Here is a 69,109-nt window from a genome sequence, read left to right as displayed (position 1 = left end):
TCTGACTTTTAAGTTTGTATTTTATACACTCTTTTAGATGTAAGTCTCATCCCAAGAAATCCATGTTCTAACAGAACTATTTTACATAGTAGTCAAAATAAAGCAGTCTATATTTCTGTTCTGCTCTGTTAATTTCCTCTGACAGTGTTTCCAATAAATGTGCTGAGGATTGCATTTAGAGCTGCCCACCAAAGTTATAAGCCTTAAAAGTGCTTAATTGTGGCTAAATCAAGCCTGCCTAGAGTGTTTATATGATCTCTCCTTGAAATGGAAAATTTGACTATTAATTTCTCCTTTCCAGAGATTATACACACATCTACATCTTGAGTTAAAAGTTAGCTCTGAAACAAAAAGGCTAGGTGCTCAGCCATACATAGCTGGCTCAGTCTGGGAAGCAAAGTGTTGCTTTGCAGAAAAAAGAGATTTAGCAAAAGCAGATGATGTAAGGGAATCCTGCACATTATAAAGTAACCATCCGGTCTATAGGCTTCTGCCCCAGTGGAAACTGCTGCACAGCCTTTGATGAAGTGACATTCCCTCGCAACCCAGTTCTGCTTCAGATAATGTTTCAAATAGGCCGATGAAGATCTTTTTGCCTCTTTTAAGATAAATAAGACAATGCTGAAAAAAAGTGTCTTTCCTCATTTCTTTCCTGTGCTCTATGAAAGCCAGGACGGGTGAAGGGGAGGAGGGCAAGGCCAGAGAGGGATGTGGAGTCAAATAATGCAGGATTAAACAGAATCCAGCTTTAAGTTAGCCTCTGCAGTAAAGGCAAGTTAAATTAACTGCAGCAAAGTATGTGCTGGAGAAAACCTTTGCAGAGAACCTGGTTCCCAAGGCCCCGATGGAATGAGAAGAGCCCCTGTGCCAGCAAGCCTCCCAATGAAACTTTGGCATTGCTTTGCTTAGTACAGCCTTGCTAAGATTGCCACAAATCAGTACATGACATGGCATAGTTCCAGATTTTTGAGTGAGTCATTCATGTAGGCAGGGAAAGGGCACTGCTTTATCAACACCCTCAGCTCTGGCACTTCTCGACTATAGCTGCACGACAAAGAAAAATCCTTTCTAATAAACAGTAAGGTCTCCACATAGTAAATGTTAATTGTAGCACAAATAGGAGGTCCGGTACAATATATGGCTTAGTACACTTAAAAACATTATCCTTTTCAGAGAAAGCCAAGGCTTGAGCAAGAAAAATAATTACTTTATGGATAAAAAGCTGGAAGGTTGTAAAGACTATATTTAGAGGAAGCTGCCCTCCCTGCCTTCCACCAATTTTCCCACAGCAACAAATGCAGAAATTTACTGTGGGCAATGAGAAATAAATCTCTTGTTTGAAGCAGATTCCAGCTGTGTTGGCGAGGTACAGTGTAAAAGGGACATTTTCACCTTCCAGGCAGAAAAAAAATCCATGCCAACATTTAAAGTCAAAATATGCGTGACCCATGACTAATTAATTTCTTCCTGAACTGTGTTTGTTTACAGTTTTTACTATGGAAGCAATATATCTACACTGATTTGGTATATACGTCCTCCTCCTATCCTCCAGGAAAAAATAGTTTTATTGGATGACTGCCCTACAGTCTTAGAGAAGCTATTTCTTCTATAGACCTTGTATCAGTTAAAAGAGTTGATGATGGAATAGGGATGGTAGGTTAGCATATTCTGTGGCAACAGGTAAGAAGAAAGAACCATGTGCTGCCACCACATGGCTGTTTTGGGAAATTATACATTATGCTAATGGGCCAGTTAATCCCTCCCTCTTTGTGATGTATTTCCCCTCTTTCTGAGCTAACTTCCTGCTTCTTATTGGCTCTGTGCCTGATATCCTCCATAACCGGCAGACATGTGATAACAGCAGACATGTGCTCCAGATTCATGTGCAGACGCTGGGAGTTATTACCATCTTCTGACCTTGGAAATACTGTTCAAACATCATCTTAACGCATCCCACCTGTTGTATTCTACTCTACATGAAATAAAGGTATTTTTAGATGATAAAGGGTGTTTCCATGAGTTCAGCTATCTGGAAAAGGGCTGTTAACAGTGATAACAAGGGATTAATCACAATACAGCAGTCTTGATTCAGAATAGTCAGAAGATGTAATTTGAATTCCTTCAGTCTGCAATCTAAAGTATGCATGTTTTCTGCAAGCAAGCTTAGTCAAAAAACGTAATTTGAATTCCTTAAGTCTGCAATTCATATATCTGCATGTTATCAGCAAGCAAGCAGTCAAAGGCGTTTCAAAATAGTGCATGCCTGCAATAAACAGGAGATGATTAATTCACCATTCTCCAGCTGATTCTGCAAGAGGCAGAGCTGTGCCTTTGGGATTGTGTCTCTGTGAATTGTTCTCTCTTCCTATCTTCCTGAGGAGAACAGCCAAAAAGGCTTGTTAAAATTTTACTGTCTCCTTGCCAGTGAATCACTAGCCAGCGTTTTAAGTAATTGGAGAGGCCTTGAAATGCAAATGAACTCTGCTAAGATGTACTTTGAATGCTACAAATGTTCCTAATTGCAAGAGAGACTGTGTTAATAAGCTTGATGCAGGATCGAAACTTCCTGTCTGTCTTTTCCAAAACTGCCTTTCCCCAAATTTGGCTGGAAAGATCACAGAGATCTTGTGTTGAAAACCAATTTGTGTTCAGAGCTGAATTTTACTAAAAAAAAAAAGGGTTTGCCAGTTTGCTAAAATCCTTTGTTCAAAAGACTGCTGAGGGAAGCCATAAAAAGGGGTCCGACATGGAGTACAAACACCCCACTGGGAGAGGCGCATCAGGGACTAAATCAATGGGGCAGTCATAGGGCCTGTGCGGGGGTAATTGATCCGCCTCTGTCTCGCTGAACACATCAGCAAAGTCGGACAGTTCGGGAGGCAAGGAAACCCCTGGGGAACCCTCCACCTGGCCGGCACAGATATGGCGGGTGTGGTCCACGCACTGCAAGCTTGGGAAGGTGACCAGGTTCTGTGACCAATAGATCTGTGGATCATGCGCCCGGAGCCACGCCAGTCCCAAGACCATGGGGAAATGCAGATCTGAGGTGATATAGAACTGGATGGCCTCCACATGGGAACTGATGGCCATACATAATGGTTGTGTGGCGGCCGTAATTGGCCCAGACAGGAGCACTTGACCATCGATAGTCTCCACTAACATGGGTGGATCCACCGGGCACTGGGGAACAGCCCATTTGGCCACAAATGCTGAGTCCATAAAATTTGTGGTGGCCCCAGAGTCAATTAAGGCATGGACTGGAATCCCCTCTGGCTTGCCAGGAAGGATCAGACATGCCTCCAATATCAGATGCCATGGAGGTCCACAGGCAGCATCGGAAAGACGTCGCTCAGTGTTGTTGTGGGACGCCCGATCTATCAAACCGTCTAGATCGGGCTCGGGGCATTTCCCGACAGAAAAGTAGGGGACTTTCTCAGGGCAGACTCGGTCACTGATGCCCGCTGTCGCTTCTTTGGGCAAAAAGCAGCCAAATGCCCAGGGTCCCCGCAGTAAAAACACAGCCCCCCCAATTGTCGTCTGTTCATTTCAGTCACCGATAGATGAGACCTGGCAGGACCCAGCTCCATTGGCTCCTCCCTTTGAACTGGGGTCTCACGCACAACAGGGGCTGCAGGGGTCTGTGGGGTGGCACGGCGACTCCTTCGCTGCTGCAACCGAGCATCGATCCGCAGGCAGAGATGGATCAGCCCATTCAGGTCTGAGGGAATATCCACATGGGCCAGCTCATCCAACATCTCCGACAATCCATCCTGGAAGGCATCCACAAGCGCAGCCTCATTAAAGGTGGAATCCTGGCTAAGCAGCCGAAAATCGCTGATATAGCCCTGTAGGGGGCGTTGACCCTGCCTCAGAGCTTTCAGGCGTCGAGTAGCAGTCTGAGTCTTTATAGGGTCCTCATACATCAGACGCATATGATCACAAAACCCCACAAAGTTGTCCAACAATGGACTAGGTTGAGCCAGCAGAGGCGTGCCCCAACGAGCTGCATCACCTGAAAGAAGGCTTAACACAAACCCCACCTTATCCTGGTCAGTGGGGAAATCAGCTGCTCTCACGCTGATAAAGAGCTGGCATTGTCCCAGGAAAGCAGGAAACAGTTCTGGATTGCCAGTAAATTTATCCGGCATTGCAACTTGGCATTTTCTCCTGGGTGGGGGTGATGGTGGGGGTGCAGCATGGACCTGAGCTTGCAATTGAGCCACTTGAGCTGCCAACAAAGTGAGTTGCTGGGCGAGCTGGGCATTCTCAGCACGTAGCTACTCCATAATAATAGTAAGGGTGGGAGGCTGAAGGCAAACTGTTCTGTACCAGCCTACTACCGGCCTTGCAGATAAGGCAGGGACAACCCCTTTTACAAGAAGGCAAGAGGCTGGAACTAAGCCTGCCAAATTTATGAACACAAAAGCAAATAGAGCAAAACAAGACACGAACCATGAAACAGGAACTATTCAAATGGTTGCCTTCAGCAAACCAGCCCTCCCACGCATTCCCCTTTTAAACAGTTCAGGGCATGGCTTCTCTCTGCCTCCTTCCGAGGTGCCCCATTGCCTTCCTCTGTTTACTCCTGATTGACTGCCTCCTGCCTCGGGCGTCCTTGAACAGGGCCAGCTGTGGGTCATCTTCATCCACGCTGTCAGGCTCACACAGCTGGGTCTGCGTCATAACCAGGTGGGAGGGGCCTGGCTGAGGGCTCTCAGCAGCAAGCTCTCCAACCCCCTCAGCAACCTCTCCAACACCCCCCTCCTCCTCCTCTGAATCATCCGACCCAAATGCCGAACCCACAGGCTGACCCTCAATCACAACAGCCAGCAATGGCAAAACCGTCCCGATATGTTGCGCAACGTCACATGACGGCGCGAGTTTGACATGTTTGAACTAAAGTTTACTATCAAGGAAAGCTAATTTCTGTGTCTTGATTAATTTAGGTGAATCTGGCTTTATGTGTTTTTGTTTTTTACATAATGTTTTTATTCTTGTAAACTTAAACTCATGAGGATAGGCAAGGCATTTTGGCAAACTCAATTAAGTACATCTGTCCATTGATTCAACTTTACTTTCCACCGTATTTGTCCCCATCTGTAGAGGCATCTGCTTGTGTAATGGTTGACTGGGGTTTTCTTTCTTATCAGATCTTAGATGGGTTTCTTATATATACAGGCTTAACATTTTTGGAACCAAACAGGTTAAGTGCTATTTGGAGTGCTAAAGCTATATATCTTTTTTTTTAAAAAAAAAAGTTGTACTCCCTTAAGAGCACTAGTCGTGCTGCACAAAAGGTTGATTTAAAATAAACCATGAAAGATTCTGCCAGCTAGTTGTATATTGCTGATTCCGACTTTAAGATGTGTGGACAGTGGTTAAGGTGTTATCTAGTGAAATCCAGCTTTAAGTCTGTCTTTACCTGTCCAAACTTAACTGAATAATTTGGAGATGGTCACAGGCTTTGGGGCATATAAGGAGCTGAAAACCTCATTCTTGCCTTGACTTTCTGGAGAAAAGGCAAGATTGATGGTGATGATGATACAACATGCTGCCTGTAGGCAATTTTGTTTATTCAGTCATTTATTTGTTTGTTTATTACAAACAGTCTTTGGCTTATGACCAGCAAATTTCAGTTGCTAAGCAAGACAGTTGTTAAGTGAGTTTTGACCCATTTTACAACCTTTCTTGCTGCAGTTGTTAAGTGAATCACTGCAGCCATTAAGTTAGTAACACGGTTGTTAAGTAAATCTGGCTTCCCCATTGACTTTGTCTGTCAGAAGTTTGCAAAAGGTGTCCACATGATCCTGGGACACTGCAACCATCATAAATATGAGTCAGTTGCCAAGCATCTGAATTTGAATGATGTGAGCATGGGGATGCTGCTATGGTCGTAATGTGAAAAACGGTCATAAATCACTTTTCCCAGTGTCATTATAACTTTGAACGGTCACTAAACAAACTGTTGTAAATTCAGGACTACCTGTATATAGAGTTATATGGCCACCCAATCAACCTGTACAATCAATTTGTAACTTTGGGTAGTTAATCAACAACCTTTATCTATATCAGGGGTGTCAAACTCAATTTCATTGAGGGCCGCATCAGCATTGTGGTTGCCCTCGGGGCCGGGTGGGTGTGGCCAGGGTGGGCGTGGCCTACTGGGTGGGCATGGCTAGAGTGCGTATGGCCTGCTGGGTGGGCGTGGCCAGCTCTACATCGTTCGCATCAAGGGTGCCTATGGGGGCCTGGGCAGGAGTGGGGCAGATCTGAGGGTCTCTGGCAGGAGGAGGGTCTCTGGGCCAGGGCCAAGGCAGTGGGGGCCATTCCCTCACTGTTTCCAAGATGGCTTCGCGGGCCACATGAAACCACTTCGCGGGCCAGATCCGGCCCCCGGGCCTTGTGTTTGACATGTCTGATCTATATAAATTGACTTGTTGTGGCCATTATAGATATGTGTACTTTGTTCAAAAGCCTGCTGTACTTTTTTTTAAATTTTTCGTTTTCTGGCTTTTATTACTGTCCTTTAACTGTTTAACTTTTATGTTTTTGCAATTTTATTTTTTTCCCGCTGTTAGTGATGAAAACTTGAACACAATAATTGGCTACAAATTTAATGAAAAAAGAAATGTATTCTAGTAAACCTGCTTAAAAATAAAAGAAGGTTTTCTGATTGCTGTTATTTTAAAGCAATAGTTTTAAGCTGGGATTCCAGAACAGAATACATCTGCTCAGAAAGATTAGGGATAACCCTACTCTCATCTGGATTGGGGATGGGGAAGGAGGTCAAAAGACGAATATCTTTTGGCACACAGATATAGGGCAAATAAAATAAACATTTAGGAAAGGCCCAGACCTAACCAAAAACTTCACTGTTTGCACCAGTTGAGGATCTGGCACCCAGTTGGTGTGAATGGGTTGTTTCTTTCAGATATTATCATAATTACTTCTGAAAGCCGGGTTCCTTTTAAACTCTCCCTGTAAACATTTAGTCCACAATTTTGTTAGGCTTGTAAATAAGCCCCCACACTCCTCCTTCCTCTTCTAAGCTTGCTGTTTTTAATCATAAAAGGAACCTTTGAGAAAAGGGGAATATGAGAATGAGATGTGGGGGGTTGTGTGCAATGGAACTTTGTCCGGGGCAGAAGCTGCTTTGGTCCTCCGCAAATTTATGAAGGAGCAAAACTAATCAGTTTTTTGGTGTTTGACAAGGTTTGTATTAGCATTCACTCACTTGGGGCTTGTGTAGCCAGGACTCTATACAAAAAGTTCCCAACACTGAAAGTGGCATTTCCCAAGATGTCCTTTACTTAGTAGGAGGCAACCAAGGAATGTATTCCCCCCCCCACCCCCGAGGTTCCATTGAGTATTTTGGGTTTGGTAAAGTGTGGATGTAGAATCACACTGTACGCTGCAACCTTTCAGTTGTAGCAATGATTCAAAAGCTTCCTCTCTCATCACGGGCATCTTTCATGGTTCTTAGCAACTACCTTCCACAGGTAACCCTTGATTTACAACCACAACTGAGACCAGAATTTCCATTATTAAGCCAGGTAAAGGTAAAGGTAAAGGTTCCCCCGCACATGCGTGCTAGTCGTTTCCAACTCTAGGGGCCGGTGCTCATCTCCGTTTCATAGCCGAAGAGCCAGCGCTTGTCCGAGGACGTCTCCGTGGTCATGTGGCCGGCATGACTAGACGCCAAAGGCGCACGGAACGCTGTTACCTTCCCACCGTAGTGGTCCCTATTTTTCTACTTGCATTTTTACGTGCTTTCGAACTGCTAGGTGGGCAGAAGCTGGGACGAGTAACAGGCGCTCACTCTGCTATGCGGCACTCGGGATTCGACCCGCCAAACTGCCGACCTTCCGATCGACAAGCTCAGCGTCCTAACCCACTGAGCCACCGCGTCCCTATTATTAAGCCAAGGGAATGTTAAATGAATCACAGCCAATTTTACGACCTTTTTTGTAACAGTTCTTAAGTGAGTCACTGCAGTTGTTAAATAAATCGTGTAGTCTTTAAGCTTTCCCTATTGAATTGGCTTGCCAGAATCCAGCTGGGAAGGTCATAAATGGGGATCTCACGATGCTGCAAACATTGTAAATATATACCAGATGCCAAACAACCAAACTTTGATCACATGACTGTGGGGATGGTGTGTCAGTTTTAAGTGCAATGACTGGTTGTAAGTTACATTGTTCAGTGCTGTGGTAAATTTGAACAATCACTACATGAATGACTGTAAGTTGAGGACTACCTGTATATGCATTTTTGGAAGAAAATAATATTTAATGCACAGAATACTCTAGGGTAAAGTGTGCTCACCTAACTCACAGCCTTTATTTCAACATACTGAGTTCTTGATATCTTTGGCAAGCCTGCAGCATAAATCTATTCATGTTTACTCAGATTTAGGGTGTTTTCTTCAGAGTAAGTCCGTACATAATTTTGTGCAACTTAATATTGGTGAATCTTTGGGTAAGTTCAGAGAAACAGATGACCCATTTACCTCTAAAGATAAACATGCATTTATTAATGCTAATAATGTTTTTTTAATAAACAAGTTGGAAAGGATACAGTACATGATACAGTTGAAATATTACTTCATTAAATAACTCTCTAGGAGAATTTTTAATAAGCGGGGTATTACAAATATTCAGAGACAGATGAAAAAAATTAAAACTCTGAGACCTTTTCTTAGAATTTATTTAATACGTCTATTAGAAAAACTCTGAAAATGGCCCCCTTCCAAAGTGAAGCAGGCTGCCAACCAGCTGAAAAGAAAGGTTGTAAGTGTCTTGCCTGTGTTTTAGCTAAGTTTGGAATGCAGAAATCAGCACCAAAAGCTTTGAGTGGAGATAAGCATTATCACCTGCTACGGTCTATGCATCAATCTGCTGCAGAGTGAAATGGCCAATACAGACTAGCAATCCTTCACTGAGATACAATACTTTATTTCAGCTTTCTCTCCAACCAGTGCCCTCCAGGTGGACTGGATTGCACCTTCCTTTTTTTTTTCTTAGGTAATGGCTTTTTCCCCACTTACAGAGGAAATAATGCCCACACCATCTCTAATGTCCCTGGTATGTTGCCTTCATTTTATTCCCAGTTTAGTGTTCAAAAAGACTAATGTATGCGTTGGGTGCAATATTAGATCCAAGCAGCAGGAAATCTTAATCCGTGGTTGTCTTTTCACAGCTTCAAGGTGTTGAAAGAGAAGTCTTCATCGTAGTTCAGTCCAAGCTGGGAATAAACATGGCGACTGCTTTAGAAAGAAGGTTGCAGTTTATTGAATAGGAGAGCCAGACAGAAAGATGGCTCTAGCAGAAAAGAGGAAAAAGGGGCTGAGCACATGTAGGGGGTAGGTTTTTATACCGTCTGGAGCCTATTGTTTGGAGTTGTTTCCTGTTCCTGTTTTGAGGCTTTGTATTTCCTGTGTCATGTATTTTGACCTGTGTCCCTTTGGCATCTGTGAGTTAATCCTATTATGTTCTGTCTTAGACTTTGGGTGGGGTATGTAGATTTTAGATGTCTTTGTCTTCTTAATCTTCTAGCTTCAACTTTCCTGTATTTCTACAGAGCTGGTTTCTGCTTGGGGAAGGGAGACCTGGGGCTATCAAGAAAAACTGGGCATGCCTTTCTGCCTCTTTAAGACCCTTTGAGGAAATATATTTTTCTGCCCTTTTAATATTTCCTTCTCTGCGGGGCTGACTTCGGACAAAAGTATGTAAACTGTAAATGACTTACTACCCATTATCAAATTATGGGTGTGACCAGATATGTTTTGGGAGATCCTGGCACACCATATTTTTTTGGCCTTTCCCAAAACTTTGCCACCGTCATTTCCTAAGTGCCTTTCATACCATTACATACTCCCATACTTCCTAATTTTGAAATTAAAACTCTTAAAGAGTTTCCAACCAGGCAAAATGGAAAAGAGCCGAGTGCTACCATATTATATCCAGGGAAGAAGTGGGGTCATAGTTATGCAACTGCATATTTACACACGTCAGGCCATTTTCCTCATTGCAGCAATATGAATACAGAACTGTAAATCAAACTAGACTTTTACTGATTATTTCCCAGCTCGCATATTCTTGGCAATTCCAGTTAGTCCCATCCTCCAACCTATGGCTGCTCAGTAGTTAGTCAGTTTCAGTTATCTGCTCCTTTACAGCAGGCTGCATAGTGGTGACAACTTCTGTCTCCCTCCTCTCCTGATTTTTGAACTCATGTGTCTCCCTGCATGCACAGTTTTTAACTATAACTCTTTGTCCTGGAACTTATTTTCCAGTTAATTTTCCTGTAAATATACGTACGTGACCAAAACCATCTTCTCCTAGCTCATGAAAGGCCCAAATGGGACATGAGAGGAAGGCAGACACTTATGGAGTGGCACAATGACATCTGACCCATCTGTCTCTGCTTCAGTGTCCGGATTAGTGGATGTTTCCCAGCTGGTTGGTAAGAAGCTGAACAGGAGGATGGCAAAGGCAAATGAGAAAGTCAATCTGTGTCCCTGCACTGACTGGCATATGTACAGATCTGGACAAAACTGATTTGGCAAGGAGTTGAAATAGGAACAACAGAGGCAGAATAGGGACCAGGTGATGCAGTAGCCAATTTTATGATGGCAACGTGATGCTCCAACCCAAGGAACGGTGAACAGTGTCTCTCTGCCTGCCAATGTTTAGGAATGATTGTTTCTCCCCTCAATCTGCTAACCTGAGAAAGTTGCCAGTGGCTGAACAGACAGAGAAAGAAGTGATGTCCTTTGTGTATTTTTTGTGCCCAGGTTGAATGAAAGGATGGGTGACAAATAAGCAAGAGCAATTGTGTCCCCCATCCCAAGTAAACAGAATTGGTACTTGGGCAATGGCATCCACTTGCTTTTTCCTCCAGGCTGCCCTGCCCTGCCCTGCCCTGCCCTGCCTTTCCTTTCTTTCCTTTCCTTTCCTTTCCTTTCCTTTCCTTTCCTTTCCTTTCCTTTCCTTTCCTTTCCTTTCCTTTCCTTTCCTTTCCTTTCCTTTCCTTTCCTTTCCTTTCCTTTCCTTTCCTTTCCTTCTTTCCTTTCCTTTCCTCTCCTTTCCCTTCCTTTCCTTTCCCTTCCCTTCCCTTCTCCCTGTCCCCTCTTGTCCCTGTCCCTCCCTCCCTCTCTCTTCTTCTCCCTCTCCCTCTCTTTCTTCTTCTCTCTCCTAGTCTCACTCACAGACATTCAGAAAGAGGAAGTCTGTGAGCCAAGTGCATTTGTGAGAGCAAGTGAGCATATTGCAACCCCCTCCTTCCATCTCATCTGCCCAGAGGAGTATCCAGATGTTCTCTCCCCTAAACCTCTCTGCTGCTAATGCTTTACTGACTGCAATCATACATGCATTTAAAACTGAGATCAATGCACACTGCTGAGGCTTGAGCTCCTTTGGGGCATTAATCAGTGTCACACACAGGCTGGGAATTCAGCTTTACCTGGTGCCGTGGCACTCACCCCAAAGTCAGCTTGTGGAGGGCTGTATTTGAATTGGGCATAAGTCCAATTGGACACAGCTGTATTTGCTTCCCAGCTGAAATGCACAGCTGTGTGAGTGTTATTTTTGCCAGTGCACATTCCATAAGTGCACTAGAGCTGTATTATAGTTTTCATTTGTGGACTGATGTTTGGTTTAATTTGAGGATGTTAACATTCTTCAAAGCTTCTTCATGGGGTGTTGCTATCTCACTTTGCCCACCACTTGAAAAGCCAAACAAGTCAGAAATCCAGGTATTATTACCTAAGCATTGGCATGATCTTACATGAAACATCTTGTATTGCAATATTAAAAACAGAACTAGATCAGTCCAATAAAATCTGCAGAATTTTTTGCTGAGCAGGAAGCTGGATTTTGGCCCAAACCAACCATGCTGTCAGTGCACGGATATCACTTCTCTTGGCAGCCCAGGCTGGTGATGTTTCCAGTAAAAAGAATTAGGCGGAAAGCAAAATGCCCTCGCCGTCTTGACTACTTCAGAGACTGGAACACTGAAGTTATCTAAACTATTTCTACAGCCCGATAGCTGTATTAGCCAGGTGCTGAAATCACTGCTGTAATCACATCCAGATGGCCTTTGCTACAGAGGGAGTGTAAGCATTTTTTTTTTACCAAATCTGTGCCTGTAATTTCTTTGTTAAGAAAAACATATTCAGTACAGATCATTTAGGAGATGCCTGGCAAGCAAGGTCACAGTTACCATACCTTCTTTCTCTGAAAGAAAGTATGTTTTAAAGGAAGGGGAATTCAGAGGAAAGAGCCATTGCTTTGACAAGTAACATTACTAAATGACTATGGAGATTCTCAGTCATCCAGGTCATGTTTGTCCCAAAGGTGCTTTTTCAGGAGGCAAGTGGCCTTTCTTGTTTTTCTTTGAATACATTTTGCTCCTCATCCAAGAGGCTTCCTCAGTTCGGACTGGATGGTGGGGAATGGAAGGCTTTATATTCCTTACAGGCAGCTGGTCATTTGCATTCTTGGCTGCAGGATGTTTTCTGCCCTGTTTTCTTCCCTTCACTGTTTGAAGACAGGTGCAGGCTGTTGGGGATGAGTCTGTGTTGTCTGCATCTCAAACTGAATTGCAAATGGTTCCTGTAGTCTGCTGTGTTTTCTGGAAATCTGTTCATACCCCCCGCACCATTTGAAAAGATATTCACTTTGGGATGAGCACCCTTAGAATGGTGCAAGAGTATCAGTGGATTTCCAGAAAACACGGCAGACTACATGAACCATTTGCACTTCAGTTTGAGATGCAGACAACACAGACTCATCCCCAATAACCTGCACCTGTCTTCAATAGTGAAGGGACACAGGGCAGAAAACATCCTGCAGCCAAGAAGGCTCCACGCCCATTTGCACTACTCAGGTGACCCTGAAGACACAAGTAAACCTCCAAATGGCCTCAACGATTCTCTAAAAGAATGTAAAATGACCAGCTGTCTGCAATATAAATCCTTCCGTTCCCCATCATCCAGTCCATGCTGAAGAAGCTTCTTGGGTGAGAAGCGAAACAACTTCAAAGAAAAGCAAGAAAGTCCAGTTGCCTCCTGAAAAATCACCTTTGGGACATTACTAAATGACCTGAAAAAATGCATCTCGACTGCCTGTTTGCAGAAGACAGAATGATTTTTTCCCTACCTTGTTTTTCATAGCATTACCAGTGGTTATCCAGGCACAAATAGGCAATAGTTATCACAACGTTCATTTCTCCTCATTTCTGTATAACAATATTCAGCTTGACTGCATGGATTCATTCTGAGGCTAAATAGTTTGGGGCACAACTATGACACAATAGTTGTTAATTTCTGTAAGAGGGTGCTATTATTCTCACTTTCAGAGTTGTGAGAATGTGAGCAGTTATGTATGCACCACCTCGATATCGCTACTGTGTGAGCTGTTCAAAGTGCTAGTTGTGACCTATAAAGCATCTGTCTGTCTAAGGGGCCATTTTTCTTCCATTGTTTCTGTAACCTAATAAGAACTAATGGAGTGAGCATACTTCAGATTCCTTCTTTTAAACAGTGTCATCTTGTGGGCAATATACCTTCACTATCAGGGTGACTGCCCCTGAAATACTATTCTGGAGTTTTTGAATTGTCCTGACAATTAGAACTGTCCTTTTAAAAAACTGCCAGTCGTGCAATTGCAGCAAGAACAAGATCAGTCTATCTACAGGACTTATAAAATATGTCTAGGAACTTTGCTCCTTTTCCTAGACCTCGTTCTACGAAAATAGACTGCCATAAGACATTCTAAGAAGTTGAATAAAGCAAAATAGTAGTAATCACAAATAGAGTTAAATTACTGCCTATGCCCATCTCTCCTTTCTTTTAATTTTCTATCTAGTCACCACTTGCTGACCCACAGATTCATCTGTGTCTTATTCTGAGGCAAATAGGTGAGATGGAGTTGGATTTACCTTGTGTTTCTGTTATACTGTTTCACTATTATCTTTTTTTCAGGCTGAAGCAATATTATATATCAAGCAAATTTTGCACCACTGTGTCCAGTCGAGTTCTTTAAGGAGTGAATGGCAGGCTAGGTTGGCTGTACTGTGTTTCCCCGAAAATAAGACCTATTCCAAAAATAACCTAATATAAGCCCTACCCCCAAAATAAGCCCTAGTTTTGAGGCGAGGCGCATGCGTAAAAATCAAGCTAGGGTGAGGGTGGAGAGTGGAGCTTAGGACTGCTGCAGCCAGACTTCCCACGCCCCGACACCTGTTGCGCCACTTCCTGAGTATTCCTGCCATGAGCGGCGATGCTGGCGCAAAATGCGTATGGCCGCAAGTGGTCGCAAAAAAACACAGGCAGTGGCACGACAGGTGTCGGGGCATGGAAGGCCAGGCTGCGGTGGTCCCAAGGTAAATGGGTAAGACATCCCCTGAAAATAAGACCTGGTGCCTCTTTTGGAGGCAAAAATATAAGACTGGGTCTTATTTTCAGGGAAACATGGTAGTAGATGTTGACCAAAATTCAGAGAGGAGAAGAGGAGTTTGCATCAGCTTGAAATATCCTTGAGATAACTCTGATTTGCATCTCATGTCAGAGGTAATGAAGAGTAAAGTTATGAGGCTACTATATGATTATTAATATCATTAATAAAAACTGAAATAAAGGAATTTGAGGACAACAATTTAGATAAAGATAAAGAAAAGAAAGATTGCACTCCATAAATCTTACACGTTACATAATATACAGCTTTGTTCAGCAAAACACATAATGAAGTTTACACTTCTTCACCTATCTTTGCTGCACATGTTGAAGAGCATTGTGTATGGCAGAATGTTCTGTTATATATAATCTTTTTGATCAATAATGCCCCATTTTGGGGGGCAAAGTATGAATGTGGGTACGTATGTGTGTGTGTGTGCACGCACACATACATACATACATATATACTAATTGATTTAGGATATTCCTGATAAAACAAAAAGTCTTTTTAGTTGAAAAAAAATAAAGAACATCAATTGTGAAAATTAAACAGTCCTTTTTTCTTGGGCCAGCAAATACCATACTGGAATGAAATTTGCTGATGCCTATCATGCTCCTATTGTCTCAATTCTGACTCACTAACATAACAAACAAAGCAACAATTTATTCTTGGCTTTTGCTGTCTTCCCTTTCTTTATATCATTTGCCAATAGGAAAAATGCCAAAAGTGGCACTGAGGGGGTCTAGCTTTAAAGTTTTGTACATCATCTTTAGAATTCTCCTTGTCTCTCTTCTCCTAGACCTCTTTCTAGCATAACACAAATTGAATTGAATTTCACCTGCAAGTCAATGGTTCAATAAGGTAAAGGTAAAGGTTCTCCCGCACATGCATGCTAGTCGTTTCCAACTCTAGGGGCCGGTGCTCATCTCCGTTTCAAAGCCGAAGAGCCAGCGCTTGTCCGAGGATGTCTCCATGGTCATGTGGCCGGCATGACTAGACGCCAAAGGTGCACGGAACGCTGTTACCTTCCCACCGTAGTGGTCCCTATTTTTCTACTTGCATTTTTACGTGCTTTCGAACTGCTAGATTGGCAGAAGCTGGGACGAGTAACAGGCGCTCATTCTGTTATGCGGCACTCGGGATTCGACCCGCCAAACTGCCGACCTTCTGATCGACAAGCTCAGCATCCTAACCCACTGAGCCACTGCATCCCTTCAATGGTACAATAGTTTCCTCCTATTTGTGTTTTACACCAGCATTCGCAGAATGTTGCCTTTGCTTACTTATGGCAAGAAAATTAAAGTCACTCTTTGTTTAAAGTACTCATTCATTTTTTTCAGCTTAATTCTACTAATGCACAAGGTTTCTGAAGCAAGAGATGGCAAGAACAGCAATTGCTATTTACATGGAAGATAGATACAGATAGTCCTCAACTTATGACTGCTCACTTAGCTACCATTTGAAGTTACTACAGTCTCCCCAAAGATACTTACAATCCAATTCTGAAGTTACAATGACCACACACACACACACTGAAGTTACATGACTGCATTTTGGGCACTTGGCAATCACATTTATTGCCATTTGCATTGTTCTACAGTTATGTGACCACAATTTTCAATGATTTTGCCAGTTTCTGGCTTTTACTTCAAGTTTCCAGCAAAAAAATGATGCCCACTGGGTATAATGAATTTGCTTAACAACCACCACAAAGAAAAAATCTCATAAAGTCAGCTCCTGTTAAGGGCTGACCTGCTTAATAGCACAACATTTTACAATTGTAATTCCAGGCTCCATTAGGGTTGTAAATCAAGGGTCATCTGTGCATATGGAAGACTCACTATTGGATTTTGTTCTGGAGAGATGGATTTCCCCAGGATGCCACAACAAATATCATAAAATCATGAACTCTCAGCATAACATAAGCTGAAGTGTATGCTTCATTGCCAATGGGCTTTTCCTCATAGCCAAATCTCTGTTCCAGTGTTCCTCAATCTGACAGCCTATTAAGTTGAAGTCCACACATCCTAAAATCGTCAAAGTTGAGAAATCCGGCTCCAAGATTGGTACCATAGTAAGTGGCTGTGTAGCAGCACCTAGAAGTAGCCCATCAGTGAATAAAATGGTATACATCGATGTTTTTCAAACCTGGCAACTTTAAGATGTATAGGTTTCAATTCCCAGAATTCAGCAGCAGCCTAAAGTAGTCAATAGGAATTGGACAGATCCCCATCCTTTACCATATCATCAAGCCCACTGGCAATGAGGTGTGCTAGATCATACCAATGGTAAAAAAAGGGGTTCAATAAAAAGAGAGTATGCTACTTTAAAACTAGAACAGCTAAAGATGACTATGGAATAAGAAGGAGACGAAGGCTGGAGCTGAGCTGAGCTAAGGGCAATGTCATACAGACAAACCATGTAAAAATGGTGAGTGCAGCATATTCATTTTAAGATTAGAAGGATGTGTGGATGAGTCCTTTTTTCTGCATCTCTCCTCTGGAGATGGATGTTTTACAGTCACAGTTCCTCCCGGCACAAAAAAATGCAGATGTAAATATAATGAGTTATACATGATGTTCTCTAGATGATCTTCCTTAGCTGTTGATTTTGTGCGACAAGAACAACCTGCTTGGAAAGATTTATATTCTATGCTTTAAGCAGAGAGAAAAAGTGATCTGATTTGTTGTTTAGCTTTTGTCCTTTCTGGAATGCGCAAAATGTTAAATTATACCATAGCTCTCTGCAGTTTGTATTACCATCTGTCACTGATTACATATTTATATGTAGCACTAGATCAGTGTAGGCAAAGTATTCTGATCTGAGGGCTGTGTTCCTTCAACTAGTTTGTTAGGTCCTTGTGAGAAGGGAAGACTGCCCTTGGCTGTTGTCCCAGATTTGCCCAACTACTACAAACACTGCCTAAAGGCCTTCCAGAGAAAATGTATTGCAATCCTTACATTCCCCCCCCCCAAAAAAAAAGGCATTTGGAATGCAGACAGACCAAGCAGCTTTTCCTGAGAAACTCTTGTTTTGTTCAGTTTGCAAATAACTACCCTAGCAGGGCAGGCAAACCATAGAGCAAAATCTATTGATAAATTTCTGGGGTCATTTGCAGTTCAGGTATTACTAATTCCAAATTTATTCTCTCTTTAGTGTGTGTGTGTGTGTGTGTGTGTGTGTGTCTGTTTGTGTGTCCATACATTAGTGTGGGTCTCAAATAAGCCTGAGAATTTTTAAAAATCGGGAAGAAGAAAAACATGAATGTATTTTGTAACAAATGCAAAGGCTTGCACATTCAACTGTGGTAGTGGAAATAAATTTCACAGTTTAGTTAGTACTCAGGGAGAACTTGCTGCTTAATTTGAAGCTTCCTCTAAACCAGTTTCCAATAGTGTTTTATTTTATTTATTTATTTATTTTAATTCCATTTATATCCCGCCCTTCTCCGAAGACTCAGGGCGGCTTACAAGCTTAGCAGTTTTGAGTCTGCCTTGGAACTTGTGCAGGGAAAAGTTGATTCATCCAGTGACTTTCAACTACTGCAGACATGTCAAACACAAGGCCCGGGGGCCGGATCAGGCCCGCAGAGTGGTTTCATGTGGCCCGCGAAGCCTTCCTGGAAACAGTGAGGGAACGGCCCCCACTGCCTTGGCCCTGGCCCAGAGACCCTCCTTCTGCCAGAGACCCTCAGATCTGTCCCACTCCAGCCCAGGCCCCCATAGGCACCCTTGATGCGAACGATGTAGAGCTGGCCACGCCCACCCAGTAGGCCATACACACTTTAGCCACACCCACCCAGTAGGCCACGCCCACCCTGGCCACACCCACCCGGCCCCTTGAGGGCAACCGCAATGCTGATGTGGCCCTCAATGAAATTGAGTTTGACACCCCTGAACTACTGTATCTCACGCTGGTCTGTGGGTATTTCAGATATACGGTATATATAGGTTGCTTACAGATTTGTTTTCTAAAAAGAGTACATAACCTAGAAAGGGGGATATTTTTGTACCTTTCAGAAGAGAAGTCTAATCTAATTTTCTTCCAAAGGACCCAAACACCAACTCTATTACAATTTATAAGGCAAGTTTCCTACACTACAATACAGCAAGAAGGAATGTTTATTATATGGCCTCTTCAGCAAAGAAAATAAAAGGAACAGATAACATAATGCTTTGGCTCAGCAGAAGATATTTCACATGTGACTTGTCAAAACCAGAAGGCCATTTTCCTAGGACTTAAACAAGGCATGGGGAACTCAGAAGTTTCTTATTTCCTATCAGGAGCACTGCTTTTGCTGCTGGTGTTGCAAATCTGTCCTGTTGTTTGTGCCTGAAGGAGAGTCTCCATGATGCCTGGGCATTCTATCTATGAAAAAGGCTTAGAGTTTGGTTCCTGGGCTGTATTCCCAGAACTGGGCAAATTTTACAGATATTTTTCCTATGTCCACCAAAACAGTGTTAAAATAATAAAGCAGATTAAAATAAAGTAGTTATGTTTAGTAGGTTTACAATTTAGCCATTCTAGAAAACAGAATGAACAGAATACAGATGTGCAAAGTAAGAATAAAATGGGGGGGGAAAGAAATTGTTTTCTGGAAAAGTTACAAAGTTACAAAAGTTACATTCAACCATCAATTAAACCCGAGCTTGTTCCAGAAGTCTTGCATTTGATATGTATACTGTTATATCTTCAAGGTATATGCATATGTACTTATATATCCACAGGGCAGGAGAATATAGAACTTTAGCCAGGTAATAGACATTTTGGGGCAATATTGGCAAGTATATTTTTCTCTCTCTTCTTTCAGTGTCATTATACTGACAAACTTAAGTAAGCAGTTGGCAGTTGAGGATATGCCATCTTCTAATTTGCAGTAACCAAGAAGATTGTATAATTGTATAATTATTTAATTGTAACAAGTAAAGGATGTCTTCACCAACATCTAAGCATTTTCCCACAAGTACAGGGTCTGTTTTTTGGATCAATGAATGCCATTTCTGGAGCTGAGCTGAATATGGACCACCGAGATCAGTTTTGGGCAACAAGCAAGTCAGTAAATTTTTGTCACAACTAATGGATCAACAAGTAAGAAGCTTAATATTCACACACCCTTTACAAAAAAAAAAGCGTTTAGGAAAACCTAGATGGACTGAAGGGTTAATTTAGGATTAAAAATAAGTTCCTGATAGGTATGTGCTATGGGGTAATTTTTCCTTATTTCCAAGACTGTAAACTAAAATATGTTTAAACATTTAGCAAAAACAGCCATGGGGCTGTGCTTAAAAAGTACTTGGGCTCTGATAGACAGAACATGAAGGTCTAAAAAAGGAGAAGAAAAGGTTTTATAAATACAAATTTCATCTGCTTGCCCCCCGCATGGAATCTTTTAGATGCTAGCAATATTTCCTATCTCGAGATCTTATTGTAAGTATTGTAATTATGTGAACAAACACTGTAACAGCGCCCATGCAGCTTCAATGTCTAATAAAGATCAACACTGAAATCAAGAGAAGTGCTATATGGTTTGTTTATTCCATTTCCATGATAAACAATTTTTCCACTTCTACACTGTAATTATTTTCAGATTATCACGATAGAAGATCAGACAAAGGATTAATCGCAACTTTGGGTGTTCTGAAGCCTTTCATTTTCATACATACTACTTTAAAAATTTCAGATCAACCAATGGAAAATTATTCCCTTCAACATGCAAGCATCGTAACAGCTGTGAGTCAAGCAAGCTCTCTAAAGAGTTTCACAGTCCATCCTACACGCTTTGAATATTACCAGGCCTGCAGCGTTTCTGTTTTCAGAAAGATGGAGAAAGGGAGCCACCGTATGGCTCTTAAAGTTATTTTCAACTATAGTGAGTGCAAAGGAAAGGGTTAGGGAAAGCCCAAGGAAGGAACTCTGCCTCAACCAAATCTTTTTCTTCTAAATAGAATGTTGTGTTAAGATGTTGCAGCAGGTACCTTTAAATGCTGCTTCGGCAATAAGCAAAGGCAAGCCCTGTGTCATTCACTTCTAAACAAAAAGCAGACTACAATCTTTTGATTTGTTCTTTCAAGTATCTTTTAATCCTATTTTGGATGTTGAATGGGATGAGATGAGATGAGCGTACTGAGTAGGGAATTCTGGGAGATGAAGTCCACATATTTTAAAGTCACTGAGGCTGAGAGTGTACTGGGGATGCAAATTTCTTTCATTAGTTTTACTTCTTAGAGATGTCGTGATAGGATACAGTGCAAGTAGACTGAACAGACTACAATAATAATAATAATAATAATAATAATAATAATAATAATAATAATAATAATAATAATAATAATAAAAAATACAGAGCCTTGGTGGAGCAGTGGGCTAATGCCTCCTTAAGTAAAACCAGCTGCCTGCAATTAGTGCAGGTTCGCATCCCACCAGGCTCAAGGTTGACTCAGCCTTCCATCTTCCCGAGGTAGGTAAAATGAGGACCCAGATTGTTGGGGGCAATTAAGCTGACTTTGTAATAATGCCGCTTGGGGTGTGTGTGAAAGCCCTAATAAGCAGGCATATACATAGAATGAAGGCTACTGCTAAGCTTGTAAGCCGCCCTGAGTCTTCGGAGAAGGGCGGGATATAAATGGAATTAAAATAAAAAATAAATAATAATAATAATAATAATAATAATAATAATAATAATAATAATAATAATAATAAAAGTTGGAAGGGACCTTGGAGGTCATCTAGTCCAACCCCCTGCTCAGGCAGGAAACCTTATACCATTTCAGACAAATGGCTGTCCAGTCTCTTCTTAAAAACTTCCAGTGTTGGAGCATTCACCGCTTCTGGAGGCAGGTTGTTCCACTGGTTAATTGTTCTAACTGTCAGGAAGTTTCTCCTTAGTTCTAGGTTGCTTCTCTCCTTGATTAGTTTCCATCCGTTGCTTCATGTCCTGCTTTCAGGTGCTTTGGAGAATAGCTTGACTCCCTCTTCTTTGTGGTAACCCCTGAGATATTGGAACACTGCTATCATGTCACCCCTAGTCCTTCTCTTCATTAAACTACCCATACCCAATTCCAGCAACCGTTCCCTATATGTTTTAGCCTCCAGCCCCCTAATCATCTTTGTTGCTCTTCTCTGTACCCTTTCTAGAGTCTCGACATCTTTTTTACATCGTGGTGACCAAAACTGGATGCAGTATTCCAGGTGTGGCCTTACCAAAGCATTGTAAAGTGGTATTAGTACTTCACTTGATCTTGATTCTATCTATTGTAATATACTTTCCTTTAACACATTGTAGTTCACGGTATTTCAGGGTATGTCTTCTATGAGCTGTCATTTATTTTGCATTTTAAAAAAACATGCTAATTCTGAAATGGACATCACTGTAAAGTTCTCTAGCTTCAACAAGTAACTTATCCATGTCACGTAACCTCCTTTGTCATGTCTCAAATATATCTGTCTGTCCAAGAGAGCAAGAAAAGTAATCTTTCCTCAAAGATTTATACTTCCTGAAATGATTTTTAACCATTTGTAACAATGTACTAAGTGTTGGGATGGATCTGGAGTAAAATATTCTGATGGGTCTCTCAAGGAACATCTAAAAAGTGATTCTGGCTTTGGCTTGGTCCAGTGCTGTTGGACTAATTTGTCTTTCAAAGAACAAGGTAGAGGAAGTTTGCAGAGCATGGGTTCTGGATTTTTTTCACCCATTAATAGTTTCCCTCTAGATTATGTTACCAGAAGGAAGGAGATGGAAGGGCGTAAAATGGAGCAGTTGTCAACATCTGACAAAAAGCTCAAGAACCTTTCTCTGTTCAGTTTTCAGAAAGATATAGGACTGATAATTAAAAGAGTTCTGACCCTCTTTTATATAATTTCTATTGGGGGTTTTTTGGAAATAATAAGGGAATGCATAGAGAGTATTGCTTCTGGATATTTTTCCAACTTCTTAATAATACTTCCTCTTTGGCTCATGTGAACAGGAGAAACAGGGGCTTAAGGCCAGGCCAGGCAACTGCATTCTAAGTCATTGGCCATCTGTTGCTCCCATAAGGACACATTAGGCACATTTTTCAGGATTATTTTTTTTCTGTACCACCTAGCCAGACCTGGCCTTTTTTCAGACTCATTTTTTTTATTTTATGGGCCTCTTCCACCATACTGCATATGATCCTGTTGGGTTCAGTTTTCAGAGAGTTATTTTGTGATGGATAAACAGACAGACTTCCCAGTCCATTCACCAATTTCTATCCAACATTCCATTTAGTTGGCAGGAATAAAAGAGTTCAAATAGAAGTTGTTATACTTACAAAATTGCTCCTGATTAATTCCACTCTCTTATTCGTCTTAGAAAAATATTTTCCTTATGAATAGAATTGTAGTGTTAATGTGGAATTTCATTTAAACTAGAAATTGATCCATGCCAGACACTTTCACATACTATGTAGTGTTTGTCTGCACTTGAATCAAGTTCAACTCCTGATAGTTTCATAGATAGGCTTAGTTGTTAAGATTTACTGTATATCCTACCTTTCCTTCAGGAGCTCAATATGGTGTTCCAATTCTTCCCCACAGCAACTATTCTCTGAAGTAATTTGAACTGAAAATGATTGTCTCAAAGTCAGTCCATACGCTTCTATGGCTCAGGGTTCATCCAGCACCTTGGCAGTAACTTATCAACATACACTTGGCAGCAATGTGGAAATAGTATACTTTCTATTTTCTTCTTAAAATACTAGTCTGGTTCACGGTCCTAGGATTTCCTAGGGCCTCCTGTCAATAGTACTAATCATGTCTAAGCTTAAATAGCTTTTTTAGATCAACCAAAATTGACTTGATGCTGCTACATACTAGACACTTAGAAGCAGAGTTATAGATTGGATAGAAAGGAACATGTAAGTACTTTTTCTCTTTTTCAAATTATTAAAACTAGGTGTTGAGCTTTTTCCCCCTGTGGGATCCAGACTTAGGGTTAATCATAAAACAGCTCCAAACTGGTTCTATATTACAGGACAAGTAGACTAGCTTTGCAGCAGGATTACTGGTTTGAAATCATAGAATTACTGAATGGTGGAGTGTGTACTTTATCCTCCTACCAGTCTAGGAACCCGTATTAAAATATCTTCAATATAACATCTCCCAGCTTCTATTGAAAAAAATTAATTTGTTCATTCTTGAACAGTCTTTATTGTTCTTCCAACTGTCCAATTGAAATCAACTTCCTTGAAATTTAAATCCACGGTTTCTTGTGTTACTTTTTGGAATCACAATGAAAAAGTCTGCCCCATCTTCTACATGAAATATCTTCTGATACTTAAAGACAATTCTCTTTGTACTCTTTTCTTATCAAAACTAAGCATACTCAATATCTCCAGGCATTTCTCATGATCTTTTTTCTTCCAGACTTCACATTGATTATTCTCTTCTGGACACTTTGATATTCTCCTCTGTATGTTGCAATGTCACCACAATCTTTGCTTCATCCACCAATTTGATAAACACATTGTCTAATTCATCATCCAAGTTATACATGAAATATTTTCCATTTTTCCATTATTACAGTTCCAGTAAAAGGACTAGAATGGAGGCCTGTAGCCTGCCATTTGACATCTCCTCCCATCTTGATACAGAGCCACTAACATATATTTATTATAACCTTTCCACCATTTCTCTATCAATCTGGTATCGGCATAGTTTAGTTCACATTTTGCTACCTTCTGTGCTAGAAATACATAAAGACTTTGTCATCTGTTTTGCTAAATTTAAGATGTATTATCTTCATCTCATTCCATTTGGTTATAAAAGTGGCCAAAAACATGGTTTGCAAAGTGGTTAGCTATGAATTGTTTTAGATTAACCTTTACTAACCTCTTGCAAACAATACATTGCAATCTAAATACCCACAAACTCACTGCCTTATAATCTACTCTAGATTTTTGCTGTTATTAACATTAATCTAGCCAATCCATAATTACCAGGTTCCTTGTTCACTTCTCTCATTTTTTCAATATAGGACAAAATTCTCCCTTCTCCAATCTTCTGGCATTATATCCATCCTTCATGATTTCTCAAAGATCATAGAATGGAGCTGTGAGATGACATACATTCAAAAGTCTCACATGTACAGTAATTGATTGATACTGCAGACTGAAAGTAGCCAGTTGTTCCTAATTATCTTTCGTTATCTTGAACCACCATTCTCTCCTTGTATCAGACATCCTGCTTAGCTTCATGTAAATGCAGTTCCCCTTTGGGAAGAAGACCAAAGGAGTAGACAATCTCTGCCCCACTCTATCATTTGTTATCATTCTAAAATCATCTCAAACAGCAGCCCCCTCCCCTCCTTCCCCCTCCCCAGCTAACATATCCCACAAAGCTTTCTTTTTTGCATTTAGCTTCCCTTGCAAGCCTATCTTCCTTCTGTATTTTAACCTTTTTGACATTATGCAGGTATTAGTTACTACTTGCTGGTATGCATCCTTGGTAATTATATCCATCTTCCATTTCCTGTTAATGTCCTTTTGAACTCTTAGCTCAGTTGAATACTCACTGAATACTCACGTTGCTTTTCTACACCTATTTTTCCCTCTTTTTAGAATTGTGTGTGATTGTACTTTCATAAAAGTCAGGCTGACAGATTTGCTTGATCTCCTTCACCTTTTCTTCCAGGAATTGCAACATGTTCTTCCTCCACTTGCAACATGTGTAATTCTTGTCATCAAGAACAAAAAAAGGCAATAATAACATGTCCTTGATAGTTCATGAGAGCATTTTTCTCTATCTCCATGACCTCTGATGAACAGAAGAGGAACATCCTCCATTCAATTTTGTGAAAGCTTTCATTTTTCTAAAACCCATGGAAAAAAACTATTGGTATCCTATATTGTTGGCTTCCCACAGAAAATGACACACGAGGACTTTTTTTTTAGCTGCCTCCCTTTGACTTTTCTTGCCAAATTCCCCCACAAAACTCCTATTTGTTCTTCTTTGTTGGTGCTCAAGTTATAGTTTTGCTCTGAAATGACAACTATGTTACAGTTTAGCTACTCAAATATTTTGAAAATGTTTCTTATGACAAAAGTGTGTTTAATTAAGATTCATTATTGCACATCTCTTTTACAGATGCACATAGTCTCTGCTTCAAATTTTGAAATATGATGTATGGCATATTAATATCCTATATTCATCCTGTTTTCTAGCATCAATAATTCCCAATGGAGTATCCTCCAGATGTATTGAATGACAGCTGTCCTTATTCCAAGCCAATAGATAATACATTGTTGACCATGACAGCTAGGATTATTGTACCTAAAAAGGTTTGCAGATAGTGATGAGAGTTATAGCATGGTCACCAAAATCATACATAGTATAGTTGATAAGATAACCTTTATTGTCATTTTTTTTACTGTGGGCACAATGGTACACGTCAAAAATGAAATTTAGTTGCCCGCTCTCAAAGTGAAACACATACATGACATGCACCTAACCATATTATATACAACATATGTATATACCCACACCCCTACATTACATAACAAATAAATATTAAATACTGTCCATCTTGAATATATAATGGGAGGAGGAAGCTTGAGAGTTCACAAGGTTAATGCTGTATGGAATGAAACTATGGCTGAATCTGGATGTTCTGTTACGGATACTACGAAGCCCCCTCCTCCCAGAAGGTAACAAGGAAAACAGGTCATGAAGAGGATGTGTAGTGTCCCAGATAATCTTATGGACCCTGCTCAAGCAACGCTTCTGTGCTATGTCCTGGATGTAGGGGAGGGAACTGCCAATGATCTTTTCGACCATCCTCACCACTCTCTGCACCGCCTTCCTGTCTGAAGCAGTGATGGTTCCAGGCGCTGCTGTGCCCGCTTCACCAGTGTCTCGCTGTTGAGTGACCAAGTCAGCCTACTCGTTAGCTGCACACCCAGGAATTTGATGCTGGTAACCATCTCCACAGGTGAATCATTAATGCACAGAGATGTGTGGCTGTGCCTGCCTTTTCTGAAATCGACAATGATCTCTTTGGTTTTTCCGGTATTTAAAACTAGGCTGTTTTCCTTACACCAGTTCACCAACCTCTCAACCTCTTTGCGGTAAGCTTCCACCTTGTCATCATGAATAAGGCCCACTACTGTTATATCATCTGCGAACTTCACAATATGGTTGGTAGCAAACCTAGCACAACAGTCATGGGTCAACTGGGTGAACAGCAGTGGACTTAGGATGCAGCCCTGAGGAGAACCTGTGCTGAAGAAAATCCAAGCAAGATCCAGTGTATTGTCCCCTTTGGTTGCAAAGTCCACATATTGATGGAAATGTGGCAGGGTAGCCTTATTAACAAGTCTGGTTTCAGACACAGCATCATATATTTTATGCAGACACTCAAACAAAATAGTCTGCACTAAGTTTGCTATCATGGCATTAAGAGTGGTGGCATTTAAGATTGAGATAACAAATATTTTTCATAGAAGAAGGAGAGATGGAAAATATAAAGAGATTAAAACAGAATATATATTTTAAAAAATAGCCACGGAGACTTTAGGAAGAACAAGCTTGGAAAAAAGGTGATAATAGACAGCTAAAATGAACTTAAGGTAGTAGAGAAAGAATATTTTAAAATACGTTAAACAACACTCACCTTTGCTAGTTTGTGAGTAAGTCTGATTTCCACTAAGATTTGACAGTATGTTTTCAGGAAAAAGTGCCAAAGAGAAATCTACTCTCTTATAATCTATAAAGACTCCTCAGTGAGGTTAAAGAAGATGAAAGAAAAGATGAAATATTTTACTAGTCAAAGAAATCACCAGCTATGCCAAGGTCAGCCACCAGTTCATCCAACTGAGAGGAGAAAAAGAAAACTTCCCACTAATACCCACAAACCTTTTCTTAACTCCAGAATTATGAGAAGCAGTTAAAAATAGGATAAAATTAGAATATAGTACACTTACACCAACTGAGTGCATAGATTAGAGCAGAAAAGTTGGAAGCTCAGAAAAAATGGTATGTTTTAACGTGCAGGTTTGAAACACTATCTGAATGGGAGGGAACTAATATACAGAACAATCATATCTGCAAAGCTTAAAGCTGAAAAAGTGAAACTGTTTTTGCTGTATTTTATTGGTAGTTTGACAGATTTTATTTTCCTGGGCTCCAAGATCACTGCAGATGGGGACTGCAGCCAAGAAATTAAAAGACGCTTGCTCCTGGGGAGGAAAGCCATGGCAAATCTAGACAGCACACTAAAAAGCAGAGACATCACCCTGACAACAAAACTGCATATTTTCAAGGCTATGTATGGTCTTCCCAGTTGCAATTGTATGGCAGTGAAAGTTGGACCATAAGAAAGGCTGAGCGCCTAAGAATCGAGGCCTTTGAACTATGGTGCTGGAGAAGATTCCTGCGAGTCCCTTGGACCGCAAGGCAATCAAACTGGTTAGTCCTAGAGGAGATCAACCCTGACTGCTCTTTAGAAGGCCAGATCCTGAAGTTGAAACTCAACTTAATGAGAAGGAAGGACTCACTGGAGAAGAGCCTAATGCTGGGAAAAATTGAGGGCAATAGAAGAAGGGGACGACAGAGAATGAGGTGGCTGGATGGAGTCACTGAAGCAGTAGGCGTGAGCTTAAATGGACTCCAGAAGATGGTAGAGGACAGGAAGGCCTGGAGGAACATTATCCATGGGGTCACGATGGGTAACTAACAACAATAAATTTGTAGTTTGAATTAAAAGAGAAAAACCTCTTCCTCTTGCACTGTATCTTTCAATCAAATTCTTCAAATCCTCAGGTGCTGTATGCTAGCTGCCTATGTCATCTGAACTCACGTACTTGAATCTAGTGGGTTTAGAAAAATAGAGATTAAAATAAAAGCAATTGGCAACGAATGTGATTTTGACATACAGCCTGCACACTTTCTAAAACCATTTGGCATTTCTTTCATTTTCTAGGCCAAGAAACGGGTTAAGGCTGGTTAAGTGCTATTAGTAAATTATATTCCTAGCACTATAGAAAGATTTCTATATCTAGGAAGGCTTTTTGTGAAGCTATTCTAAAAGCTTCACATTCAAATATATTGACAAGATTTTGGTTTGAATCATTTGACTGTGCACTTTAAAATGAAGTTTTAGAACGTCTAAAAATCAGCCCCATGTACGTTTTCAATTTTTTAAAAAAACATGGAGAAGTGAGGGTACGTGAGATAAGGAGGTTATGTCTGCAAATTATTCAGGTAGCATAGATACATGGATAAAGCTTACCATTAGACTTAAATATTGGGACACCAACAGTATTTGTAATATTTGTTTTATTTTCTAATACTGTAACTAGAGAGTATTGATAAGAAAAAAGGCTACTCTTCTGGAACATATATGATCCCTTAGATTGCACATCCATATAGACATACATATCTATATTCCAGAAGAGTCTATTAAAATGTGTAAGTTTTTTCCTTGTTTACAAAATTTACCTATTGATTCTACTGCCTTCCTTACACGGACACATAAAGGAAGTCAATGTCCTTTATGTACAACTATCCAGCTTCATTCACAGATCCAGATGTTGCTGTTATTACATCTGCACATGTGATGTTTCATTTTCTCTTTTTTCTTACCAGAGATCGGTATGAAAAGCATAATGCTCTTCAGCTGACACCAATAGGAACGTATCCCTAACCCAGATTTGATCCAAGACCTCACAGCCAAAACAATGAGTTTATAATAAATAATAAGAAATCTCAGGTGGGCAATATTCAACATGCTAAAGGAGGGGGGAGGAAACCCTTCAGAGTTTAAGAAAACAAGATTGCAAAATGAGAATGTCCTTTTAAATCTTGACTCCCGTCAGATGCCCATTACTTTGCTGGCTTTTTCCCCCAACCAGGCATCTTCTAATTTTGTTGGGATTACAAGTCCCAGAATTTCCAAGTAGGCTTGGAATTCTAGAAGATGAAAGCTCCCAACAACAGGAGAATGTCAGGTTGGGAAGAGGCTGCCACCAAGTTAAGATTCACTCATGGTAATGACCAAAATTATAATACAGGACACTATCCCCTTTCAAACAAGAGTGTGGCTATGGTTTTCATTGGTAAGTCTCAAACATTGGTCCATGGACTACCCATCATTCATGGAGATTCACCAGATGGCCTGCCAGTTTCTCTGCAATCACACTTCAGAACCAACCCATAGCTTCAGTCCCCATCTGATCTGTGCAGACAGTCAGCTGGTTCTCAAGAACAGATCACTAGCTGAAAACTAATTCACTGAAGTGTTAAGTGATAACATAAATAATAATGTGAATACGAACAGCAAACTGACAAGTAAACAGTTTGCAAGCATAGTTACTGGCTACCAATTTGCCCATATTATACTGAATGGATCACACATGCAACCTGAAAAGTGCAAATAGGAAATGGAACAATGAATATCTTTAAAAAGGGCTGGAAATGTTTCTTAATAATGACAAGTTTTGTTTAAGAAAATTTTGATCCATCAAGCTTGTACTTAAGGGTTGCTATTATGGCGTGGGGTATATAAAAAAATTAAGTGGTAAATAAAAACTTTAATCTGGATTAAGTTTTCTGGTACAAAATTTAGTTTTTAAAAAGAGAAAACATATATAAATGCAGACAGAAATGCCCTCCCCCGAGGTAAACTCCCATATTCTTACAGACAAGATGGCATGTGTTTCATTGGCAGTTCTTGCATTTTCCTAATGTTTCTTTTGTGGTCCATGACTGCAGAACATGTAGGCAATATTGTCTTGAATGATAGCAGTCCAATAAACTCAGTCAATATTTAATTTAATTTAATTTAATTTATTAATATTTCTATACCGCCCTTCTCCCGAAGGACTCAGGGCGGTGTACAGGGCAAGAATAAAACACAAAGCTACAAAAATTAAAAAGTAATTAAATACATGCCCAACAATAAATACATTAATAAAACCCCAATAAAATGATAGTAAAAACCCCACCAATCCCCCCTCAGGCCAGGCCAGCTTGTTCGAACAGGTATGTTTTCAGATCGCGGCGAAAGGAGCGAAGATCGGGCGCCGTCCGGAGCTCAACCGGTAACTGGTTCCATAGCTCCGGGGCGCCCACAGAGAAAGACCTCCCCCTGGGGGCCACCAATCTACATTCTCTGACCGGTGGCACCCTGAGGAGGCCCTCTCTGTGGGAACGCACAGGGCGGAGGGAAGTTGACGCCGGCAGCAGGTGTTCCCTGAGGTACTCCGGACCCCTGCCATGTAGGGCTTTAAACACCATGACTAGTACCTTGAATCTCACCCGGAAGACAACTGGCAACCAATGCAGCTCACGGAGCAGAGGTGTAACATGGGAGTATCGGGAAACTCCCAACTTTATATAATATAAATTTATTATATTCTAATTGTTGTTTTCTATAGTATACATTACTGTTTTTTTTATTTTCAAGTAGCTGTTTCAAAATTAATACAAATATAAAGTACAAATATTTATACAAGTGTAAAAATAGAAAAAAGGAAATTGTTATGTTACCTTGCCATTAAAGGAGACTAACCAGGAAGAGAAAAAAAATGACAATCCTAGTGACAATTACTGTGAACATTAGGCTAATAACAACTCATCCATCAGATCTATTGATAGAGCTAGTGTTTCATTCAGTCCTCTTGTCTGGCTGCATCTTTCTGGATCGTCAGGATTCGAGACGTTAAGTATTATTCCACTGTATTACGATTTCCCGCCTCCCTAATTTTATTTTCTCGGTGGAAGCAAATTGCCATTAATTCCCCTCACTGCACCAGAATCCTAATGTGCTCTACATATATCAATATTTAAAGAGGAGGAAAATCTGGCAGCTTGCCCAGACAAGCAGGTCAAGGACGCATTAAAGACTGCGCGTTTGTCACTGCACTTCACCATCATCCCTGCACGCCACCCCCAATAAGCACAGCCGAGCAGAGGGACGCCCGGACCAGGACGCCGTTAGCAGAGACCCACCGATTTCGCAGGGAAATGGAAACGGGCAACGCGGCGGCCTCCAGATTGAAGAGAAGACCAACTCTGCCACCGATAACATCCGGGGCCACGTTCGCGGGATGCTAGGAGTCCACCGTTCGGGTAAACGGGGCGCCCCCGACCCTCCGAGAAAAGCCCAGGGGCTGGCAGGCTCCCCCCCGCGCACACGTGGTCCAGCGGCCGCCTCCAGCGCCTCGAGAGAGTCACGTGCGGCCGGCGCCTGCTCCTCGAAGCCCCGTGTTTTTGCCTGGCTGCTGAGGATGGTGGGGCAGGCGGCAGCAGCTTTGGGCCGCGGGCTGGAGCGCAGAACCGCCGGCTGCTGGGGTCGGAGCCGAGGCGCGGTTCTGCTTCTCTTCTTCTCCTTGTCGCCAAGGCCCCCTGGCGGAGCGGCGTGGCTGCTGGGGCTGCGGCCGGAGGACACGGCGCCCGGGCGCGTCTGGCTCGAGGGGGGAGCGCTGCGGGCGGCTGAGGGTTCCCGCTTCTTGTTGCGCCTCTACTTCCAGCCGCCGGCCGAAGGCAGCGCCGCCAGTAACGGCAGCGGCGCGAGCGAGGAGCTCGAGCGCCGCGTCGTCTTCGTGGAGGAGCCAGCCAAAGTGGAGCGCTGCCCCGAACGCAGCGCCTGGGCCTCGGACGTGGAGGTGCTGGGCCCGCTTTTGCCCGGAGGCTCGGCCGGCTCGGCTTTAGCCGAGGTGAGAGTGCGGGAGCCGCGAAAGGGTGAGCCCGGCGCCGGGCCCGAAGGGCGTCGGTTCGGGCTCTGCGCTTGGGATGGACGAGCCTGGCAACTGCACGGCGCGCCGGGGGGCTTCGTGCTGCAAGTGGAAACGCCGCTAGCGGTCTCGACCGCGTGGCTGATCCCGTTGCCCACCGCCGGCTGGTTGCGGGCTCTGGGCGCCCTAGTCCTGCTGGCTCTGTCGGCGCTGTTCAGTGGCCTCCGCTTGGCCGTGCTGTCACTCGATCCGATGGAGCTGCGGGTACTGCGCAACAGCGGCTCGGCTGCAGAGAGGGACCAGGCGCGCAAGGTGGAGGCTGCGCGCGGCCGAGGCGGAAGCGGCACTTACCTGCTCTGCACTCTGTTGCTCGGACAGGCGGGTGCTAATGCCGCGCTGGCGGGCTGGTTGTGCGCTGGTCTCCAAGCCAGTCACGCTTCCCTGCCCGAAGACAACCAAGGTGTGCCGTGGCTGCCTGTATTGCTCTGCACCAGTGTGGTCTTCTTGGGTGGTGAGGTGTTGCCCTACTCCGTTTGTTCCCGCCACGGGTTAGCCATTGCTGCGCACACGCTCTTTCTCACCCGCCTGCTTATGGCGGCCACCTTCCCCATATGCTATCCACTCAGCCGTTTGCTAGATTGGGCTTTGCATCAAGAGCTCAGCACCTTCTCCACGAGGGAGCGCCTGCTGGAGACCCTGCGGGCTGCTGACCCTCATGGTGATCTTGTGAGTGAGGAGCTGGCCATGGTTCAAGGTGCACTGGAGTTACGCACCAAGGTAGTTGAGGACATCTTGACGCCTCTGAATGATTGTTTTATGTTGCACTCTGATGCCATACTTGACTTCACTACCATTTCTGAGATTCTTCGCTCAGGCTATACCCGCATCCCTGTGTATGAAGGTGAGCGACGAGAAAACATTGTCGACTTGCTGTTTGTCAAGGACTTGGCTTTCGTCGATCCTGATGACTGCACACCACTGCAGACAGTTACTCGCTTCTATCACCGCCCGCTGCACTGTGTCTTCCATGATACCCGCCTAGATACGCTGCTCGAGGAGTTCAAGAAGGGTGAGGGCCCGGGGCCCCAGCCACTCGCCTCCTGCCAGCATCACATGCCTCTCTTCTCCCTGTGCACCCTGCTTGCGAGGTACCCTGGGATCCCACCGTGCCCCCTCCTGCACTGGTCTACCCTCTTTCTGTAGCCTGGATGTTGTGGCTGAATTATTGGAACAGCACACCAATGTGTCTATGTATGGGTGCTTGTGTGTGTGTGTGTGTGTGTGCCTATTTATGCTCTATCACATATGGCTCATTGTAAGTCACTGGAATTGTCCAAAAGGTTTTCCAAATAGATTACCATGATATACTAAGGAGTTTTCTCCTGAAACTCTTTAATAACATTTTCCCCAATTTGTTCCACTGTTTATATAAATTGACATGCTCTTGTCAATCTTTCTGCTTGTAAATTTATGCATTTCTATTCAGTGCAGAGAAACCATGAGCTGAAATTGGAGGGATATCTCTTTACCTTCAATTGCAAAGGAGAAATGAGGCATAATAATAATAATAATAATAATAATAATAATAATAATAATAATAATAATAATAATAATAATAATAATAATAATAATAATAATATAATAAAAAAGTTGGAAGGGACCTTGGAGGTCATCTAGTCCAACCCCCTGCTCAGGCAGGAAACCTTATACCATTTCAGGCAAATGGCTGTCCAGTCTCTTCTTAAAAACCTCCAGTGTTGGAGCATTCACCACGTCTGGAGGCAGGTTGTTCCACTGGTTAATTGTTCTAACTGTCAGGAAGTTTCTCCTTAGTTCTAGGTTGCTTCTCTCCTTGACTAGTTTCCATCCGTTGCTTCTTGTCCTGCTTTCAGGTGCTTTGGAGAATAGCTTGACTCCCTCTTCTTTGTGGTAGCCCCTGAGATATTGGAACACTGCTATCATGTCACCCCTCACCCTTCTCTTAATTAAACTACACATACCCAATTCCAGCAACCGTTCCCTATATGTTTTAGCCTACAGTCCCCTAATCATCTTTGTTGCTCTTCTCTGTCCCCTTTCTAGAGTCTCGACATCTTTTTTACATCGTGGTGACCAAAACTGGATGCAGTATTCCAGGTGTGGCCTTACCAAAGCATTGTAAAAGTGGTAGTACTTCACTTGATCTTGATTCTATCCCTCTGTTAATGTAGCCTAGCATTGTGTTGGCTTTTTTGGCAGCTGCAGCACACTGCTGGCTCATATTGAAGTGATTGTCTACTAAGACTCCGAGATCCCTCTCACAGTTACTACTATTGAGCAAGGTACCACCTATACTATACCTATGCATTTGATAATTTTCCTATTCTAGCAAAATGTTAGGAAGTCTGGTCCATACTGACTCAGAAATACTATGTTTTAAAGCTCAACATTATGAGGATACCAGGTTGAAAAAGATTGCCCAGTGCTAACCTGGCAGTAGTTCCCCAGTCTTTAGGCAGGGCCTTAGTCTTTTTCAGTCCTATCTGGTTGCTGGGGATCAGATCTGAGTCCTGTGCGTAAAGCATGTGCTACAGCATCAAGCTTTGAATCATATGCAACATGAAACTCTCATTTCTTTTCCTAATATCTGTTGTAAACCTGTCTTCAGTAGCAAAATTATTATAGGACAATTAACTCAGTCTTTACAACTTTGTTATCATATTCAGACATAGCACTGAATGGTGTCTAATTTGTTAATATGGAGGCAAGAAAAAACAAGAAATTGCTTCTATAAAGAGAGTTTCAGCTCTCTGCAAACTCATTCTTTAAAAATAATATTCAGGTGAGGTTGTGAAGAAATATTGAGTCATTCAACAAAGCACATCATATATCATCAGTGTTAACATCTAATTTAGATTTGTAGATTGTATATACAGATCCAGCAAACTTGGGAATTTTGCACAGATTGAATGGTGGAGCAGTGGGCTAATGCCTCCTTAAGTAACACCAGCTGCCTGCAATTAGTGCAGGTTCGCATCCCACCAGGCTCAAGGTTGACTCAGCCTTCCATCCTTCCGAGGTAGGTAAAATGAGGACCCAGATTGTTGGGGGCAATTAAGCTGACTTTGTAATAATGCCGCTTGGGGGGTGTATGAAAGCCCTAATAAGCAGGCATATACATAGAATGAAGGCTACTGCTAAGCTTGTAAGCCGCTCTGAGTCTTCGGAGAAGGGCAGGATATAAATGGAATTAAAATAAAAAAATTAAAAAAAAAATAACTCCCATAGCCCTGTAGTCAGTGTAACCATCTTCTTTGCTTGCTGGTAACTCTAGGAATTAAAACCCAAAACATCTGGAGAGAATGAGATTGGGGATTGCTGATACAGGTTATATGCAAGGGCACTGCTCACCTAAATTGAGAAAGACAGGCATTTAGTCAGACAAGAATTCTCATGAGATTGAATGAATAAATGGCAAACTCAGAGTCCAGAGCTACTCCTGGGCTTCCAGACATCATTTATACAAAATCTATGGGGTTTTTTTTCTTTCTCAACATGATAGATTGTGGTTTTGGGTTTAGTTCTGCAATTCGTGATGAAACTCATCCTAGGGAGAAGAAACGAGACACAGTTGCACTGTCACAATTTATGTTGCACTGTTATAATATGCATTTAGAAGAATCATCTTTCTCAGAAAAGTATTTTGTATTTCTTGCATCTGTGAACTTTCAAGAGGATGGCCATTGGTTTCTCCACATATCGCCACATATCCTGGCCTAACTGATACTAGTGTAATTTGGCTGAGTTGCAACTGGATATGGCAGATGCAAGCAATCTAAAGCAGCTGTCCTCTTGAAAAGTGGGGTGTTGAACATTTGGTCTTGAATTTGCTGTCTTTTGTTAATCTCCAGGGGTACGCTACAGGCTCCCCTGACGCTTCTCAGTTCTGCAGTGGCCATATGGAAATCCTTAAGACTCATTGATGTTGTTCAGGGTCAAAAGCATTCAACAATTTTATTGTGAACCTCATAATATCAGCTACTAAAACTGGACTAGCTGAAATATGTGGAGTTTTTGCTTTCAATCTTCCCCAAACTTCAGTTTTCAGATAATGCCTATGGTGTGCCTAAAAAAGATAGAAGAGACCCAAAAATTATATTTCTCTCAGAGCTGTGATGGGTAGGGGAGCCAGTTGTATAAGCAGATGGTATAAGCACAGAAAGCTCCTTGTTAAGTAGCATTATGTACAATCAGTATCTAAAAAACACTGTATCTTAAGTGCCATAAAGTAGAGATCAAAATGGCTAAGAAATTTAAGTGGAGCAGCATTGGAGAGAAAAACTATAAGTCAGCACTATGCTTAACATCAGAAAGTGTAAGAATTACATTTTGAAAAAAATTATGCAACAATGCCTCTTCAAAGAGAATTATAAATGGTGAACAAAGCTACTCAAAGTATTCCAACTGAGATTTAGCTGGCGTTCAATCCTGCATTCTGTGGCTTGCTTTAATTGGGCTAATTGGGTAACATTCAGTTTGCTTTCCTAACAAATTATTCCACATTTTGTAGTACATTGGCAGGATTTGCACATGATAAAGGTCAGTTATCACCATTATATAGTTAGGAGTAGGCCTAGTAGGGAGAGAACCATAATAAAAAGTCAAACTAATTTGGCATTCTTTTTTTAAAATGAAAATTGAAAATCAAACCTAGATTACTTTTGTTTCATGGTCTTTAAAAGTAGTGTCAGGTGTGTAGATGTTTCACAAACATATTTTTACACAGGAAGTATCAGTATCTAAGTACATCACTTTTGATATCTAAAATGCTTGTCCTCATACAATTTGAATATTAGCAAATATCCTGAAATTTAGGCCATTTTATCACCCTTTGGATGCTAGTGAATGAGATTGGTGGAAAGTAGAATTCATTGTTGTGGAGCATACAACCCTTGATTGGACATTTGGTGCTATCCCAAAGTAACTGCTTCATTACCTCTTTCCTTTTCTCTCCCATCATTATGAATTCCTCCCTTCTCCGGGGCCCAAGATAATGTATTCAATTTACTTTCATTGTATTGGAAAGTAGGAAAATATATTCCTGAATTTCAAGAAGCAAAATCAACTCTACATTTGCATTGCTTAGACTTGATTGTTTTATGTTTCCTTCACATGGAGGAGCAGATGGTTGGAATAACTTTGCTTTTCATTCCCATTTCAAAAGGAGGCCGCTTCTTCCTGAGCACTAGTCAAGGGCCCAGAAGCCTTAAATGATCCACTTCCTATCTTATTTTGGGTGCAGTGGGCAGTAAACACAATCATCTCCTGCACAATTTGTTTCTGCTCCTTCTTTCTTTGTAGGTAAATCACACCTTGCAATTGTACAGAGAGTGAATGACGAAGGGGAAGGAGACCCTTTCTATGAAGTGATGGGAATTGTCACTCTGGAGGATGTGATTGAGGAGATCATCAAATCGGAGATTCTGGATGAGACGGATCTCTATAGTAAGTATTAGGGGGCCACTAAGATGGCACTAAAAGGGACACGGTGGCTCAGTGGGTTAGGATGCTGAGCTTGTTGATCAGAAGGTCGGCAGTTTGGCGGGTCGAACAGAGTGAGCGCCTGTTACTCGTCCCAGCTTCTACCAACCTAGCAGTTCGAAAGCACGTAAAAATTCAAGTAGAAAAATAGGGACCACTACGGTGGGAAGGTAACAGCGTTCCATGCACCTTTGGTGTCTAGTCATGCCAGCCACATGACCACGGAGATGTCATCGGGCAAGCGCTGGCTCTTCGGCTTTGAAACGGGGATGAGCACCGGCCCCTAGAGTTGGAAACGACTAGCACGCATGTGTGGGAGAATCTTTCTAAGACGACACTAAATGGTTTGGGGGATAAATAAAAACACAGGCATTATAATTTTGTTTGCTATTATTTCTAGCAATTGTAAAATTCTTGCTAAAATCTCTTCATTTCCCTCTCCACAATTCTTGTTGAACATAGCTTTTTCTTAACTTGCCATCTTTTTGTGTGATTTTTCTTGTGCAATAGCAGCTTTCAGCAATTGCTTTGATGACAAACTAGAATCCCATACATCTCAGCTTCAGTGCCCATATAAGTGAAATCGGATAAGTATATGTCTATCCCTGGATGTTAGTATCTCATTAGCACAAAAGCAGATTCTTAAAATAGCATCTTCTGGAATGAGATCTTTTACTTCATCTCATTCCTACTCCTTTCCTGGAAGACTAATCCTTAGGCATCAATGGACTGTGAAAAAGTACCTTTAAGGTTGAATGATGGAACTAGAATGGGAGATATTACTGTGTATGATTAAGTTTGGAGACTGCAACAGTGGAATCTTACTGGCTAAATTTTAGTTTGGTGTAGTAATTAAGGGACCAAGCTATAAACTGGAAAACTGAGCTCTACAGTCACACTGAACTGGGTGACCTTGGGCCAGTAGTAACACTTTCTCAACTCTATGAAGGAGGCAGTGGGAAACCATTTCCAAAACCTTGCCAGCCTTTGTTTCTCCACACTGTCTCCAGACTTTAACACTGACTTGATTGAAGGCTCACACAAACAAACAAAAAAGATTAAGAAGGCAAGGGATTTACTTCTTTTTAAGACAAAATATAGCACCTGTAGTGCTGATAGTACATATTTACTTAGAAACAAATCACACTGAAAGTAAAAATGTTTAGGACTGCAGCTTTGCTTGAAAGTATATAACAATTTAAGAAAATATGACAAGTTTACTTGAAAATTCTGTTTTCTTTTTCTCATACTAACTTTCTTTTTAAAATTACACATTATATATTGTGTCTGTAGCTGTTATCCTGTTAATCTAAGGCATAAGCTTGGTTACACCTGAAATGTATTACCCTTCACTTCATTTTAATTTTTGCTTAGATATTGTAGTTTTGTATTTTAATAAAGCCTCCCTTCCCAAAAAAGGGGTGGTATATCACTTTGGGTTGGACAGAGTTGATAGTATTTCAGTGCTGTAGAGCAGGGGTGTCAAACTGCCGGCCCGCAGGCCAAATGCGTCATGGCGAAACCGCAGCCACCCCGTTGCCAGCAATGGGGAAAAAAGTCGTGATATATCACTTAACGTTGCAAGTTTGACACCCCTGCTGTAGAGAATGGCTGTTTTTCATTTAAGATAAGGGAGTTGTGTTGATGTAAGATTAGCACACACAAAATGTTGCCACAAGACTAGGAACTGAGACACAACATCCCTTCTAAATTCCCAGAGTTGTGACTATATTTTTTTTACTTTCTTAATCCTCAGCAGACAATCAGAAAAAGGAAAGGATCCTCCATCGGGGTAGGAAACCTCACGATTTCTCCATTTTTAGACTTTCGGATAGTGAGATGAGAGTAAAGATCTCACCGCAGCTGCTACTGGCCACTCATCGCTTCATGGCTACAGGTATCTGGCTCTTCTTAGGCTGTTGCTGCATTTTTGATACTTATTGTTTGATAACCATGCTATGGGCAAGTATCATAAGTAGCTTGGAATTAACCTTTTTTAAAGAATGGAATGACATTTGTGTGTTTTTTTTAATCTTAAGACTTGGCATCCAACTCGTCTGTGGTTTACGTTTTAAGCAGCCAGTTTAATTTAGAGCGAATGAAATGTGTAATGGCATCATTTTCTTTCAGTACTGTCTTTCTCCATTGGGGCGAGATATCGTGATCGGAAGACACCTCTGAAAAAGCAGAGCTGACAACTATAGCAAAGGCTAAGGCACCACTGATTAAACTGTTTCCTTGGCACTTCTCAAAATAAGGAGACAGCAGGAGATCACCCAATGTGTTTTGGATGGCTGCTTCTCACAAAGAGACCACAGGACAACATTTTTCCCATGGGTTTGAGTCCTGGGAAATGATGGAATCAGCCATCTTGCTTGCAACCATAGCAAAGCCTTTTAAAGCAGGAGTCCCCAAACCCCAGGCTGTGCCCACTATTGGGCCGTGGCTTTTTCAGAACTGGGCTGCAAAGGTTCTGGGCACATGCACGCAGCATGGAGCCTCATGCACTTGTTTTCCCATTGCTCACGTGGAACTATCTCCTCTCCCCCCTTTCTCCCTGGTCCGTAAAGCCAGAAAGGTTGGAGACTGCTGTTTTTAAAAACACTAAGGTTGCAAAGCTCACTTTTAATCACTTTCAGAAATTTTTTATTTTTATTTTTATTTTTATTTTATTTCCATTTATATCCCGCCCTTCTCCGAAGACTCAGGGCGGCTTACAAGCTTAGCAGTAGCCTTCATTCTATGTATATGCCTGCTTATTAGGGCTTTCACACACACCCCAAGCGGCATTATTACAAAGTCAGCTTAATTGCCCCCAACAATCTGGGTCCTCATTTTACCTACCTCGGAAGGATGGAAGGCTGAGTCAACCTTGAGCCTGGTGGGATGCGAACCTGCACTAATTGCAGGCAGCTGGTGTTACTTAAGGAGGCATTAGCCCACTGCTCCACCAAGGCTCTTATTGCCTATTCACTACATTAAAGCTATTAGAGACCTTCAGAACAAGTTTGAAAAGTCTTTATCAAGTGAGTTGATCTTCAACTCTGGACAAAAGAAAATTACAAGCTTAAAAAAAGATTTGAAATAAATAGCAAAAAGGTGAATAAGATTTTGATCTAAGAAAATTATAAATTGATTAAGCTCCATATAAAGATTCAGATTTTGGAATTAGCTATTAAAATAAAACAGTTTCTCATGGGAAAGACTCACTTTGGCTATCCTGGTAATTGCAAGTCCTAACAAAAGATAAGTTATGATTTTAGAAACTGGACCCTAGAGTGGTTTAAAGATTTTAAAGAGAATTAATGTCAGTTAACACTTGGACTTACAGAATGATACAAAATGTTATAACATTGGAAATATTAAAGGAAATCTTTGAAGAATTAAGCCAGAGGTTAGCAACTACAATATCCACACTGTCAGTAATGATGTCTGCTTCTGTGGATAGACTGTTTAAAATATATATTAATGAAGGAATGACAGATGTGGAAAAAAATTATATGACAAGACAGAAAAAGTATAGAATGTGGAACTACAAATGACAGGCCAAGACAATAATTTGGAAGAGGATGTTTTACTGGATATACAAAAAACCTTGCTTGTTTTAAAAATTTAAAAAACATAAACAAATGATAAACCAAGAAAATGAGCTGGAAAAAAATTCTTACTAGATGTACAAAAGAGGCTTCTTAAAACTTTGAAAAAAACCCTGCAATGAGATAAAGCAGAATTGAAGAGAAATTAAATATTATGACAATATTTGATTAAATTAAAGATTAAGACTGCTAAATGTAAAGGCTGTAATATAAAGTTGGTATATTTGATCAAGGTTATAATGAGACATTTTTGCAATATTCTCGCAACCCTTTATGGAATTTCTGCTGATAACTAGGATTGAACACTTGATGGTTTATAGATTTGCCTATAGATAAGGGATGAGATATTGGGTGAAGAGATATCTGTTTAATCTTATGGGAGGTGAAAGATATTAAATTATACATCTGATGAAGGTTGGAAATCACTTGTTTATGTATTCTTTTAATTTACCGCATTCTTCCTTTTTATATTTCCTCCTTTTCCTTTGCTGTATTCTTCCTTTTTTCCTTCATTATTTTTTTCTTTTTTCCTGCACTGCTAATTCTTTCTTTCCATTCTCTTTCTCTTAAATTTAATTTGTATTAGTTTAACTACTATAATTCAAATTCTTAGTATTTTTAAAATCATAAAAAATTACCTTTCTCCAACTACCTTCCTCCTGATTTCTCCGAGCACAGAAAGCATAGTTACTGCTTTCCTCCTCTTTTTTATTCCTTTGCAGAGGTGGAACCTTTCAAGACGCCACATCTGTCGGAGAAGATCCTGCTGCGGCTTCTCAAACATCCCAATGTCATCCAGGAGATGAAATTTGACCACAAAAACAAGCGAGCACCTGAACACTATCTTTACCAGCGTAACCGTCCAGTTGACTATTTTGTGCTCATCTTACAGGTTTGCCATATTATGACAGAAATTTGTAACATCAACTTTATTGCTTACTATAGGAAGCATTTATATGGTCAATTAGTCTTAAAAAAACCTGAGAAATAAATGTGAATGTAAATATGAAATCTTTGTACCAAGAATAGAAAAGGACACGTTCCAAGAATTTGTTTTAGATATTTCTCATGGACGGCTACAGGTAACACATCAGTTCTGATCATGAAAAAAAAATCCTTTTATGAACTACAAGTTCACTCAGATGACTTGTATAAGTCTTATTAGAGAATAAAGAATAAGCACTTGGCTTGCAAATAAAAATCCAGATATGAGTTTCAATTTTACATACAGTATATTTGTTTCAGACTTTAAAATAAAGAGGAACCACTCAGAGCAGAAAAATAATTTTTAGAAACTTGGCTTGAAGTGCCTCTATGCTTTATCCAAATAAGTTTGACAATACGTTTTCTTCTGTCACTACTAGTACACATTATTCATATTTTTAGGAGTTTAAGTACTATCCAACTGAAGGGACGCGGTGGCTCAGTGGGTTAGGATGCTGAGCTTGTCGATCAGATGGTCGGCAGTTTGGCGGGTCGAATCCCGAGTGCCGCGTAACAGAGTGAGCGCCTGTTACTCGTCCCAGCTTCTGCCAACCTAGCAGTTCGAAAGCACGTAAAATGCAAGTAGAAAAATAGGGACCACTACGGTGGGAAGGTAACAGCGTTCCGTGTGCCTTTGGCATCTAGTCATGCCGGCCACATGACCACAGAGACGTCCTTGGATAAGCGCTGGCTCTTCGGCTTTGAAACGGAGATGGGCACTGGCCCCTAGAGTCGGAAACGACTAGCACGCATGTGCGGGGGAACCTTTACCTTTACCTTTTTACTATCCAACTAGTCATTCAAATTTAAAAAGTGTCATGAATTTGAAACTGGGACTGAAAGATTGTGTTTTAATTTGACTAGTATTGTTTTAATGTTTCCCTAAGAAATTTTCTTAGGATTGGTTAACCTTGCTCATTTTTTCTTAGGACCTTTAGTTGTACTGTTCTTCCCCTTGATATTTCTGTAGCTGCTATATTATTGAGTACTTTCAACTATAAATCAGGTATAGATTCTCTAAATTCTGTTACTACTCTTATTCTCAACCTAACCTTTCAAGATATCTTTTCTGTTGTTCCCCAGCTATTTTGGTTTATATTTCTATTTTTTTTTCTTTTATGAAGGAATATTTGTGAATGAACTGGCCTTGTTCTTACCTGAAGTCAATTTCTTAAGTTACGTTATATATATCTTTTTCCTTTTTTCAGTGGGTGATCAGATATGGTGGAAGAGAGATGACTGGTGCAGCTGGATTGCATGCTTTTGTTTTGTTTGTTTTGTTTTTTTAGGGAAAAGTGGAGGTAGAAGTAGGAAAAGAAGGATTGCGATTTGAAAATGGTGCTTTCACATACTATGGTGTCCCAGCAATCATGACTGTCATCTACTCAGGTTAGAAATCTAAAATTAACCACAGAATTGGATGATAGAAGTCACAGAAACAGAACAAATGAGCCTAAATATGTAATATACAAGAACTTGCAAATTTATTCTGATTTTCACTCTACTAAACATTTAGGCAAATATCAGGTAAATAAAAAAACCCAAAAGAGGACAGATACCATAATTTAGGCGAGGGCTAGGAAAAACTACCAGTACGTAGCAAAGAGATATAACTTCTGTTGGCTCAAGAGTTAGTCCAGGCTTTGCATGTTACAATAAGAGTTATGTTCCAAGAGTAGTAGTCCCTGCGCCTGGATCAGGAGGAAGCGCAGAGGTTTGTAAGGAATGAAATGTGTAAAATATTTTTAAGCAGAACATCTTCATTTCATATTACATGAAATTGCAGTACTGCAACATTAACAGAAAATCATATGTTGGGAAGAAAGAGATTTATAAAGCAATTTTCTTTTCTTTACAAGCAGGCAGGTCTTGAAAAACCAAATAATAACAATATTTGAACCATTCATTTGAGCCTGATCTAGGCAAGCAACAGTTGATATTAACCTCCTGCCTCTATGTGACTGAAAATGTGTCTCTTCCCTGTTCAGAGCAGGGATGAGACAATAAATGTCTGATTGGGGATTCACCTTCCATTTTTCCATCTTTTCAGATAATGATGGGCGTAAAATGAGCAGCCTGGCTGGATCATCTTTCCTGTGTATGTATCTCCTACCTGACCTTTTTTTAAAAATAAGGTGGTATAGAGGACCATTTTCATTAAGCGTTGCCAGCTCTACCAAAAAAGTTAAATAAAGTCCACTGTTTCTTGACATCTCAATCCTACTCCAGCAGAATTATGAATCAGGAAGGGGTAGGTCAGCTACAGTAGATAGTCTTTCATGTAGTTTTGCCACATAACCATTTTTAAATATACAATCTGATATACATGTTTTAGAGCAGCCGTTCTGGTGACATAATTGATAGAACTGTAGATTTTGGTTAAGCCAAGGCTATTTTTTAAGATTGGTTTACTAAACAAGACATACCTGGTCTTGTTTGCAACACCCCCTAAGCCTGAAACAAATCATGGTTCAGTGTAATATGAAGCCAGGTATATTAGTTAATTCATTACTTATGCTGGGAGTTGTGAAGTTCTCAGTTTAAGGTTATAAAAAAACACAAACTGCTTTAGTACTCTATCCTGAACCAGTTCCACAGTAAAGTATTGGTCCCCTTTGGAGCAATGCATGACATGCACCCAATAGGATGAGTTTGAGCATCTCAGGGGCAGTGGGAATTAGGGAGGATGAGGAATGAAGAAATCACGGAGATACCATAAACCATCCCAGGGGAAAAGGGCTACAGATAAATATTTGTGAATACCCTGTTCTGCTACTAACATAGTCCATTTGATACTTGATTTATTAGTGAGATATTTAAATATGTTGATCACCAACTTGGTTCTTTCTAGACTGTTGGACTTTATAATCAGTCATCATAGGTAATTTATACTAAAATGAAGCTGGTGAAATATATTTTTTCTTTCCTATTCCTTTTCTGTAATGAACAAATCAAATGCAGCCCTAACCTTCAGTTGGCTGACCAGTTAAGTACATTAATATATCTACCACAGGTATCCATAGCCCCCTAGGGAGATTTCTGCAGTCAATTTTAGCTAACAGCAGCATCTGTTGTTGTTCCATGTCATTGCTAGTTTCATTTCCTTCTCTACTTTTTGTTATCTCTTACTGGGGGCTCAAAATACATTTTTTAAAAAGCTCATCCCATCATCCTTGACTTACTTAGTTGCTTCTGCTGGCCCCATTTCTTTGTTTTCTCACGAATAATTCTCCCTCCCTCTCAGCCTTAGTGCTCAATCCAGAGCAGAAAAAGAAGAACATAATTCGTGCCAAACATACGGTAAATGTGTGCATTTGTGCATTATTTCCCTTGCCTCTGAAAGCTAGAGCTGGTCCCGCATAAACTATTCTGAATATTAATATAGTCAAATAAGCGTGCACTCAGTGCAGTTTAGGTAAGTCTGTAAAAATAAGGCAACTTCTAAAGCTTGGATCTGTTAACTCATGAAGGTTTTAAAATTATCTGCATTCCATTGTTTGTGCTTTTGGTGCCATCAAATGGTTCTTTGTGGAATTGCATCATGGATTTATAAATGCTCGTGAAGTATTTATTAAATCCACTGTTTTTAATTTCTGTGAGTCTCAATGTAGTGATGTGAGATGCAATATCCAGGATATAATGCTAGGTAGCCTGCAGAGGAACATTTTTTCAAAACTTACTTTCTGTTTATTTCTCCTTGACCAAGTTATGTAGAAATAAAACTAAATTTTACAAAATGAAAAGAGCTTAGGTAATATTAATAGCTGTAACCTGTCCGTGATGCTGAGTAGGTCACTCTTTGTTCCTTCTAAAGCTACCTTGCTCCTTTCCCCTTTTCTCCTGGTTTTTGTATCCTGATCCTTGTCTTCTCTCTAGTGCCTGTGTCTGTGTCCCGTACCTTTGCCTTCAGCCGAGGGGAATCTTTGGCTGGCTCCCCAGGTAACAATATACTGTACATGTCACCCAGAAAGAACCCCAGTTTTGCTGCCTTGTGATTCTGGGTGTGTGTCCTCTGACTCTTTCCTCCTATGAAAAATACTGGCTTAGAATATACTGCATGCTTACAAAACAAATCATTGTGAATCTGTGTGTATGTATTCTGTTTGTCCACAACTGAATCTGTTTTGCCCATGTGAAGCAATATTTTGTGTCCAGGTCCATGCATATTATTAGAACGATGACTATTTTTCTCATGCTGTTGTCATACAAAAAGAGAAACATTTCTTAAAAGATTTATTTTTAATAAAAGACGCTGATATAGTGCAAAGCAAAGGACTAACTTGCTGTTGTGCTTATTATGCTTGGGTGCCTTACAAAGGGCTCATTGACTTTATAAAGAATAATCTGAAGGCCAGATTGTCTTACATGAAATGGGCATTCTGGGATTGCTGTGCTCATAATAACCACTTTTTGACAATTGACACTACATAATCTCAGTGGCTTAAGTATCACCCCTTTCCACCCTAGGAAATGTGTTAGTCAAAAGAATGTCCCAGTCATTTGAGGACGAGAAAGCTATTAAAGACGGCTGTAACGTTTCACTTAATTGGCTGTGGTTCACTGCTGTAGCGATACATGCTTCTGATTGATTGATTATAGATTGATAATAGAAATATATTCTCTGTGGTGTAGGGGGGAGTCTTACTTAAGAGATATCTTCTTAATGAAGCAGTCAAGTGGCAAGAATTGAAGGAAGGAAAGAATTAATGATAATACAGAAAAAACTATATAAGCATTCACTCAAACACCTATGTAATTCAGATCATTAAAAGGCAAAGAATTAAAAGTGTGTGGAAGATGTAGTTCTAAGTTACTGTTTCTTTTGAAGTAATAACAGTTTATAAAGTCTTGTGCCATAAGAAGTATATTTACAATTCTTTCTTATGCAGATCTACTTAGAAATACATCATGTTGTGGTCAGTAAACTCTCTTTAATGCTGAGTAATTATAGCAGTTTCTGTCAGAGTGATGACTTTTAGAAGTATAACTATAGAGTTTATCAGCCAGTATGCCTATCTGATTAGATGGAAATACTAGGAATTATTAAAAAAAACTTTGATTGTATTCAGACATCAAGTTAAGGAAATCTGTAATTCAGAATTGTAATTTAAATAACCAAGGCTCTATGTCTATACAAACTTTCCAGCAGTAAGTTCTTTTTGGAATAGGTCTTTGAGATGACATGGGGTGCCATTAGTTTCTCTAGTAGTATTTCTACAATAGGAAGCCTGGGAATAAATGGAGGTAATAATACAAACAAGAAAAATGAAAAACAAAAATTAAAAAGGAGAGTGAAGGACAAGAGAATGGTCAGTAGATTGGCAGCAAAAGTGAATTTAAATATAGGAATTTGGCACTAGAAAAATAAAGAGATACTTAAAAGAATCCTATGTTAAGTATAGATACGCCATGGAGAGGAACCAGCTGCCTCCATTTCTGGAAGAAGAGTAGTATAAAGGCAGCAGTGTAAAAGCTGATCTCCTTCTAGTAGAAGCAATTGAAATGCCTTTCACTGAGGTATTAAACCAAGAAGATTTTACTGGAATGTACTTTGGTTTTCCTTTTAAAAAATCTACTACTTTCCTTTTTCAATTGTGCTTTTAGTCTTCAACCATCTTGACCTTTGGCAAGCCCTGATTATTGTTACAAAGTCCTTGTTCTGTGAGCCTGAATACAGAACAGAAAGCATAACCTGTAAGAACTGGGAAACATACTGTAATGTTTTGTTTTGGAGATTTCTAAAAGAACAATTCAACACATAAACCTTCTCTTTTTTTTCCAAGTTTATGCGGAATGAAAAGCCAAGAGCTCTTATGGGTGGAGCTCATTGCAGACAAATTTTCAGTGTTAAGAACAATTAAGGGAATCTTAAGCAGTTCTTTCCCAAATATTAGGCATTGCGTTTTTCTTTTGTTCATCCCTTCTTCTTTGTATCTAGTGAATCAATCTCCATCGCGTTGCAGTGGATTAAACCGCTCTGAGTCTCCAAGTAGAGAGCGTAATGACTACGGAGGCAGCAGCACCCAACTGCAAAGTGGCTGCAACAACAACATATACACTCCAGATTATTCTGTTCATATTCTGTGTGATGTACAGTTTGTCAAGGTATCTGCTGGACTGAGTGTGATTGAAAGAAGTGCCCTCCCTTTTGTTCTTTTGTGCCACAGGTGTTGCGATAATGTGAATCTGATGAACTTACTAACTTGACTTAGAAGTGAAAAGACAAGACAAAGTTGAAAAAGGGAAAATGGGTGGGAGAATGCTAAATTAGTAGAGTAGCACATACAATTTTGGCTTTCAGCAAGCTTTTAGAAGAGGCAAGGCATCCGTGTAAACGTTTGGCTTCTGATGAGTACAGATGTGTAGCCTAAAGATTGTGTGAAATGTAGTTGTTCAGAACATGTAGTTTTACTCTTCATTATTGCCAGCTGTGCTGTGAATTTACTTGACTAACCTCTACCAAATCATGAAACAGATGTCATGCATAATGACCAGCACATGATGACAATTCTCACTTCTTATTCTGCAAATAACATTTTACTTTTAAGAAAAGTATTCTGCAACAGTATAGCATCTCAGCAGTGCTATACATTTTAACACCAATAAAATTAACTATATTTTTCTAGCTGACATTAGTACATATACATTTCTTTCTTTGCTCTCTTGCCTTTTAAACAACAGCAGAAATGAGCTCCATCAAAAAAATGAAAGTTATCTTGGTTTCAGGTTGTGTTGGACCTGGAATGCAACGATCTTAGAATAAAACCCCATTCATTAAGGGTTTTGATTACTCTCTGCTTAAATTCTGTGAGAAAAAGGCAGGAACAATATGATGAATGCAACTTGGAAAGCAAATATGGTGTTGAGGAAAGTCATATTGCAGAATAGTAAATCATAATGTTGCAGGGAAGAAGGGATATTGAAGGGAGACTAATGTATAGAGGGTGTAGTGGTTAAGACACTGGGCTAGAAACCAGGAGACTGTGAGTTCTAGTCTCACCTGAGGCACAAAGCCAACTGGGTGCCATTGCGCCAGTCGTTCTCTCAGCCCTAGAAAGGAAGCAGTGGCAAACCACTTCTGAAAAGTATACCATAAAAACAGCAGGTACTAGTCCAGGCAGTTGCCAGGAGTCAAAAACTGACTTGAAGGCAGCCCCCACCCCACAAGCCAAAAAGTATAATACAAATGATGAAATGAAAGAAGAAAAGGGTAGCTCTTCACAGGTGAGAACTGCACAGAGTTGAGGTGAAAAAGGATCAGAATTGGGAAGATGAGACAAAGGAATTTATTTGAGGCCTGAATTGAGGAAAATATGAAATATAAACCTGAAGGCAACAATAGAAGTACATAGAGCCAGTCTACATTTGAAGAGACAGGCTTCCAATGGAAACGGTTGTGTAATTTTACAGCAATTTTCTAGTCAATGAAAAAGAAAAGAGCAATGTGTGAAGTGAAAAAGCCCTTATACTCAGGATGTAATGTGATGGGATTGTATGTGGTAGCAGCACATCTCTGCAAACCTGTTGCCTAGAGACCTCTAGGTTTGTTGGGCATACAACACCCTTCAATGGCACCAGGTTGGGGAAAACACATAGAAATGTAGTAGAAGTTAGAAACACTGGAAAATGAATTTGCAGAACTAGGTACCGGTAATTTTCTGGCAATTCCTCTGTTTGATTCCTAGATTACTCGGCAACAGTATCAGAATGCACTGACTGCCAGCCGCATGGATAGCTCTCCCCAGACCCCTGACATGGATGTTTTCAATGATGGTGATTCCACAAAGGCTCCCACAATCAGAGGTACTCCACAGACACCCAAGGATGATCCTGCTATCCTCTTGAATGAGAGAACTAGCATTGTGGGTAGGTGTATCACCAAACATGTTCCTATAGAGTGACTTTGTAAAAAGATGCTGTGAGAGCCTTATTGTGCAAAATTATTTTAATTCTCTGTTTTTAAAATTTATACCCACTCTAATCAAGCCAAGCTCGAAAAAGTTAAACCAACTATTTTATTGCAAATTCCTCAAAGAACATGTTTATTAGTTACAAAGTATTGGCACATCAAAAGTGAAATCAAGTTTGGAGACACACATAACAATTCCCCAATACAAAGTTAAGAAATCCCACCCCTAAGGCTATGCAGGCAACTATGTTCTCCAATACATCTTCTTAGGCTTTTTTCGCAACGCTTAGCCTGCTGTCTCGGGAGCAGCCGATGACCTTGGTTCCCATGGAATAAAAGTTTTTTTTGACTAGTGAAGCACCTGGCAAACCCCCTCCCTCCATGCTATGTGTCAACTGAAAATGAGTAGGGAAAATGGTTAACAGCCATGCTAATTTTTAGAGTTGACAAATATCCTCTGCCTATACCCAGATTTGTATCTTCTTATGATAGATATATTTGTGATGAGAGATGTGTGCTCTGACATGTGCTGCTGAGGTCTCTTTATATCATGCAGCCAGCAAGTCAGATGGGAATATGAAGAGCCCTACAGACTCTATGTTCCTGCACATGGAGGCGATCCCCCACAACCAAGTGGAGTTGACAGGCAACCCAGAAATCGGCATGCAGAGTGAGTATTTAAGAGCATGGTAGATCAGAGCAGGGCAGGAAAAATCAATGAGCTCTGAGGGAAGGAGGAATCCCAGCCTCATTTTGACTATTGTTGCCTTGCAGAAAATGAGGCCTATATTATCAGGCTGGAACCTGAGTCCTCAAACATGGAAATGGAGCTCAACACATCTCCAAGTGCTCCTCAGGATCCCCTAGGAAAGAAGTTACTTTGGACACTTAGTGAGTCACATCAAGGTCCTGGGGGAGGCATTTGTTCATATAGAATTCATGGCATTTGGAATGTAGTTTTGGCTCTTCAAGCACAAGCACCACCTTCTCCCACCCCATCCCACTTATCCTTAATGCTATTGCACAAGTATCCAGGATAAACCAGCCAGCATGCTACTTAAGATTCCTGAGAGGCTGTACTGACTAGTGGGATACCTTAAAAGTGTCCCTTTCTAGAACTATTACTTTTAAGGTAGGGTTCTTTTCTCCAAAAGTGATTACCAACTTTGACACTGCTGCTTGATACTGCAGGTGAGAGGAGAAAGCCTTCTGCAGACAGTGAAAAAAGTTCAGACGATAATACTAACTTCACATCACTAATCACATGAGTGGCAACATGGCTTTGCCTTTCTCACAGGTTGGTACTATGCATTGCCCTATTCTTGGCAGTACTCATCACTTCCTAAGTCACTCACTCGCTCTGAATGATTTAGAACAATGTGGCTAATCATAAATGAAACAAACCAAAAAGGAGAGAACTATACTTACATTTGTTTTTATTTATTTTCAAATAGCACATAAAAGATTCTGTTTTCAGCCAGGTCCATAATAGACTCTCAGGCTGTATTTATACGACAAAATTATCCACACACTAAATACTTGCTAGTCCAATGTATTGTGAACCCAGAAACCTCTCAGTTAAATATCAGGAGAGAGACCTGTTTAAAGTGAAATTACCTTTGAATTTTTTCATAGCTCTTCCCATAACTATTTCACGCGGACTTAGAATACTATCACTTCTGACTAGTGGCCTTGCATGGCTCAATTAGTCCACCAAGGAAGCAAAAATCAAAAATGTGAGGGCATAACCTCAAACTGACAGGAGTGAAGTTAAAAAGTAACATTAGAAAATACTACCTCACAGAAAGCGTAGTGAAATCTTGGAACCAGCTTTCAGTGGAGCTAGTAGGTCAATCATCAGCAATCTATGGGTCTTTTTCTGCTATCAGTTTTCTACGTTACTATAAGTTGTACGTGCTGAGTGGCCCAAATACAAAGTGTTTGAGTATAAAACTCATTGCCAGCATCCAAGCAATGCCTCTGCTGATTTCCTGGCCAAAATGGAAGGGACCATTGATGTAGTAAAGCTTTAACAGTATTTTTCTGGCACAGGGCTATGACATGCAAGGCAGGAAGAGGTCAAAAAACCTTTTATTCCTCCAACTGGCTATCCTTGACTCAGCCTAATTGTAGATCAGACAATAAGGAACTATGATGGGGTTAAGCAGTTGTGCAGTATCTCCAAACTGGTCCATACTGTAGACTGCTAGTGGCCCACTGAGGCCCACAAGGTTGTCCATCACAGTTTCCCAATGTATTCTAGCCAAGGTCCACTGAAACTCAGTTCCCACTTCTCACACTCGCCATCTATCTAGTCAGCTGGCTATACCACAGCCAGATACCAATGCATGCCATGATTCTGGGTTCAGCCCCATTCAACTTGTTGACAAAATGGATCAGTGGCTGAAAATTAGTTTGTTGATGTTTACAAATGATACAATAAGTAACAATATGTATACTAAGACAGTTATGAACAAGTTTCAGTATCTGGAAAGCCACATTGCCGTACTAAGTGGAACTGCAATTTTGCACAAGCAACCCACTAAGAAAAGTACAAACACAATGAATATCTAACAATGACATTTCACTGCGCTTAGTCTCATAGTAACCTGAAAATTAGTTACTAGAAATTTCTATTGAACAATATTCCTGGCCACGTTAGTGCTAAGTTGTAATGACTCGGGGGCACATTAAATAATTCCAGCAGTAATTTTTTGCTATGAATGTTCCTTTAAAATGGTCTGAAAACACGAAGAAGATGGGAAGGCACATAGAATGTATTTATAATCATATTGATTACAAAAATGTGGACTTCCAAGCATTTTAAGATGAAAGTGTTGAGAGGCATGATCCTCACATTTTCCATTTTTTTAGTGATTCAGGTTTACACTGATGTAAAGTTTTTTCCCCCAATACTTGTTTTTCTTTCAATATAATAATAATAATAAACAACCTTTATTGTCAAAGTACAACATGTGTACATTGAGATTAACTGAGCCTCCCACCGTGCTCCCTCCCCCCAACACAAAATGACAACAAACCCTCCATCCTACCATGTGAACCAACTACACCACACACCGGCCTCCCAAGTCAATTCTGCATAAATTCACAGAGATTATATCCCATTCAAAAGCCTAACAGCCCATGGATAAAAGCTGTTTTTCAGCCTGTTGGTACAGCTGGCTATACTCCTATATCTCCTACCCGATGGTAGGAGAGTAAAGAGATACCATCCAGGGTGTGAGTCTGTAAACTTCCTAAGGATTGTTTGTGCTGCTAAACACTTTTTGTGTGCATGCTTTGTCTCTCTAATGTTGTTGTTGTTAGTTGAGAAGTCGTGTCCGACCCATTGCGACCCTATGGACAACGTTCCTCCAGGCCTTCCTCTCCTCCACCATCCTCCGGAGTCCATTCAAGCTCACACCCACTGCTTCAGTGACTCCATCCAGCCACCTCATTCTCTGTCGTCCCCTTCTTCTATTGCCCTCAATCTTTCCCAGCATTAGGCTCTTCTCCAGTGAGCTTCCTTCTCATTAGATGGCCAAAGTATTTGAGTTTTAGCTTCAGAATCTGGCCTTCTAAAGAGCAGTCAGGGTTGATCTCCTCTAGGACTGACCGGTTTGATCGCCTTGCAGTCCAAGGGACTCGCAGGAGTCTTCTCCAGCACCATAGTTCAAAGGCTTCAATTCTTTGGCGCTCAGCCTTTCTTATGGTCCAGCTTTCACTGCCATACATTGCAACTGGGAAGACCATAGCCTTGACTATACGCACTTTTGTTGACAGGGTGATGTCTCTGCTTTTTAGTGTGCTGTCTAGATTTGTCATGGCTTTCCTCCCCAGGAGCAAGCGTCTTTTAATTTCTTGGCTACAGTCCCCATCTGCAGTGAACTTGGAGCCCAGGAAAATAAAATCTGTCACTACCTCCATTTCTTCCCCATCTATTTGCCAGGAATTGAGAGGGCCAGATGCCATGATCTTGGTTTTCTTAATGTTTAGTTTCAACCCAACTTTTGCACTCTCCTTCTTCACTCGCAACAAGAGGCTCTTTAGTTCCTCTTCACTTTCTGCCATTAGAGTGGTGTCATCTGCATATCTTAGGTTGTTGATGTTTCTTCCAGCAATCTTAATTCCCTCTCTAATATAAGAAGTCATAATCAACAGGTGACTGTTAAAAGGAACAATATTCATTGTACTTAAACCAAAAGGGCCCTAGATTTTCTCAAGTGGTGTGTAGGAAAATACCCAGTTCTGTTAGCTGCCTGAATTAGAGCAGGAAAAACAAAGGTTTTTGTAAACTTATGGTTCTAACAGTTGTCTTCTTTCCCAGGTCTGCAGCATGACAGCCGACTGTGACCAGATTCATGCATATGTGACAGTACCTGCTTCTCCAACATTAACCACCCCTTACCTTTAGGGTTAAAGAGACCACAGCCATTTAAGCTTCAGAAGTGGTAACAAATATGAGCTGAGAAAATCTCAGGAAAAAGGTGGAAATGAGAACAGTATATAGGTGGAGTGTAAAGATTCCTGTAAGTAGCTTAGCAGGACAGTGTCCTCACTATCTCTGTTACTATCATTGGGGGAAAATATAAAGGAGGAGGGCACACAGGATTTCTTTCCTACTGAACATGCCACTCCATTAATGTGGTCCAAAAGAAGTTAGTGTATGTGTGTGCAACATCGTACTGTACTATATACTCCCTCTGAATTCCTCTGCATCTGTACATTATCCAAATCAGCCCTAGACATACTGGTACTATAAACAGCACCAGCAGGGTTTTAGGCTGATGGTCTGAAGTGCAGATAATGGCATAAATCACCTTGTCATTTGTAACCTGTGAATAAATCGGCTTTTGACCCTATTGATATTCTGACTTCGAATCGATTGACAAAAACAGAAGAGTTGACATCAGATCTCTGGGAGAAATAAAATTTAGTTCCTTTGATATATAGCTTAAAGCACATGTAAGAGATGAAGATAAAAGAAAAAAATACAAGTTTTAGTAGATGCCCCCAAAACGTAGCCTTTATGCATCTTCTTGAGATCATTGAATGCTTAGAAGTGGTTTTGAAGTCCGTTTTTCCAGCTGTTTAGCTGGTAAAGATCCAAAAGTAGCACTACTAACATTTCATGGACAGACACTCCTAACAGTGGCAGGTCCACAAGTGTATTCCTGAAGAGTTACTGCAATTTTATTGTTCTTCAAGGGAGAGGCAGTATTTGCATGTGAAGTAAAATGAAAAGATTTATTCTGCCTCTATGGGACACCGTTGCTTCTGTTTATTTTTTTAAAGAGTTCTCTGCTTTTCTCCAATTTAACTTGCTGAATTAAAAATAAATTATACCAAAATAAGTTCATGTAGGATTGGTTTCCTTAATATTGTGATTTATCATTATCTAAAGCCTGTATTTGTCACATCAAAAGCTCATCCACTCTCCAGTGCAAGATGGCTCTAACAATGATGTAGTCTCTCATTCCACAGAATTTAAAATTGGATACTGGCAAGAGTCTGGACAACATAAATGTAGCATGTCCAAAAACAAACTTGATTATATGTATTGATTTCAAGACTACCTATCAAAAACGTGTTTAGCTGTGGGGGCATAGTGGAAACTAGCAGAAAAAGCATATTTAGCTTCACACACTAGATAAAAAAAAACACCATGCATTGTACTGTATTATATAAAAGTATATAAAGATTGTTCTTTGTTGCCGTGTAGTGTTCATCTGGGTTTTTGTACCCCAAATCTGGTACCACTACATTATGACTTAGTGCGATTATGATGCAAAAAGAATCATGACTTTAGACATAACAGGATGGTGGCAGAATACAGAGACCATGGAAGAGTAAATCTGCTAAGATAGTGGATAGCTGCCTTGCACCAAGTCAGGTTTCATTACAGAAAATACATTTCAGGTAAATCAAGGTATGTTTGGGTAAACAGCCTTGTGGGCTCAAAGGGAATCTTAACACATCAATTTACCCATTGAAATAGTTTTCTGGTAGTTCAGAGAACACAAAAAGGAAAAAAAATGTGTTCCTGTCTTTTGTCCTCAAGTTCCTAGGAAGAAGCAACAGATTATTTTACATCAAGCACAAGATCACGATACTTCTTTGAAAATATAAACATACAATATTTAAACTTATGTTGGGTTATAAATGGGGAGCTACATGAAGAAATATTTATTTATTCTGCATTGAGGGATAAGGTACAATTATGGTTATAGTCTTAGTTCATGCAAGACTTGAGAGCCAGCAGTAATTACAATCTTGCTTCCTGAAAAACCCCATGCAACCCATAACTGCTAGGCCAGTTATTTTTGTATCCGCCCCTGAGGCACTGTCCTTTTGCTTCAGCAGACTCCGGTCAGATGGGGTCAGTTACATAAAGTGCAGAATGTACAGATACAAGGCAGCAAGAAATGGTTGTATTCTTCCATTGTTGAACCAGCTGCTATTAATTCTAGGTGTGCAAACTGACAGCTCACATAGAGAAGGAACAAGTTTTAGTTTCAGTCCCACTGATACACGGATACATAGACACATCAAGAGGCAAGAAGAAACTTCTAGGACAATTGCAGTTCCCAGTCTCTCCTGAGCAACAAAGAGGAAGGACAGCGATACCACACTTCGTAAAATGGAAGGAGACAGTTCTTCAGGCTACGAAAGGTTATGTCAACTATTGCATGCAACTGCATGTTAAGTTCTACCTTTTTGTTTTTAATCTCCCAAATCCAAAGACTGATTTGGAATCTAGTAGAGTTAGCAAGAGACAAAATGATTTAGAGGATTCCTTAATTATTATTTTTTTTGCATGTATACAATTATCAATTCCCCTCCAGGTAATTTTCCATATATGTGGAAAGATAACAATATTTATTCTTTCTCCTATTCACAATGAGCAGTTTTGGGGAGGAAAGGAGATTTTAAGCATAAAAATGGTAATGTGGAAAAGTTAAGCAGTGCCTCTTTGCCTACCCGTCTTGGCTATTCTTGTGCATAAATTTCCACTAACAGTGATAGCTTGTGTCTTAAAAGCAGTTAAAATACTATGGAAGTGACATGTATGCAATGTCCAATTTCAGATTTCCTAGATTTTGGTGACTGCTTCATAGATGGACTTAGCGACATAATCCAGGTTATGTGTGGTCAAACCACACATGTTGATACGGCCACTGGCCATCAGGTAGATGTGTTTCTCCTTGATCAGGTATTGTACTTGCTTAACTGGAAAAGGAAAAAGACAAAATGTCAGGAGTTCTCACCAGAAACCTCAAGCAACATTTTCTACATTTCATATTTGACCTAGAAGCATCCACAAGATAGGATATAAAAGGCAAGCTGGCAAGGCCCCTTTTTTTTTACCATATGCCTTGGACACTTCATTTGTTCATTAATAAGAAATAAACAGTGTGGAAAGAAAATATAGTCAACATCTTCCAAGGTGAAACATAAGCCTGTTACTAACTTTCCAAAATGGAGGCATGACAATTCATGGTAAAAGTACAAAACCTGCCAACCCTTCAAATTAGGCCTGGTTGAGAAACAGATGTCTTAGGGAAGAGTCCCTAGTTTCAGAGTACCTTAACAGAATCTAGAAATCCTTTCCCAAACCTTCATTTTTAAGAGCAACAAGGTTGATTGATTGATTGATTGATTGATTTATTAATTATTGGGACTTATATGCCGCCCTATCTCCCGAAGGACTCAGGGCAGCTAACAACAATAACTTACAATAAATACTGAAATTAAGATAAAATTAAAATTAAAGGCCTCTGTACAATAAATTAAAATTAAAATAAATTAAAAATTAGAGTTAAAAATTGTAAACATAATTAAAATCCCTGTCAGTCCAGGTCAGCCAGGTGGAAAAGGAGTGTTTTGAGGCCGCGGCGAAAGGACCGGAGATCTTGGGCCATCCGAAGCTCAGGGGGGAGCTGGTTCCACAGGGCTGGCGCTCCCACAGAGAAGGCCCTCCCCCTGGGGGTCGCCAGCCGACATTGTCTAGACGACGGTACCCTGAGGAGGCCTTCTCTGTGTGAGCATACTGGGCGATGGGAATTCATTCCTGGCAGCAGATGGTCCTGCAAGTATCCCGGGCGTAAGCCATGTAGGGCTTTAAAGGTAAGTACCAGCACCTTAAATCTCACCCGGAGGGCAACCGGTAGCCAATGCAGCTCACGCAGAGGTTAATACAGGGATATTCTGAATCACTTTCTCATGCTTTATATTTTCCCAGGATCAGCACCTGTCCCTTCTCCTTAAGTGCACAGTTAAAATTACTCTGGAGTTCTTCCTCTGGGCACCCTTAATCACCTAGCCCATCCACTTGCCCCATTGTACTCACTGTTGAGGCCAGTAAAGCTAAACATGCCAATCTGCTCTGTAATGTGATGCCAAGGGCCTGGTGTGCCTAGAGCCTCAAGCCGAGACCGGAGTTCTGCCCGCATCTGCAAGACCCGATTTGCCATTGTCTTCACGTTGTCCTTCCTGCCACAGAATGCGAATGACAAGAATGGTGACTCACAAAGCTAAGATTTAATGGCTACTTTTTGTCACATTGTTCTTACCACTCAGCAAAAAGCTCTGGTGTGGTGAGTGTTGTAGCCACAATTCGTGCTCCTTGAGATGGTGGGTTAGACCAAGTAGTACGGACAATCTTTTCCATCTGTGATAGGACACACTTCACGTTATCCGCATCCTTTGCCACAACGGTCAGATTTCCCACTCGTTCATCTGAGGGAAAAGTGCAACCATGAACTGAGAAACCAGTCCTGCTCTTCCCTTAACAGGAGTTCTATATAACCACCTGCATTCCAAAGGAATTGCCCCAAAGTGGCTCATAGTTTAATGCAACATAAAAATACAAAGAAGGGAGGACCCAAAATCTTCCAATTAAATAACAGATCCTATGAATACTCACTGTACAAGCCAAAATTTTTTGAGAAGGATTGGGCACAGAAGAGTTCAAAACCCTCCGACACAAAGAAGCGAACAGCCCAGGCATCTTTATCCAGGCTACCTGAGGCAAAGCCTTGGTAGGCAGAGTCAAAAAATGGGAACAGGAACCGGCGCTGTAAGAATGGAACAGGGAGAGGTGTAGGCTTTAGGCTGCTCCATAATATCCTTGATTGCCTCCTGAAAATGAATCTTCACAGGCTAGTTCTTTGTACTGTGGATTCCTTTGATATCAAGAAGTCAAATGCATGACAAGAATTTTGGAACATAAAATGCATCTGTCTTTTAGTAGTACTAGAAGAGTTAGTACCTTCATAACAGCAGCAATTTGTTTCCACTGCTCCTGAGTGGGGTCTGTGCCAGTGGGATTATGAGCACAAGCATGGAGGATGAAGATGGAAAACTCTGGAGCACTCTGGATAAAGAAAGTAAAAGAACTGGAGTTGCTGAAAGTCAAGCATAAATAGGTCTCCATGTAATCTTGCAGGTAGTATAGTGGTATTAACGTCTTGCTCATAAGTGGGAAATTTACTAACATAAACCTCAGAAGATCAGTAAGGATTAGGGCCAAAGAGAAACCAAAACATACTTTAGAATTTCTCTGCATCAAAATTATTCGGTCTCCTTATCTGCAGAATTCTGGAATTTACCATAGATTTTTGGGGATGGTTGATTGGTAGCATGAACAAGTATAGTTTAAAAATGCTTCAAAAGTACTATGCTTTCTCAGGTTCTGTTTCCAGTACTTGGAATTCATATCTGTAGAAGAGAATCCTGAATGGAATAAAGCAAGTATACTAATCTTTCTGGCATTTGTTCAGTTTAACTATTCTGCAACAATTCAGTGTAATAATGCTTCACTGACCTCTAGAGTAGGCAGCTACTACAAATGATCTACATGGGAAGGTGCTCTATGCCATGCTCACCCTTATCGGGTGTTCTTTTCAAATTGCTATCTAATTGCCCCCACCCTATAGGACAATCTGACGCACCTCCAAATCAGAAAGGAATCCTTGAATGTCCAGACCTCTGTTTGCTGCATCCCAGTAGTGATAGTTCCGGATGTCCTTGAAGCCAGCATCCGTAAAGACAGATTTATGGTTTTCTACGGAAAAAGAAGGTTCAAGCTAGGTTGCCTTATGTGGTCTGTATTAGGGAAGTGTTCCCAAATCCTAGCAATGGCTATGCTGGAAATCATGTGAGCTGAAGTCCAAGCATTTGGATACATCACTGGAGAAATAGGGGTTTTTTTTCCTTTTTGCTCCACTCCAAATCAAAAATATTAGCTTTCTGAACTCACCCCAGGAAGGATCAGAAATATAGACAGGAGTAGCAGTGTTGTTGGTTCCATTATACCACCGTTTCAAAAACTCTGCTCCAATACGGAGAGCTCCAGTGCCCCCCAAGGACTGGACACCTCCCACCTGGAACAGGAAAGAAATACTGAGTTGTAAGGTGACCAATCATCCTTACTTTCAAATTACTAAAAGATCTGATACAATCGAATATCTGTCGAAACCATCTGTTTCAACTACATATGCATTTCTCTCAAAAAAATGTGTTTTTAGAATTTATTCTCTAGTGTCAATAAAATCATTTCATTAAAACTGTATTATTTCCCTTTTGTTTGGCAGCTGTATAATCATATTCAGCTGTGTCAAAAATGTAGCTGGGCTGGGTAGTTGATGAACCAATGTTTCGCAGACCTCTAAGAGGTCAATAATGATTGGGCAACAAACATTTCTTTTCCAGCCTCATGCTTACCCTGTTCTCTTTGATGGCTGGGCTATCCTCTCCTAGTGCAATTCGTGAGGAATTGGCACGGAAATCTGGCAAACCCAGAATAGGTAGATATTCATGATTCAAATCAGTGTTCTTGGCAATCATCATTTCTACTTTCCGGACAACTGGCAATACCCATGGCTGTCCTTCATTTGTGCGATAAGCTGAAGGAGAGAATAGAATTAACTTAACAAATGCAAGGTTACATCATCTTCATCATCATCATGGTGGGGGTAAGTGAGAGAGAATGCAAGGCACCCTCTTCTTATTCAAGATTGTTGGTTTTCACTTTAAAATCTTTGAAGAAGAATAGTTGCTGTCATGTAAGACTAACAACAATGCAGGACCAGTTCCACACACTGTTTGGAGAAACATTAAAATAAAGTTTTAATTTAAATTCAATTAAAATTTAATCTTCATGGAGACTATCAAATTGTTAGTCTGTTACAAATAGGAGATCTGGGGAGCTCTAAGTTTATAACTGAGTAGGAACTTTGGGGCAAAAAAACTGAAATCAAAAAGAAATGTCTTGATTGTTAGAAACAGATTAAAATCACAGGATGCACAATGAAGCAAGTAACAACAGTTGAGAAATATTGCAGGGAATATTAGTACAAAGAGAACTAAAGAAATTGCTTTAAAGTAGATTATTTTAGAATGACTTTTCGGCTATTCTATAATGATCAACAAAAGGATGAAAGAAAATGTGCAGGTTTAATAGAGGCAAAAACTACTGTTTAACAAACTGAGCTGCTCATTCAACTTGGACTTTATTTTCTGGTGCAAAGTCTCCTTTCCCTTTTCTGCAACTCTCAGGCAGTAATCTCTCAAGGCCCTGCAGTTTGGCTCAACCAGTACTTGGACATCAGCCCAGGTCTTCGACAGCCACATCCCAATTAGAGTATCTGGCACTAGAAGTCCACATATACCATAATCATAGCCACCAAAAGCCTCTTCCTCTTTTCTCTTTGGTGTACATTTGTGTACATACACCAGGGAATTCAAAAAGTCTCCATAACATTGCTGGTTAAATATAACGACCAGTAGTAGTACTGAATCGTAAAGTATAACTGCAAATTTCAGGTGAGAGCTTTACCATGATCCCATCTATATTTAAATCATCTCAAAAGCATAAGCAATACTGTAATCACAATTCTATATCTTTAATTATTATCTATAAAGACCCATTTCCAAGTGGCACAGCCAAAATATAACCCTGATAATAAGTGGTACTGAAAACATCAATAGAATAAGAAAGTTGCATGGAAGATCATACCAAAATGCATAGGTTTTCATAATTAAGAGCCATAAAACTGTGCTTTGAAAATTAGTGTAGGATGCCCTTTATAAAGCAAAGGACGCTAATACTGTCCTCTGTGATCACCGGTTGTTACAAGTCTTCAGGCAAATCAGACCATCCATTACTCATTCTGCAGGATTCTTTAACTCTGATCAATGTATTGCAAATACTTCTCTACTAATATTTCTCAGGAAATCCAACATAAAGAAAAATATGGCACAAAAAAGAATGGAAATCATTGGGAAAATGAAGTAGTACCACCAGAGGAAGAAATAATTTTAAAATATTGGAATGCGCAGAGATGGACAGATTAACTACGAGACTGAAAGATAAAGAAACAGAATACTACCAAATCAGGGAGTCATTCTACAAATGGCTAGAGGAAAGAATCAAGGATTAGGAATTGCTTATGTATTAGCACTTTTGAACCCAGACAGCATGCTGGTTGAAAAACTAACATATGTAAGAGAAAAACTAATAAAATCTTTATTAAAAAAAAGAAATTACACAAATCCTCATGAGTTACCAGCTTAAGTACTTTGGGTTCTAGTTATCTGGATCAATAATTATCCAGCTCCCATACACTACTGGGAGCCAGTTAGGTATAGAAATTGAGGCACCTTAGCTGGCCCTGCCTTAAGCAGAAAACCAGTTGAGTGACACTGGGCCAGTCCCTCTCTCTCAGTCCTAGGAAGGAGGCAATGGCAAATCCCTCCTAAAATCTTGCTAAGAAAACCACAAGTTGTCCAGCAGTTGCCTGGAATCAACAGTGACTTAAAGGCATCCCCACAACGCAAAGCGCCCTCTCTTCTATCACTGTACTACGGTGGTACTAATTACTTTTCAAACACGAGAGGAATATATCTCGGTAAATGTACGTGAAGATACCGCAGATTAAAACTCCAAGTGCTTCAGGCCATAAAGAGTGTGAATCGTCAAACCAATATAAATAAATGCCCGTTCGGCGTGAAGAACGAAATGGATGGAGTTTACTGGTAAATTATCGCCTCTTCTTAGGGCCACTTTCAATCGGGATTGAGCTTCCCAAAATGCGGCTACTTAAGAACGCATCACCTGTTGGCTGTTTGCTTCATTTGAAAGCGATCAAAGCTCAGCAGGGCCCTACGGTAGAGGTAGGCAACCTCGGCTCTTTTATGACTCGTGGACTTCAACTCCCAGAATTCCTGAGTCAGCTACGCTGACTCAGGAATTCTGGGAGTTGAAGTCCACGAGTCATAAAAGAGCCGAGGTTGCCTACCCCTGCCCTACGGGAAACTCGGAGAGGCGATCCTGGATCCTAGGACTCTGCGAAGGACACGAGCTTCTAAAGTGTTTCTAAAGTGGGAAACGTGATCTGGGGAGGGACAGAAGAGGCACGTGCGCTCTTCTCCTCTCCCCTCCTTCACTCTCTCACCTCCCACTCCGAGATTGACCTTGCGAGGATCCTCGTCGGTGCGAAAATCTTCCGTGAGCTGGAAAACCGCCACTGGGGCAGCCTGGGGAACGGCGGCAAAGACAGATCCTGCTCCGGGAGCCATGGCCGGAGGAGCCCCAAGCAGCGGCGGCGGCACCACCAGCTGCAGCTGCCCGCCTGGAGGAGACGTTCACCTTCACCGGCGGAGGCGGAGAGAGCCGCCCGCCAATCCGCACCTGCCTTGCTCCTCCACCTTGGCAGGCAAAGGCACTCGCTCACCAATCAGGCAGCGGCTCTCGAAGGGGGCCGAGCCTGCGCAGCGAATCGCCCGCGACTTCAGCCTGCCGGCCGGCTCCACCAATCAAATGTTACAGAAAATGGAAGTGGGAGGTTCACCTCGATCGGCGTCCCCTCAGTTGTATAAAGGAATGGTTACGCAACCGTGGGCGGGTGAGGTTGGTTTGCGCTGCGTTGCCTATTGGCGGAGGAGTGAACGGGAGTGACCCGGAAGAGAAAAGATAACCTTTATTGTCTTTTTTTTTACTGTGGGCACCACGGCACACATCAAAAATGAAATTTAGTAGCCCGCTCTCAAAGTGAAATACATACATGACATCTAAACATACTATATAAAACAGGTATACACCCACAGCCCTACACATACATAACAAATATTAAATATTGTCCATCTTGAATATATAACGGAAGGAGGAAGCTTGAGAGTTCACCAAGATGGGCTTGGAAGGTTGTTCGCATTCTTGTGGAGAGGAAGGGGAGGCTTATTTCATCAGAAGGCCCTCCCGAGAGATGGGATCTAACTGTAATTTTTCTGAAGAAGAGAACTTTCATGAGGGAAACAAGGCCAAGCTCACTCAAAAGTGCTTTTTAAAAAATGGCAACTGGACTGTTGTTTCCTTGAAGAGAAAAACGTTTTGTTTCTCATCCAAGAAATTTCATCAATTGCGATAATGATGAAAAAAGTGATGAACAATGAAAACTGAGAATCTCCTCAGGGGAGGCCAGGTTCACTTTTGACTATCTGAGTAGCAGGCAAAAAATAGGTTGCAAATACAACTGAACTGTCAGCAGCAGCAGTCCTCCCATCAGGAAAGGCCATTGCATCCAATCCTTGTCGTGTCTCCATTTGAACATCTCAGTCTAATTAGTGTTTCTCAAACTTGGCTTAAAATTGCCAAGTTTGGGAACCACTGCCTCTAACAGAACAATCTTGGAAATCAATGTCTATTGAAACAAAATAGTCTTTAACAGCACTTCAGAAAGTAAATAAGCAAAGTATCGATTGAATCTTAAGGCAAGTATTTCAAAGCAAGGGGGCATCCCAAGAAAGGACTGATTTTGAGACTACATCCTCTTGTGGAGTTAAATCACCTGCGTCTCTTGTCTGGACACTTGGGCAGATCATAGTACAGAGAATTGACTGAAATTCTTTGAATGTTATAATCCCAGATAACTTCATAAAATATTTCCGAAGTCATTCACATAATATCCAAACTCAAATGAACATAAATTATTTTACCCGCAAAGAAGCATGTCCTAGCAACCTGAGGAGCATTGGCATATCAATTCTTTCCCTGCAGAGCAAGTCACTGAATAGGCCCACCAGAAAAGGATCTCCCCACAGAATAAGTGTAGAGAAATAAGCACCCTTTGCTGCTTTTATCACCACAGTGCAGGTCTGAACATGGGCTTGTTCTTGAGTTTTGTTGTATTCACTCATCTTTTATCTTTGTTGCTCTAGGCTTCTCTTCAACTGTTTGATTTCCTCACTCAATCCAACGGACACCCTGCTATTGACTATTGAGAGAGGCTTCTCAAGAACAATTCTATCTAAAATACTAGCTGTTGTGTATGTAAATAGTTATTAAATAGGGAATTAGCTGATTGCAGAATAGCAGGGTTTGAGCGGGAAATCCTGGTGCAATCATTGGTTGCAATAACCTAGGAGCGGGAAAATAAGCTCCATCGATTGGCTACACTTCAAACACTACCCCTATATAAGGTTGCAACATTTGACAGTTGACAGTTGACTTCGTGTATTCAATAAACTCGTTCATTGTTAAACCACTCTGAGTCCTCGTCTATCAGAACCAAACAATTGGCGACGAAGGTGGGATAGACAGAAGACCAGAGAATTGGCGGAATTGTCGCACAAAGGCGGCAAATTCGAATACGTGTCAAAGTCAACCGAGCGGCCGCGGCAGAACAAAAAAAAAAAAAAAGTCTCCGAATGGCGCAGATTGGGTCACTGAAGGAATTCGACCCAAACTTCCCCGAAGATTGGGAAGAATACGTAGGACAGGTCGAAGGGTTCCTGCTCGTGAACGGAATCACAGACGACCGGAAAAAAGCGGCAGCATTACTGACGATTTGCGGCACACCGGTCTATCGAGTCGCTGTCGGACTGTGTCAACCGCAACCGGTCTCAAGCGTGCCGTATGCCGATCTCCTAGCCAAACTAAAGGTCCACTTTACACCTAGGAGATCCGAACTATTCTGGCGGCGCATCTTCGAGAAAAGAAACCAGAGGCCGGGAGAATCCATACAAAAATTTGTCGCTGCCGTCAGGGAAGCCGCAGTACGATGTAAATATGATAATCTTGAAATAAGAATTCGCGACCGTGTAGTACTGGGCTTGAGAGACGAGCAGCTACAAAACAGAATTATATCCAAACCCACTGGCAATCTGCAGGAGGTGATCGACGAACTTTTAACGTACGAATCAACCGGGTATCGCGACCCCCCCCCCGCAGTAGCATGGCAGCATCGTCCGAGATCAACCAAGAAGGCTATGTGGACTGTGGGGAGGCGGACCAACAGTGGGAAGAAGATATCGCGGAAGTCTCCAGGCAGTTCGGAAAATTGGCGCCAAGACAACCCAGAAGTGAAGGGCCCGAACCTGCCCACCGTCAACAACCCGCAACTCCGCAAAGACAAGTGACGGCGACACAACGACCCTGGCGGGACACCACAACTAGACCGCGCGACATGGACAACCAGAACCGGTGTGGCAGCTGCGGAGGCAACCATCCCAGCGCCTCTTGCCGATTTCGTAACGCAAAGTGCAGGGCATGCGGCAAGACCGGCCACATCCAGGCCATCTGCAGGAGCCGTGTTCGCGACAACCGCCTCCACGAAATCGATGTGTGGGCCGAGGGTAAGGTAACCCCTAGTTTAAGTGGCAAGGAGACCCCTAAACCCTGGGTAAAAAGTCCAAATCTAGGGGAGGTGGCGCGTGTCAGCCGGAGGAAACAGGGAAATGGGTACAATTTTCCTGGAGGAAAATCAAAAATTACAGTCCACCTGCAAGGGGTCCCTTGCAGAATGGAAATAGACTCAGGGGCTTCAGTGTCAATAATTTCCACTGAAACCCTTGAGAGGATAGAACAAATAAGTGGAAGGAAAATTCCACTTAATTCAACAAATATTCAATTAACCGACTTCCAGAAAAGCCCCATAAAAATAAAAGGGAAGGTCAGCCTTAGCGTTAAATTTAAGGGATTTAAGGGGATCTTAGAATTAATAGTCACGGAGGGACATAGGACTAGCTTAATAGGGGTTAACTGGTTCCCTGCCCTGGGCATTTGGATCGGGGGAATAAATTCAGTAATCAAAAATAAGACCCTCGAATCAGTCTGCAATGAATTTGCAGACGTATTCGATGGGTCTTTGGGTAGGTACAAAGGGCCCCCAATTAAATTTAACCTAGACCCCTCTGTAAAACCGATCAGGCTTAAGGCCCGAAGGGTACCTTTCGCCCTAAAGGAAAAAATCGAGGCCGAGCTCGACAGGCTTGTAGGCCTCGGGGTACTAGAACCTGTTGAGGGTGGCTTGTGGGAAACGCCGATTGTCACACCCCTCAAACCAAATGGGGATGTGAGAATCTGCGCTGACTATAAGGCCACACTCAACTTGGGAATGAAAAAGCATGCTTACCCGGTCCCGACGGTGAAGCAGGTCCTCGCCACGATCCAGGACGGCGCCATGTTTGCCAAGCTAGACTTGGCGCATGCGTACTTACAGTTGACTGTTTCTAAAGAGGCTGCAGAGGCACAGACGATAGTTACCCACAAGGGGGCGTTCCAAGTCCATAGGCTGCAATTTGGTATTGCAGCAGCTCCAGGCATCTTTCAAGAAGTGATGGAGAGGACCTTAAAGGGCATACCTGGAGTATGCCCTTACTTTGATGATGTCCTGATAGCTGGAAAAGATGAGGAAATGTTAGTAGAGTGACTGGAACAGGTACTGGGTAGATTTAGGAGGGCTGGTTTGAAACTAAAAAGGGAAAAATGTAGCATAGGGGTTAAATCCACTGATTTTTTGGGGTTTAGAATTGATAAAAATGGAATCCACCCTACCCCTGACAAAATTAAAGCAATTAAATGGGCCCCAGAACCAAAGAATAAGGCAGAACTGCAGGCCTTCCTTGGACTGGTAAATTTTTACCATACGTTTGTGCCCCACAAGGCTGCCATCGCAGAACCCCTCCACAGACTCTTAGATAAGAAGACTCCGTGGCAATGGCTAGACAAACACAGAGTCAGTTTCCAAACTTTAAAGGACATATTGTCCAGTAAATCAACTGTAACCCACTTTATAGAAAATAAACATATTTACCTGGCATGCGATGCTTCGCCTTATGGTGTAGGGGCTGTAATCAGTCACTTAGACAAACAAGGAATACAAAGACCAATTGCATACTATTCACGCACACTAACCAAAGCAGAGCGGAATTATGCTCAGATTGACAGGGAGGCATTAGCAATAGTGGCAGGTGTTAAAAAGTTCCACGACTACCTTTATGGCAGGAACTTTACTATACTGACTGACCACAAGCCCCTGTTGGGACTGTTTACCACAGATAAACAGACTCCCCAAATAATGTCACCTAGAATGCTGAGATGGTCCATTTTCCTCTCAGCATACTCATTCTCCCTCCAATACAGACCGGGCAAGGACATGGGACATGCGGACGCCCTTAGCAGATTGCCCCTAAAAATAACAGAAGAAGACCCTGCACCTGCGGGACAAATAATGTCCCTACAGGATATCCCCGATTGGCCACTAACTGCTAAAGACATAGCTGAGGCAACAAATAAGGACCACACTTTAAAGAGAGTAATGGCCTGGGTCCTGAGCGGGTGGCCAAACGCCAACCCGGATGAAAAATACATTCCCTATTTTAGAAGGAAAGATGAACTGTCAGTTCATCTGGGATGTTTACTCTGGGGAAATCGTGTGGTTATTCCAGGAATCCACAAATCAGCCATTTTACTAGAATTACATGAAGGACATCCGGGAATAGTTCGGATGAAAGCGTTGGCTAGGAGTCACTTGTGGTGGCCAGGACTGGACAAGGACATTGAAGAGTGTGTTGCCAATTGCCATCTGTGCCAACGCTCTAGGCCGGAACAACAACACATTCGTACGCATAAGTGGGAGTTAGCTAGAAATCCTTGGTCCAGGATCCATATTG

The 69,109-nt window shown here is 41.2% G+C and overlaps 2 protein-coding genes across 3 annotated transcripts; one reads left to right on the top strand and one right to left on the bottom strand.

The window, feature by feature from the left end:
- Positions 1-31,499: 31,499 nt before the first annotated feature.
- Positions 31,500-51,426, top strand: CNNM1 (cyclin and CBS domain divalent metal cation transport mediator 1; the record flags this gene model as incomplete). Of its 2 annotated transcripts, none has more annotated exons than XM_083365059.1 (12): positions 31,500-33,218; positions 37,490-37,633; positions 39,426-39,566; positions 41,988-42,157; positions 43,539-43,638; positions 44,300-44,347; positions 46,126-46,188; positions 48,188-48,354; positions 49,935-50,111; positions 50,723-50,828; positions 50,933-51,049; positions 51,350-51,426. In XM_083365059.1, exons 1-12 carry the CDS (start codon positions 31,523-31,525, stop codon positions 51,424-51,426), a joined length of 3,006 nt encoding a protein of 1,001 aa, XP_083221185.1. In that variant the 5' UTR covers positions 31,500-31,522. The 2 variants fall into 2 exon arrangements, with proteins under 2 accessions (XP_083221185.1, XP_083221184.1); XM_083365058.1 differs by having other exon boundaries at positions 49,935-50,115; positions 50,715-50,828.
- A 3,648-nt stretch (positions 51,427-55,074) lies between these two features.
- GOT1 (glutamic-oxaloacetic transaminase 1) lies at positions 55,075-63,784 on the bottom strand. Its single transcript, XM_083365008.1, has 9 exons — positions 63,616-63,784; positions 60,884-61,065; positions 60,420-60,543; positions 60,112-60,224; positions 59,430-59,534; positions 59,085-59,235; positions 58,732-58,897; positions 58,509-58,651; positions 55,075-57,388 (listed from the first exon to the last, which is right to left on the bottom strand). The coding sequence occupies exons 1-9, from the start codon at positions 63,737-63,739 to the stop codon at positions 57,252-57,254; spliced, it is 1,245 nt and encodes a 414-aa protein (XP_083221134.1). The 5' UTR covers positions 63,740-63,784; the 3' UTR covers positions 55,075-57,251.
- Between the last annotated feature and the right edge of the window lie 5,325 nt (positions 63,785-69,109).

The sequence above is a fragment of the Vipera ursinii genome, assembly GCF_947247035.1.
Source record: "Vipera ursinii genome assembly, chromosome: 5".
Lineage (NCBI taxonomy): Eukaryota > Metazoa > Chordata > Lepidosauria > Squamata > Viperidae > Vipera > Vipera ursinii.
This window is presented reverse-complemented; position numbering and strand designations above follow the sequence as displayed.

Coding starts and splice junctions, on each gene's coding strand:
- GOT1 (XM_083365008.1), bottom strand. CDS start 63,739: ATGGCTCCCGGAGCAGGATCTGTCTTTGCCGCCGTTCCCCAGGCTGCC. Junction 60,225..60,419: donor TATTTCTGATCCTTCCTGGG/GTGAGTTCAGAA, acceptor CTTTTTCCGTAG/AAAACCATAAATCTGTCTTT. Junction 57,389..58,508: donor TAGCTTTACTGGCCTCAACA/GTGAGTACAATG, acceptor TTCCTTTTCCAG/TTAAGCAAGTACAATACCTG.